The following is a 69,620-nucleotide window of genomic DNA, read 5'->3' as shown; positions in this document are numbered from 1 at the left end:
CCCCTCCCCACTTTCACCACCCTCCTCCCATGTCCCAATTCTACTATCAAGCAACACCCCCTCCAATATTCCCTCTTTCCCCACCCTTCCTATATAATGACTATGCAACACAGACTACAGACTGACTTAGTGAAGGGAATTAAAGTTGTATTTCAATTCCAGTTGCACAATAAATCCTATCATTAGAATAGTCTGTTAAAGTTTAACATGTCTTGAGCTGCTCTCCTCCAGAGTCCATTAGATTGTTCCATTAACAGCAAGTATCACGTTTTAAAAGTCCATCATGTCATATTGGAGGCATGTAAAAATATCACATTTTAGATCTGTTTCTCAAACAGTCAGTCTCATCTTCCACCTCCTCCCTCCAATACACTAACCGTCACACACAGGCATTATCACATCCCAGGTGATCGAGTCTATGTGTGTGACTATGAATGAATTCATGACCCCTTGATATGAGCAGACTGAGCCCTCTAAACTTCCAGTCAGAGTTTTAGCTCTCATACCAAGGCAGAAAAAAAAGACAGACATGATCATGTTTGACACATCACATCATGATAATAACCTTGAGATTTACTTTAAGTAAACTTAGAGCTTTACTCAAACAATTTACCTTATGTTACTTTAAGTTGGTGACTATGCAGTTAAGACTTACTTATGCAGTTGAGAGTTGGTAATTTTTTTTCTGTACTCCTAATTCTGTTAAGAACAATTTAGAACAATTTACCATTTGACAGTCGTGCTTTGTTGCAACTGGTCAAGAAAAGCATGCAGTTTACAAATGTAAATAACTGTAAATTTATATATATATAAATAACAACATAGGTGGTTCATTTGACTAGAGATTCCTTTAAAAAACTATAATCTAAAATCCAATGAGATGAAAGATGGATACCCAGTCTTGCAGTTGCTCCTCTGTTGCTAAGACATAGAGTAAGAAGAGTATGTGAAATTATCAGGACCGACACAACGTTCAGGTGACAGTTTGCAATGGTTTTTATTTATATGACAACGCTCTCTTTCTTGATTTCGATGTCGGGTCAGTCAGCTTTCCAGCTGATTTCCCACTACACACTCATCTCTCCCCTCGGGTCCCAGCGTCACTGAAAAGGGGAGCTTATGATTACTAAGCAACTGCCCTACTAGCCACCCTGGCACTGCCCCTTGAGCCTGCTGCACCACCTCTCCACTGCAGCAGAGCCAGAGATCACACCCCCGCCACAGAGTTGTACTGAAACAAATAGGATAAAAAGCCAAGAAAATGAGACAAAACAGAAAAACCACAGTTAATTAATTCTTAACTAGGCAGTCAGGCTGATAGTTAGATGGTTAATTTGGTTATGGTTCTTCATGGCATATCACAATAAAATTATCCCCTGACAGTTCAAGACCACATTTTATTAACCCTCCCATAATCCCTCATGGATTAGTGGTCATAGAAAAACATAGAGTTTGGTTACATAGACTGAAGCTTTCTGGCTAACAATCTTTGGCTTAGTATACATATATCATATACGAAACAATATTTTCAGTACATTTTATTATTTGTTATTAATAAGATCTTCAGTGTTAAGCACATTCAACTTGCATTTTTTATTTTTGTGGTAAATATTTTTTTTTTTTCATGAGATGTGATTACATGTCTGCCATAAGTATTTACAAACTCTTGCTTTACTGGATGAGTATTAAACATCCCACACTGCAGTATATTAAAGTATTAAACATTTTTCCTTAAATCATACAAAAGATACCATATAATATTTTTATTATTTCGTTCTGAAACTACTCTGTCAAAACAACAGACGTGAAATGGGATCTCTGTTCTGTTTGCTGCACTTCTTTGTGAACACCCCCCCAGAATCCTGATCAGTCCCACATGCTAGGGTCACACGGATAGTGCAGTTACTTACAATGTAAGTACGTGAAACACAAATTAAATGTAATTTCGTCAACGTGTTCTAATGCAGTGCTTAACAGTACTTAACTTATCTTCTCTTCGGTTAGTGGATTAAAGAGAAGAAAGTATTCTTCTTCTTTATATATCACAAAACTTTTATGTTTTCTTTTAGTGGATCGTATTTTCTTATTATTCAATAAACATTGGGGGTGTTCTTACCTTCACATTTATATCAGTGCCTGGAACCCAGTGAACCACAACCTATCTGGTAACAAATGAAGAGAGAGGGCTAGGTGATTAATGAAGTGGTCCACGATAGTAAACTGACTCTGATAACAGTTTCTCTTGCAAATAATAAATTACAAACCTAAAATTCTTCTAGGAAAAATAATAGGGAGGTATGAGGGTATATGAGGAAAACGTTCGAGAGGGAGATTGGAGAAGTGTGTGCGTGTCTGTTTTGTGTGTTAGTGTCTGTGGGTGTAAGGAAAGGGAGGTTGCAGGGGAAAATAAAGGGATACATTGCAGTCATGCTGTTTAAACACAGGTGAACACACACTAAAAATAATTAAAAAATAAATAAATAAGTAGTCATAGTTCCCCTGCACCTCTTTCCTCTTCAGAATTTTATTCCTTTCATTTTTTAAATCAAGGATTTTGCATCCAGAGCTGATAGTCAAAAAATACAATAAGTCCAATGCCATATTTGCTCCACATTGTGCTGTGAAAACACATTTGTTGGGCTTCCCAGCTGTAATTTCATTTTTGCTGTTCTCAGATTGCAGTATCTACTCTGAAGTTCAATTTCATGCAACTTGTTTTATAACATTTCCTCAAAAAGGCTACAATAGAAACATAAACACTGAACTTAGAAGTTGCACTGTATGTTTGTATGTAAATTTAAGCAGATCTTAAAATTAGGTAAATACAACTTCTGATGAACAATAAAACTTGACACCTTTCACCTGACATTATTCATATATTTGTTTATATTATTTATGGTTTTTTAATTGCTAAAATAAAGAAGCAATGTGTGAAAAATGAAGAATGACCTTATTGCTTCCATAGGACTTAGTACAGTGAGAAGGAACCAGATGTTGGTTGATAAATACAACAATGCACTTGATGAATGATCATCAGTAACTACCTCTATAAAAGCAGAAGTCTTGGCAGTTTGCTGTATTCAGGTGTGTTAATCCAATGCCAATGAGGAAAGATGTCAACAATGATCTTAAAGGAGTAACTGCTGCTGTTCATCAATCTACGAATGGTTATAAAGTAATTTACACACAATTTGAAGTTCATCTTTCTACAGTGAGAAGGACTAACAAATTGAAAACATTCAAGTCTCTAGCTGTCTTCCTAGAAGTTGATGTCCCAGGAACATCACCCTAAGGTTAGAGAAACATCAAAAAACACAAGACTTCTGAAAAAATGTCCTTTAGCCAGACAAAACCAAGCTGGAGTTGTTTGGCCATAATGCATAGTGGCAGATTTGGAGAAATCACACATATCAGTGCAAATATGTACTCATAGTAACTGTGTTACTATGAGGTGGTGGTGGAGAGGTGATGATTCAGACTTGTTTTGAAGCCACGGGATCTTAAGTCAACCGTGAACTCTTAAGTCTTGCAACAGGGCAATGATCTCAAGCATAGCAGCAAAGGAACAAAAGAATGGCTGAAAAAAAGAATCAAGGTATTGCAATGGCGCAGGACAAAAGTCAGCCATGGTGAATGCTGTAGTTTTTAAATCATTTTTAAGACCTGGCTGGAATATTTCTTATTATATCCTAACATGTAAAACATATAACATGTAGAACCGAAAGAGGTGTGAAGAAGTCTAAGTTTAAATTACATCTCACATTGAATATTGGACACAAATTGTTGGGTTGCAAATCTTTTCCATATTTGGTTGAAATATTATGCCATCTGTGATTATTTAATTTAATTTTGCATTGCCATCTTATTGTAGGCAGGTTGAATCTAAAAAAAGGTAATGCTCAATCTTCAAATTGGATTTTAAAAAATAAGAAAATAAAAACCTGTCTATTTTGCAGCTGGATGAATTAATTTAGTTTAAAGGTGTTTGTGTGATGGTACTGACCCTGCGAAGAAAAAAAAAAGAACAGAACAGACAAACAGAGAAGTGTGAAAGATGGTAATATAGAGAGAAACAGATGGATGGAGAAAAGGCAAATAAAGGCAGATTTTGCACTATGATTGGAAAAAGAAGCAACTCAGACAGCCTCACCTTGGGCCCTGGGCCCAAACCCCCGCAGCACACAAGACCTCAGTAACCAGAGGAAGTTGCCAGGCCCACAGAAGCCTTGGAGGTAATTAATCATTTTAACCTGAAGCCTGTCAAGATACCACTCTGTCTCACTCCCTTTGCTGATTTCCCTGTCAATTATATGTCCAGACAATTCGACAACCTCTCACTCTGTCTTCTTCCCTTTCTCTTACTCCAAACTGCCATCTGTAATTGTTTAAAAAAGTTGCTTTGAACCTTCAACTTTTTTGACTGCTGAGTGTTTAGCTTAGTTTCAGGTTGCTTCTGCAATTGAGGGTTTGAAGATCTTTTTTTTTTAATGAACCCAAATACAACATGTAAGAAAAAGAAACGGATGAAATTAGCAGTCTGCACTCTTATGACAATGAAATAAATAATCCATTAAAAAAGAGGAAGTGTTACACTTGCTATCTGCTCTTTGTAGCTTCACTTCCACAAGCATACTTTTTTTTTTAGCATGCAGTGTTTTGTAAGTTACATTGGCTCCTCAGTGAGAACTGGATATTGCAAGTTTTAAATGTTAATTTCCACTCCACCCTTCCATGAGAAGTATTTTTTCTGGAATACTGCACAAATCTCAATCATCCCAATTCCTGTAACTACTGTGCTGGTCCCTGACAGCTTTCCCAGTGCTGTTGTGTGACCTAGAGGGCTGGTCCCCAGTGGTAGTCTCCTGTCTCCCAATTACAGCTAACAGACTTACTCAAAACCTGCCTCGCCAGGTTCGCTTCCATATTCTCTCTTTCACTTTTCATTGCTGTGTGGTTCTGTGTGTGGTATGAGCTTTTTCTTCTTCTTTTTTCTCTATCCTTTTCACTCTCTTGTTCTCTGTTCTCCCACCATCTCTCCTTCTCTTCCTCCATCCTCTATGCCTACATCCCTCCTTGTCCTCCAGGGACCGAGTGCAGTACTAGTGCTGCCGCTATGCTTGCCAAGAACAGATGTCCAAGAAATACCAACCCAGTGAGAGAAAAGTAGTGAGAAAGAGAGAGGAAGCACATGGAGGCAGATTAGGTGAACCGTAGGATCTTCTGGTGCCGTCTGGAAATGTGGGACTTCATTCAGAGATTTGAAAACCTGTGTTGTTAAGCTTATGGTTTTTGTGTTCCTACAACATTAGGGATTATTATTATAAAATATTATTATTATTATTAATAATATTATTGTTGTTGTTGTTATTATTATTCACAAACAAATTCTAAAAGATAACCATATTTTTATTTCTTTTAAACTTTTGAGTACATGTAACTTTAATAGAGAAAAACATTTTTTTTCTTCTTCTTTTCCCCCAAAGTTTTGATAAAAGACATTCAGGATATATTAATATGTAGGATAATTTCTTTCTGATATCATCTGATATTTGAGAAAAAAGTATGAGAGTTGGTAATTATGTACCTGCTAGGTTTGTTTAAAGTACACTGTTTGACATACAGATCAACTGGATCAATCAATGAATTTACAAAAATACATCCTGATAATCTAAAATAACTTGTAAGGAAGGAAAGAAGACTAAGTTTTTAAAGTGATGAGATGCAAATCCACCCTGTATGATGCTAACTTATAAGATAAATCTGCATTCACTTGTGTGATGTATCCACAAGTGGCACATGAGTGAATCCAGTGCCAAGGATTTCTTGCTTGGCAGTTTGGTTTCTCTGACCTTGTGGCTTTTTCTTGAATCTCTTCCGCTTAACCTTGCATGGATGACAGGAGACATGAGTGAAAGAAAGCAAGTAGGCCTATTAACATAACGTATAGCCCATTTCACATTGGCCTTGTCGAGCCAGTGTTTTGGTAGCTGTCGTGAATATGTGACTCCGATAGCAATGTGTCATGTTTCTTGCAAGCTCTACCTGGGCACCTCCACTTGAGTATTTGCATTTGTGAGAACAACCTGTGTGGACCTTCTCCTGTTGTTGTGTTATATTTATTATAAAAACAGAGTACCTAATTTTCCTGGTACTGTTTTGAATTCATGTGCAAAAACAGCCTTAGCTTAAATTACATTTCCTTTGTGTTTCCAAGAATATGTGTGTTACCAGGGATACAAGTGAGCATTAAACCTTTGCCCCATATTCAAATATGTCCATGTTTTCTTTTCCTTCATTTATATACTTTTATTTCAAGTGAACTAAGTCTAATCTAGCCAAACTGTTTTTCTGCCACATTTTATAATATATGTTTATACTTGTAACGTACAACCTTGTGACCCTCCGAAAGGAAACTAAATATAAATGGGTTTAAATTTAAGAAACGGGGAATGAAGTGATAAAACCGCAACCTGGAGAAAAGAGTAGAATGTAAAATTAGTGAGAGAGAAAACACACATAAAGGAAAAAAAATGTGCCTGGTGTGGAACAAACCAGTGACCCAAGTAACCCGAGTTCCTCCCAGCAGATTATCATGGGCACTGTGTGATTAAGGCCAGCCTTATTAGCATAATGATTTCCCATCCTCCCTATTCTCTCCTTCTATCCTGCCATCCATCCTTCCTTCCCTGCTTTCCTCTTTTTCTGGGCCCCGTGTTGTTAGCCACCAGCTCCCAGTGCTCCTCAAGTACTTTAAGCTTGTTAATAATCATTATGGGTGTGCAGTGAAGTGGGGGAAAGGAATAATTACCTCACCTGAGCCAAACCAAATTAACCCCTTTTCATTTTTTTTCTCCTCTTTGACTGTTGTCAGTTACCCATTCCATATCCCCACCCACCCATTTGCACATGTGCACACACACAGACATAGCATTCACCTGGGACCTATTAGGGCTGTCTGTTATTAAGTGCTGAAATAATAAGTGCTTGCACACACCATTTGCTATTTGGTAGCAGAGGTACCTGTTTGGATTACATCTAAAGGGTGCTGTTTCACAAAGAAGGAGCCAAGATGAGTAAAACCAAAACATGCTTTTTGTCCATGCTGAAGAGTTATATATACACATATAATACATATATATGTAATATTATATATATATATATATATATATATATATATATATATATATATATATATATATATATATATATATATATATATATATATATATATATATATATATATGTATTTTCAACTCTTAGTTCACATTGAACGTGCAAATTCTGTCACCCTCGAATACATCATTAAATGCATTTAAAACATGTTTTTTCATGTTGTTCAGGTCATTCAGAGCATGACAGTAAGTAACAAGTGAACCAATTTATACAATTTTCTAAACATTTATTTTCAGTATTTTGTTCATAATAAATCCAATTTCCTCCTCTCAGCAGAGAGTAGACCAAAGACATATGTCTGTAATATTATAGCCTGATGCTCAAATAGAGATAGATTAGGGGCCATAAGAAATGAAAAATGTTTAAATTGTTAAGGGAGAGGGCTGATATTTTCCATATTTCACTCTGCGTATATCAAAATGACATAATCTTAAATGGGAGGAAACAGAAGCGAAAGCTCAGTACATATTTCTCATTTGAGTCAGCTGAGAAGTCAAGGGGTGTAATATAAGGCTTGCTTAACTGCATTAAGAATGTGAATAGAAAACAGATGTTGCCCTTTTTCCCATGTCAAAATGTTCGGCATTTCTGTACTCCAACAAGTGAAAATCAGTGATGCTGGGTAAATGGCTTCCAAAAACCCCCAGATTATACCCAAATAGGAGCATAAACCCGATTAGCACCTTGTCTTCCGTGTTATATTTGTGTACTATTACACCTTTATTTTTACAATAGCAGTGAGGCAGTGCGTCTACCTACCACTGTAGTCTTGAGACAGGGTACTTATTTATACAGTTATGCTGTTAGGGGAGAAATTTGTTCTTTAATGTAACAGTACAGAGTTGACCTTTTAAAAAATGCCTGAAAACAAGCTAAGTAACTATGAAGCTTGTTAGAATATCTGTAAATTCTTCACACTTACTTCATTAGTGAAAAATCCAGACAGCATTATCTAGATATAAAAGAATGAGACACGTTATGAGGCAGAGATCAAAGTATATTGAATCTATTCATATGTACATTACAAACATGAGCTTTGTTTATGGAACAGAAGCTATTAAAGAGTTTGAAAACCCCCTAGAGCCCCCATCACTGCTTAGTTTTGCAAGACAAAACATAAGCTCCTGAAATGATCTCCACTAAATGCCTATAAGCAAATTAAACATGGGTGTCTCCGCTGCTCATCAATGACAGCATTCATGGGAGGGATATGTAATGAAAGACTTGGAGTACAGGGGGATAACGCTACAAGCACAGCCATCATCACTCAGGTGTGTGGCTGAGATGAAGGATCAAAGGCAGACTCTGCCACTGGCATGCCTCTGCTGTGCTGCCGGCCCTGCTGCCAAAAAATCACTAGGTTTATTTCAGGGGAGATAAAGTAAGGATTAGGAATAAACAAATGCTTGAACTCACAACATCATTTACACAAGAAACAACAAGCTGGAGATGTGGGAGGCCTTCTGTACTTCAATTTGAGTGCTCAGTCTGAGGGAGAAGGTTGGTGTGAAAAGGCCTGAAGAGACGCTGACATTGCATTCAAAAAATGTGTTTTTTTTATTGTTGATCCATTAAAACCTGCTGAGATGTAAAGGTATGAACAAGGTTTGCTGTTGAGACAGTTTCCTGGTAGAAGATGATGCTCACTGATTAACTTTAAATTCTTTATTTGTCATTTTATAAATCAAGGTTCAGATCTTTCTTAGAAATTTAGTGATTATGTGATGGTAATCAAATTCTGTTTTTCATTTGACAAAGAGGAGTGTGCATTTGTTTGTTACCATTACTATAAATACAGTATGTCTATATAGTTGTTAGGTTAAAGGATGTTGACACATGCAGCTATGCAAGTCACGATCGACCCCCATAACCAGTTAACCACTCTTTAGACTCATTCCCTGGTCCCTTTCCATCTCTTCATCCAAGCAGTAGCATGTTGTTTCACAGGCACAAGCCCGTGTTTTGTTTTGTTTTCCCCTCTCTTTGTTTTTAATTGCTACCATGGAGGTCAATTAATTTCACTTCCCCCCCACTCTCTATCTGCAGCCCACACAGCTGCGGCACAGTGTGTTTGTTAGCCCATCTCCTTCCAAGCCCTAATGCCACATCACTTCAAATGGATTAATCGAGCCACTTTGTTGTTTAATCTCGCCTCGGCAGAACTAGTGGGTGGGTGGTTTAGGGGGTGGGTGTGTGTGGGAGTGGTGTGATCAGAGATGCACAGGCTTGTCTGTCTTTGTCGTGGACAGACATACTGACGGGCAGACAAATGATTGCGCAGGCAGAGGAACGGAAGGACAGAGGGACCGAATGATAGGCAGAAACAGGCACTGAGGAAGACAAGAAATGCAGATGAGGTGGTATTACTGATAGACACATCGAAAATGTAAAAAAAAAGGACAAATAGCTGCAAACTTGTCTGAATAGTCACATTTTTTTATGTAAAGTTGTCAGTAATTTTTCAGTGTTATGAAGCTGCTCATCTCATATCAGTTTGTACAAAACATTAAATTACATCTAGAAGAACACAAATTCATGCGGGCCTGATGAAACATCCACTAACAATCAAAGGCCTGCAGCACGCGATGCCAAACGCTGTTTCTTTCGACACACATCCACACATGCACGTACACACACACACACACACACACACACACACACACAGAAGCACAATTAAAGGTCCTGTTTGATGTTTTGATGCTTTCATGTTCCTGATGACAATTTCATCGAGAAGGAGGGAGGTTGCATGGTTCGAACCTCCTGGCTACGAGTGGACAGACATTTGCAACAAGAAAAAAAAACGACACGGTGCCTCCCTGACAACACACAGTCAGAAGCACACACAAACCACATGTACACACATATGTACACAGCCAGCCTTCCAGCTACCAGCATTGCTTCCCCCCTCTCTCTTCTGATCTGCTGAGTCAGCCCAAGCCCCTTAAGATGTTTTGCCTTTACTAGATATCAGAGAGTGCAGAAGAAGAGAGAATGTGATGGGAGAAATAGAGTACAAAAAGGACAGATATTGGTCTGGGGACAGTCAACAGACCTTTGTGATCTTTTAATTTTTTTTCTCTTAATTTTGTTTTCCACCCTGTTGGTTGGGTTGAAGCGGCGGGGTATCTATGACAGTTTGCATGCATGATTTAAAAGTTGTTTAAGCTTTATATGCATGAAAAATTGCCCAAATCAGTCTTATTTGAGACAAATCTTTTCTTATGGCATTTGTAAACTGTAAATTGTAAAGGAAAGAAACATTCTTATAAGGCTTATTTGATTATTCATCAGATTAAAAATGTACAAACTTGAAAACAAAGCTAAGATCACAATTTTAGCAATATTTAGGTGTTTTTAGGTGCTTTGCATTTATGATCAGCTTACTGATGAGACAGTTGTTTGAAAGGCAAAATACACGGTGTATCTTTCATATGAATGATAATCATGTTGTTTATCCCTCATTCTGTATTTCATGAGCATCCTACTCAAAATGAGGACAGAGCCTGTTTGGGTGACCTCAGCAGAATAAGTCTGATTGAAATATAGGTGGTATATTTTATACGTGTGTGGATGTGCACGTGGAAGTACATGCTAGACAAAAGGAACACAGACACACTGTGGTTTCCTCTGCTCTAAACGCTGGGCTTTAGGGGAAGCAGTGAATAAACGGTTTTCAGTTAGCCCCGAATCAGAAGTTCCTTTGCTGATAAGGAGAGCCAGAGAGCTGATGAAGAGGGCAGGTGAGAGAGGGGCCAGTGTGGTTTTCTGCCAAGGTGACAGTTGAGTAATATCAGTGTTGCTATTACAAGAATCAACACCACCAACATCTAAAATCAGGTCAGAAAAGCGTCTCAAGATGCAGATAACTATGGAAAACAAGATAACTTCTGTTTGTTGTTTTTTCCATTGTACATCGTAAACGTGCTTTTAAACCCAATGACAATTTTCGACAACGTAAATAAATTTATGGATATCAAAACTGGAAAAAAATGGTATAGCCTATCTGCCGTAATATACATCTTAAAGGAAAAGGAAAAACAAGGAAAAAAAAAAATCTATTACGTAAAGAAAAGGAAAAATGTGCAGCCCTCTTTCATCTGCTGGCGGATAATCCTTTATTACATGAAAACCAATGCTCAAATTACCAAATAGCCCCCTATAAAGCACCATAACTTTATAATCTGTTCATAATTAGCATTTCAATTATCCTACACATTAATGTTCGACCTTCAAGAACTCTGACCTGCCTCTAATTGGTGCTCATATCCAATCATTGCAGTATATGAAACTAGCCATGACCAAACAAATGGACCTCAGGTACAGCTAATTTCTGGAGCAATTATCTTTTCATGTTGAGAGATTTAGCTGATTATCTGCACAATTTCACACAGTTTTTTCTCTCAGTGTGATTCTAAATGGCATTACATTATAAAAATATTTTTAATCACTTTTTAAAGCCTGCACAGAGCACGTTCAGATGGTATAAGTCTTAATGCCTGATCGTGTGGAAATTTTCTAAATGCCTGTCCACTCAAGTACATAAAACCATGAAAAGACCTGATATATTTTACCACAGAGAATTTTAAAGACATGAAAGACTTTTGACCAGTAAAAACAGTAGGCACTTGGCATTTTTAAACAGTTATTAAGCCTCTTTTTTGGAGATTCCAAAGAGTAATTCATATGTATCCATGCTATATTGAATCCAAAGAGATAAAGGTCAACTTATGGCTGAAAATTGATTTTCTCAAAATGACAAGAAAAAGTTCTTATGCTGCTTGAATGCACCTAGGTGCTGTGTTCAAGTGGGCTGAGATATCATTTAACATTTTCTAATTGAATGCTGTCTTTAATAACGAAAAAGTAGAATAGTTTATGCTCAAGCGTGAAAGGTGGCCAGATGGTATAATTAAATTCAATGTACATCGAGTTATTATAAACATCCTTTGGGCAGGCAACTAAAAACAATGATTATAAGGTAAGTCATTGAGGAAATTACTATAGCATATAGGAAGCTCCTTGTGTGGTCCAAAGTCACTTCGTGTAATGTCCCCATTAAAACCAGGGACAGAAAAGCACAATGACAGTTTTAAAAGCGGGCATAAACAGTGATTAGATGCAGGTGTATTGTAAGTGGTCTTTACACCTTGATGAAGGCAGTGGCACGGGGAAAAACGGCAGTTGTTGGTTAACCAGCATTAGGAGAAAAATGGTTGGTATCAATGACAGAACAGTTTACATATCAAAGAGTTTTCATACTGTCGTATTCCCCTTCAGCTGCGCGCTGTGCTGTGTGCTTCTTAGTGTTACCAGATATGATGATGTCAGTGTGATTCCCCCTCCATAAACAAGGCCTTTAATTCACAGATTTTGTATAATGAGAACATTAATTGTAATGCTTTGAACCACTAAGGCTTTTGATAGCTAATCTTATCAATGCTGCACAACATAGGGTTTATCAAATGAATGCATTTCCTGTGGTGGGTCTAGCAAAGGGGGTTCATGGGGGATTATAATACTGTATTATTAAATATAAAGGCAGTCTGAGGAAATGTAAAAGTTAAGAGGGAAAAGGCTGGGGAAAAATAAGCTAATATGACAGAAGTAGGTCTGAATTCTGATTGCTTTGCTGGTGTCTGAGTTGCAGGGATCAGATCGGGTCACCTTGGTTTACTGGTGTGCAACTATCAACAAAATACACCCCCCCCCCCCCCAAAAAAAAAAACTACAACCAAAAAAACAACCAAAAAAACAAAAAAACAAAAACAAAACAAGAACCCTACACAAAATCAAAACCAAAAATGTAAAATAGATTAATTCAATTTACAAGAGAGCAAAACATAAAGCAAACCATAAAGAGCATACTAAAAAACAAGTAAGTGAAAAGCAAATTGCACTTATTTTCATTTTGCACATAAGGCATTTTACTGAGCTTTTTAAGAAGGTTTATTCTATGAATTCTATGAAGGTGGACTGAGAGAAAGAAATTGTGTGTGTGCGTGTGTGTGTGTGTGTGTGTGTGTGTGTGTGTGTGTGTGTGTGTGTGTGTGTGTGTGTGTGTGTGTGTGTGTGTGTGTGTGTGTGTGTGTGCGAGTGTGTGGTGGTGGGGGGGGGGGAGGGAGGATTCACCTCTTAAAGAGATCACTTCAAAAATGCATCCTCATAAATTGTCATCCCATCCGCTGCTCGTCCAATGTGTATTTTTCTGATGCATGAGAGGCCATATTCAAATTAAGGAGGGGAAGACCTTTCACACACACGGCGAGCTATAATGGGGGAAAGCTTAGCATAACTTCTGTCTGATTTCCAATGCAAATATTAGCAGTCAAGTTCAGTGTGTGGTTGCAGATTATAGTTTATCCCTCTCACACACCACAGAGTTCTTTTACGCTCTGGAAACATTTTTGCTTATCAGTGCAATGCAACGATCAACTCTCCTCATATCCTCTCAGTCCCTTGGAGACTTCAAGAGGGATGGGGGGTGGGTGGGTGTGGGAGGAACAGACGATGATGAAGCGGGTGGGGGTAGGTGGTGGCAGCAAGGGTTGGGGGGGGGGGGGGGGGGGTGTAGCAGAATTAGAGGAGATGAAGTGGGGGAAAGAGAATTATCAACATTCAAATGTAGTCAGATCCACCCCAAACTTTAGCCACAACCCATGATTATTATTTTTTTCTTCTTGTCTGAATCCTTAGCGCTCAAATCCTTAAATTAAACATCTTAATTGCTGTAAGCCTTACTATCAAATAGGGAATTACAAAGAACTCAGAGGATTCTGCAGCCCCTCTTTCCCCAAACTCCCCCTCTCCACTCCTAATAACATATCACATACTATTGTTTATGTAATTACGCTGCTTGAGATGCTCCAGCAACATCCCTCCCAATCTCCCCCTGCTCTTCTTGTGTTTGTAATAGTATAAAAGCAGCATGACTGATGAGTTCTCACATCAAACAATAGATGGAAAATAGCACAGATAATTCTATTAGCTTATACAGTTTGTCTGACACAAGCACTAGTGTCACTTCCTAACATGAAATTGGTTAGAAGAAACCTATTGTCTAACTACACTCACTGGTTAGTTTATTCATTCTAGTTTGGACCCACTTTTGCTTTCAGAACTGCTTTAATTCTTCATGGAGTAGATTCAAAGGGGTGCTGGACAGATTTCTCTGAGATTTTGGTTCTTATTGCCATGATAGCATCACGCAGTTGCTGCAAATTTGTCAGCTGCAGGTCCATGATGCAAGTCTCTCATTCCATCACAGCCAAAACGGGCTTTATTGGACTGAGACATGGTGGCTGTAGGGACTGTTTGAGTAGAGGGAACACATGTTTAAAGAAGACAGACCACTTTAATGTCTAAGGAGCTTGGAAAAAAAAGTTTCTTGAAGACGTTTCACCTCTCATCTGAGAAGCTTCTTCAGTTTCTATGGTCAAATGGTGGAGAGTCCCAGATTTTAAGCCTTAGAGTCTTAGAACTGAAGAAGCTTCTCGGATGAGAGGTGAAATGTCTTCAAAGAACTTAAAGAAGTCCAGATGCTTTTTTTTCCAAGCTCCTTAGACTACTCAGAACCTTCACAGACACCACTTCAATGTGTTACCCTGTTGGAAGAAAGCACCAGAAGTTACCTTGTGGTCATAAAGAGATGGACATTGTTAGCAACAATACTCAGGATTTAAATACACTGGAACTAAGGGTCCCAAACTGTTATAAGAAAATATCCCACCAACTTTTACAGTACCCATCTTGTCTGAACCACTGATTCAAGGCAGGAGGGATCAAAGCCAAATTCTGACCCTACCAACTGAATGGTGCACCAGAAACCAACACTCATTGCAATAGACAGTGTTTTCCCAATCTTTTTTTCTTAGCCCATACCAACATTAGTTCCCTGTTCTTCGCTGACAAGAGTGGCACTCAGTGAGATCTTCTGCTATGTAGATCATCTGCTTTAACGTTCAATATGCTATGCATTCAGAGATGCTCTTCTGCATATCTTGGTTGTAATTTGACTTGTTCCTAATTTGACCATTCTCTTCTGCCCTCTGCCGTCAACTAGCCATTTTCATCCAGTGAACTGCTGCTCACAGGATATTTTTTCAGGTCATTGTCTAGTTTGAAATTCATCTCGACCATGTCTACATGGCTAATAGCGCTGGCTAGCAGCAAAGTGACTGGCTGAATCAATGTTTCTGTTAACGAGTCGTTGCAGAGGTAACTAACTAAGAAAGTTTCCGGTGTGTGTGTGTGTGTTGATATACAGTACAGCAAAAAAAATAAATTAAAAAAAACGTTCAGGACAGGCATTGTTCCCAAATGTGATCATTTGCATACATCAATAAATTTATCTCAGTAAAACAGCATGTCTGGGTCCTAATTATTAGTTTGCCTTGCGGTGTAATGCCAGCTACAGCCTTCCCACTCTCTCAGATACAGTATGAATCTATTCATTACATTCTTTCTTTCTAATCCAATGATTATATTTTTCAGTTAATCAGTAAATCACTGGTTCTATGAAAGGTCAGTCCCTATTGCATGTTACCAAACACTGATCAGTTAATTTGAGTTTATCATAACAGTTAGATCAAGCGATAGAACATGCAATAGCTGCCAAATTGTCTGCTGGGTGTGGAATTATACGTTTGCCTAACTTTTTTTCCCATGCCAATAGCAATCACCATTATGTATGTGTATATTTATTATTTGTTATTGTGAAATATTTCAGAAGAAATTTTTTTTTTTGCTCTTTATCACAGTAGACTTTATTTTCAGTAAGCAATATTTACATCTAAAGTACTTTTTAAAGTTGTCAAATGTTCATCTGGCAATGAGCCGTGACTATTGTGCCTTTAAGCAATACGTAGTAATCTATCAACTGATACTGAAGCAACAAAAAGAAAGGCTTTTTTTTTTGGTTTAATTTTGTACTCCGACATTCATAGCACTAGAGGGGTGGGTAAACACAGAGCACCCTGGCAGCAGAGCCAATTAGAAGTTGTATAAGGTCAGGCCAGAGCCCAAGGGAGTGGAGTAAACAATAAATAATTTGGAGGGTAAAAAGCAAAGTCTTGCCCAGTACAAAATGCATTGTGTTCTTTAAAGTCGTGACAATTTATTTTCCCAATGAATTATACATGTGAGACTCTGCTGCAAACATGCATTGCCCAGTGAGGGGGAGATAATCTTCAATCTTTGTAAGTACTTCAACAATGGTGTGTATGACAAACACTGGATGAGATTTGGTGCTGGATGGAGACGTGAAGTGCTCCCTGCATTGTAGACGTGAAGTGCTCCCTGCATTGTAACATCTCCCAACAGCTTTGGAAAACAACAATCCAACTGCACTTATCCTCAGCCAATGTTTACTGATTCTTTCATGTAATGGGAAAAATACTGTATTACAGGCAGCTTGTGGAAATAACCGTTTGTGTCAGTATTTTTTTTTTTCTTAAATAAATGTTTGGAAGCAGAAAGAATGACAAAGAAAACAAAAGCATAAAAAATAATCTGTGTGGTTTACAAAATAAAAAAAAGTATTTTAAGACAAGCATGTTGTCTAAGTTTACACAAACACTACTATAAGTTGTCTGAATGATGATGAATAATCAGTTGTTAAGACTGTAAGCTGTGGCAATTGTGATTCCAGTGCCAGTGTGAGTGAACCTAAAGAGCAGATTTCGTATTTAAAGTTTTCAGCTGTGAGATTAAACATTTTCAGTTGGATATATCATCGGGAACCTTGAATCAGAAGCGAACATATTCTTTTCAAAGCAAATCCAGTCACGCGGAGCCATTTGCTGCATTCTACTTTTCCCTATTCTTGTTTTCCAAAACATTAGTCTTGCTAACTCTAATGCGTGCAAATGCAAGGAGTCGAGCAGGCTGCCTGTTTCTCTCTCACCCTCTCTCTCTCTCTCTCTCTCTCTCGTGTTTCTTTTCTTTTCCTCACGCTTCCTCCTTCTGTGTTTAGAAGGCGGTGAGTAAATCATATGGTCAGGCTTGTGCAAAGCCAGAAAATAACGGGATCATATTCCATTCTCTTCCGCCTATCAAAGTTTCATACAATAGCAACAAGCCTCTACTTTCAATACCCAGGAAATTCTAAAGACTCTGACAAATCAACATCCCTCGACAGCTACATAATGTATTGAGCCTGTGGATCCACAGCTACACTGATTTACCGACACATGCTGCCAGTCGCTTTGGATAGAAGGCAAAGGACTGAAGTTTGTTTTAGGAGGTAAACAGAGTGTTGAGGTAAAAGTAAGTTAAGCAAAAGTCAACTGCTTTTAAAGTTTGAATGGACTTTCAATGGATCTCCGAATTAACGGTGGGTATTAATGTGAAAAGTGTGGAAATATTTTCATATAACAAATTAAAAATTTACATCACCATCAGATAATGCAATTCATTATAGCCTTTTCTTACATATAAAATCCCACCGTTTGGCTGTCCTACAAGCAGTCAAATTGAGCTGGGATATTTCCTGCTGACTGACAAATACCAACCCCAAACTCCAGTGGAAATGACAACGCTTTCCAAAACCAGCTTGCCTCTTTTTTTTTCCCTTGTGAAGTGTATTTTCAAGGACATCTGGAAAGCAGCACTGTAGAAAATGTTAGAATATAATCTTTGCATGGATGCTTTCTTCAACAGCTGTGCCGCACATGGCACACCATAGAAATTGTAAGGGAATCATAACATACCCAGTGCCGAAATTGCCTCGTAAAAATTCCCCCGTACATGCACGCAGTGACAGAATAACCAAAAGAAATGAGGGCAGACAGGAACTGCACTTCATAAAGCACATTCACACATAAAAGCACACTGATCCTGAGCCACATATTAGGTGAGACATCTCATTTAAGTCTCTGTATAATTTAGTATATCATACATACGTCAGGGTCTTGCTCTTTACTCATGCACGCTCCCTCTAATCCAACATTTCCTGGGGTCAAAGTGGAAGTGAGTGGAAGTCATTTCCAGCAGAAGCCCTCTATTGCACATGCCCTGATGGGGTTGATTAATCCGCAGCAACTATGGTTTGTCTTCTACAGCTGAGTGAACAACTTCATTTCAACTGATGAGTTCAAGCTCAGGTCAGGGTGGTCCTCATCTGTGACATTACAACCGCCACACAATGAGAATTAATTTCTCTTACTCTGAAAACAACTATGCGGTACTGGGACCTGGCTTTGGTGACATATTGCAATTAGGATCAAACAACTCGGAGAGGAGTTATATGCTGAAGTGATATCGCTTTGTGTGCCCATGTGTGTGCATGTGTCCTAAAAGATTTTTTTTGTTTTTTTTTCACTTTGTTCACTCTTCATGTGGCTTTGGTAATGTTGGTCAAGTGTAAACAATGATGTTTTTTTTTCCAGGCCTTTTCTGCATTTGACAGATGATTGTTTGGAGTCTGTTCCTCTGTAGTTTCCAGCTCCCACAAATGAATGTACTGAACACAAACAGGTGAAGCAATCTGCAATACTCATTTTAACGAAAAAAAAAAAAGTGGTGCCAGGGAAAGCAAACTTCAAGCAATGTTTGTCTTTGTTTCCGAGACTACCCATTCTGTAGTATGGGTTCCATTTGCATCTAATATTACCACTGCAAAATCAAAGAAAAACAAAAACTATTTTTTGATTTCTGTATGGTTTGCCATCTGCTACCATACTTCTGAATTCTGCATTGTGGGTCTCTAAGGCATTTACTCACTTTCTCTCTTATTCACAGCTATTTTTCCACCCCATCTCTTTCCCCCTTTGCAGCCAATCACACAGCTATGAGTTAGCCTCTCCAGCATCACCAGTATCCAAGCTTCATCAAAATATTTAAACCTAAGCAATAGAAACCTCATGTCCTCAGATCTGTGTGAACCTTTAGTTTGTTGTGTTGTGTGCTGAAATGATACAGCCCTTGCATACCAACGGGAAATGTTAACACCACTGTGGATATTCACAAAAACAAACCTACACACGTATAGTGTAGGAGGACATAAGGTACTGAAAAATGAAGTCACTCTTAAATGGGAAAGCACTTATAAATCTGCAGGGCCTTTTGATGGACCTGTTTTCTGCAGCTTTGACTGAATGTGCTGGCATTTTTACAAATAAATATTGGTTTGAATATATAGCCCTGTCAAAGCTTTGTATTATGGTTATGGTTTCGGGAATAATTAAATCTGTGCAGATGGTCTGATCTGGGTAAATTAATGGATTGTTCTAAGGGGCTGGTGCAAACAGAGAGGTCCAAGGTTTAGCAATTGTGATGTGTGGAAAGTCATTTCACTGTTTAGCATGGAAGGGCATAATGTAAAAATGTGACTGGTGTCCTGCGATGTATGTCACAGTCAGTTTTATCTTGAGCATGATGAAAATCAAGAGTCTCCGGGGTTTGAAACGACACTGCGTGTTATCTTTCCTGTGGAATATTCATTGCTGCAATTATTTAAAACTCGAATAGAGCCTGTCTGTGTTTATGTGCACTGAGGAGAAAATATGGCGCATGAAAGGTTATTCATAGTTTTACACATAAATCAGCATCATATTATGAAAATCAACACACAGCTACATAAAACCTCACAGCTGATAAGAAATGCTACCTGCAAAGCAGCAGAGAACTCAGCGTGTAGTGTAAATTAATCCCGCAGTTTCGCAGACCGCCAAAGTTAAACCTGCTTTGATAAAGTTTTCCATTTGGCTTCCGAGTCTGCTCTTCATTTGAGTGAAAAAAATGAGATTTGTAAAAGAGACAAGGGAAACAGGCCAGAAGTTGTCAAGATTGAAACGATAGAGTAAATGTCGCCTGTGCTCTATCTGCTTCCACTCGCATGAAACACAAGTTGGCCGGAGCAAAGACAAAGAGCTTGTCTCCTCCAAGCATGAAGGAAGACAGAGAGAGAATATGTAACCATCCTTAAGTAATTTTGTTTACTGGCCCTGGCTCCTGTGCACTCGGGGTAAAATCTCTAGGCGCTCTCCCATCTATTGAACAAAACTAAGCAAATTGGTACCTCAGGTTTATTTCTCTTTCAGCTCTCTCACCTGGGAGTCGGGGGAAGAATTGCCTTGTAGGCCTGAACTGCAAACAGCTTTCTCTCTGATCTGCTCCCTTCGCCCTCACACTATTTGAACTGTGTTTTCCCCTGGCATTCTGGGAACTGTTTGCTCTCTTTCTCTGTGTTCAGAAAGAAAAAGGCTGTGTTCTTCATACATTTTTTAAAGTCTGGTGTATGCAAACCCAAACACATACAGTCATACACATAGACATACTTTCTCCTCTGCACTCGTTGGCACTTTCAGGGCCATTCTGTCAGTACCTGGACATCAGGTTTTTCTTGTTGTTGTTTTTAAAGGAAAAGGTCTACCGACTTGCCCCAATTTGTAAACACGTTTGGACGACATGAGCGCATTAGTGTCGGGTCTCTGTAAATTCAGTGCTGAGAAATGCCAAGAACGTGTATAACATGGCGCTCTGATGAAGCTGTCATCGATCAATAATTCATCACAACTTTGCTTGGCTATACAACCATCTCAATAAGTTTCTAAGCAAATCAGAAGAGAATAAAATGAAAGCAGAAAGCTAAGAAAGGAAACACACACGCACACACGTCTCGTCGTGTTTATATTTAAAGGCTTTCTTTCTTTCTAAAAATGCCACAACACACTTGGTCAGCACATTTAGATGGGACGAAGGGAAGTGGAAGACAGGAGCACTGGTGCGGGGGGGTGTGTGAAAAACAACTTTGTACAAGCACCTCTGGTTTGTTCTCATTTTGTTATTTAGCAGCATAAAGAAAGAGAAAAAAATTGCTTTGGCCACCATCTTGTGGTATTTCCTGCTAATCCCCACAACCTCCTGCTCAGCGGTGGTGCTGGTTTCTATGTTTGTGTGTGTGTGTGTGTGTGTGTGTGTGTGTGTGTGTGTTTGCATGTACATATGTGCACCTGCATGTGTGCTGGGGCTTTAGTTTCTCTTGTGTGGCCAAAATCTAAATCCATGCCAGGACAGCAATCCAGTTTGAAAACACAGCTCTAATCCTTTAACCTTCAGAACAAGAGAAGAGGGAAAAACAGCTGAAGGGCCCCACGTGGTGAGGCAGAGGGAGCAAGACAGACACCCAACTAAGACCAGACCAGGAGGCCACAGATATTCCTTCAGCCCGCCTGTCTCCTCAAGGGAGGAAAATGGATTTCTATTTCTGGTGGCTTGATATCACTGATCATGGTTCATAGCCCCCTTTCAGGGCCTGGAGTTAACATTGCGGGCCGATGTCAGGATGCGAACACTGATCAGAGCCAGAGAGATGGGTCCTGATGGCCTTCCAATCTGCCAAAGCTGTGATGGCTGCTTTGCTGATACCATCATACTAAATTCTATCACTGTCACTCTCTGTTTCTATCCAGAAGCACTCAGACTATGTGTTGGCACATCTTAGTGTGTACATTAGTGTGTATGTGGCTTTTTCAGCTGTCCGTGACTGACAAGTTATCTGATGGCATTGTGCTCTCTGTGATGTACTGTAGCTTAACCTCAATGATGCAGTCCCTTGAAAACTTGAGCAGCTGGATTTACAGGTGCAATGGCTAATGAGAAAATGAATAATGTCGCTTTGTATTTGTAGTGTAACAGTAATGGTAAAGTGACACATTTTGATCAACAGAAATGATAAGTGGCACTCAACATGAAAATAGGATTTTTGCTATTGGAGATCCAAATTTGAACATATCTCATTTACTAATATCAGTAAGACAACTTTTACCGACACCCTGCCAATGTTGGAATAGCTTAAACGCGATAAAAGCACAGTCTTGCAATAAATGTGCTTGATTTCCTTTCTAAGGTTGTCGTTAAAACCTTCTATTGGTCCGTTTACATGAACATATAATGGTGTAAGCAGCACACAAGTCTGTAAAGTAGTGCAGCCGTGTATCATAGCTTAAACCCACAAACTTGCAATTCTTCATCATTTTACATGCTATCAGAACTCTCCATCCTTTGGCTGCATTGATATTTATGCTGACAATAAATAAATAAAATGTTCCTCCTACTCTTCTGTGTCTGTATAGCCCCCAGCATATTCCTGGGGCCTCAGTCTAGGAAAGGAAATGCATAAACAAGAAAAGATCTGAAGAGACTTAGCCAGAGGCACTGACTACACAAACCCACTCACAGGGGCCCGCACACACACACACACACACACACAAACATATTGCATATGCAGTCCCCACTCCAGTCTCTCCCCTTCACACACGCAAATGTACACACTAGAACATTAATGGTCAGCAAACCAACTACTTAAAGTAATCAAAGGGTCCTGAATTCCTTGCTGATTTTTTTTTCTCTACCGACTTCTCAACAAACTTATTCAGAGTTTAACTTGAAAGAATTTACAAACGCATGACAGGAAGTGCATTTGCATGTGTGGGATTGGGGTAGATCACAGCTCCAGAGTGCAACTGCCATATTTTTTTTTTGTTCCATCTGTCTTTAAAGTCGTTTCTTGCAAGACAAATATAGTCGGTATGCAAACAAACATACAATGCATAAAGAAATCCAACATCCATAAGTATACACATAAATTAAAACCTAATATTTTTTGGTTCATTAACTGCAATCTGAGCAACCTGAGTTGAGTCAGAAAGCTCAATAGTCTTTTTTTCTCTTCACTGTTTACATAACCACAATAAAAATGAAATTATAAAAAGTGTGACCCAACAATGGAGTAGAACAGTCTCAGATAAAGGCATGTTTTCCAGAATATATGTTAAATTCAGGTTAATCTTACTTATAGTTGTTGTGCAAAGAGTTCACTCTGGATCTTCAGTATAATTCACCGTAAATATATAAACATGATGTTCCTTATGTGGTGGAGGAGGCTGTTTCATACAGTGCATTACATCTCCAGTGACAGGCAGTTTCCCTAGTCCTCCATACCATTAGGACCATCAATGTTGACAGAATCAATACCTGTGTTTTGGCCCCAGTGCCCCTGCCAGAGATAGCATGTCACTGCTGACAGACAAATATCAGCGCTTGGCCCTTTGACAGAGGGGAAATCATACTACTTTCCCTTTAAGATCATCCAACATGGTATTGATCTGCCCTGTGCTAATCATACATCAGAGCTGAATAAATGGCTCAGAGGCAAAAGTTCCATTGTTCACGATTGGGAGATGTAATAAAAAAGAGAGACATTTCTTTTATTGCTTGTAACTTGGGGCTAGTCACATAATCTTGCTTTGACGGGAAAAGACCTGGTTAGATTGAGGTTGGTCAGGATGTTGTTGCTACTTTTTAGTGATGATCCATCAGCTGAGCCAGGTTCTGATTACAGTTCATGTTGGTGTGTGTGGGAGGGGTTTATGTTCTGTGTTGGATGTAAAAGAGCAAATTACTATCAGATTACTTGTTTTACTTACTGTATACAAAAATTGGAACTCCAAAATTGCAGCAAGAGGGAAAACTGGAATTTGATATATGACTTGTGAGGAGTCTTCTTTAGATATGAAATGGATGTCCTTAGGGCTGTGCGATATATCATAATATTTTTTGGCTATATCACAATACATGATATATATCACTACATGGTTAAATAACCTCCAAAAACAAATGTTATTTTCAACCATATAGTGCCTAAAACTGCACTGGTATACACATTCAAACTGGATATTCAATATTTTTTTCCTACTTTCAATACAAAAAATCTGAATGAACTGAAATGTTGTTTTTAACCATTTTTAACCATAAGTTGCACTCAGAGGTTTTTCACAAATGACAATACTGTCACACTAAGTCAAAATAAAACAATTCAATTTAAAAAGGTGTATTTTGTGCTTATAACTTATAAAAATTGGAAAGAAAAAAAATGTGATGATCTCAAATTAGAATAATAAAGCCATTTTAACCATCATATGTGGTCGATATATATCGCCCACCCCTAGATAGCCTCCTACTCTTTCACATTCAGTCAAGTCAATGCCTTGCAAGGGCTGTCAGTTTGTTGCTAATGATTTTGCAATACTTTTTCATGGAAATACATATTTTCCTTAAGTAAGAATCCAGTCCATTCGAAGACTGTAAGTTATAACAAAGTGGTTTTCATACATATTATCAGTCATTTCTGTTAAGTGAAGGATGTCATTCCTTCCACCACCATTCTGTGTATGTTGTAGGACTAGCAATAAGTAGCTTTATCATACCTTCAGCTCCCAGCTGGTCAATAGTATCCCCTTTAATAACAATTTTAGAGTTGGCACAGGTGCTTCCACAAAGAATACTCTGTGAGCCAGAAGTGACAATATGGTGGAGAGCTAATGTATCAGTTAGCGCTATAAAGCCTAGTCAACAGACTGCATCCATAAGGTCTAATGGTGTATGGGTGCAGTGCACCAGCTAATTAGTGCATATTAGGAAAATTTAAAAAAAATGTATTCACTATTGTTTATAGCATAACTTCATTAAAATGATTAAAAAAGCTCCAATAGCAGGTTCAGGAATTTTAGTGATAAAGTCATGAGGTAAATAATCAGTAACAAGGTTAACACGTTAACTTTTCAGCTTATTCAAGACTAAGAACATTGATATATATGTGCACTCGTTTCATTTCAGGTTAGTAGAAGACTCTTCACTACTGTTTCGCTCCTCTTCTGTGCTATGTTTCTCCAACAATTTGTGTATGTGCTCTTTGCTTAATTTCTGTTCCCATTTCGTGTGTTATGGTAAAACAGAGATGCATGGAGTGAAGGGCACACAAGGAGAGACAGATAAAGTGAAATTAACGTTACTTGACTTTACAACAACTTATTTCACTTCTGCAAGTTTTAGTACATTTATTGTGATTGCAGCTGAGCTTGAACAGTTCCAGTCAAGTCATAGTTCAGTGGGTTTCAGTCACAGCAGTTTTTCAGGTTTTATTTTGTCTCCTGTTTATTAAAAAAATATATAACTTTGATAGTGTGGGCTGCTTCTATTGTGCATGTACTTGTGGTCCTATAAGGCATCTTTTGGGCCAGTTTGCATATGTGTAGTCATATTAAGACATGAAGGGATTATTGCCATGAGAAAGAAGCAAAAATTAAAACAGTCCAAATACATCATTTTAATGAACAGAGATAAGTTTAATTAATGCCAGCCAGAATAGGAATTTTAACAGTTAGAAATGTTGCTATGTGGCGATGGTTCCATAATTATTTCAAAAGCAGCTTCTCTTGATCTCCTGTTTCCTTCCATCTTTTCTGACTAGACCTACTCTGTTATCTGCACAATTTCATCAAAAACCACGCTGATAACAGACTGGAGAACTCAATTGACCTTGACTGTGTGTGGGAGAGTAGACACTTGTAAATTGAGGGGAAAAAAGGGCAAAGGAAACTGTTAACACTTACTGTCTGTCTATTCTGTTTTTTTGCAAATGACACACTTACATTGTTGTAATTGTAACAGAGCTGTGGGTCTGTTAAGATAAATTTTTTGGTGAAATCATTTGAGGTTAGACACGATACATTTTAAATGATAATAGAGTGCCCCTGTCAGTCTAAAAAAATCTTAGATGATGTTATGTTATATTATAACATGATCTACTGCTGATTAATGATTAGCTCAAACCCAATTTACATCAGTTTTTGTTTTATTCTTTTATAGCATTAATTAAGTTTCTCCTAATTGGTCAGACAAACATCCAGCAAAAAATAGTACATGGTGATTGTGTCTTTGTTACATTACTCTTACCATACCACCAGCCTGTTAAGGAATCATTACTTGAGAATATTTGGTCATACTATATCATTGCACCTATAATATAATATGTAATTTGCGCGGTTTATGTAGTTATTTATTTTAATTTAATTGGCATATTATTATTATTATTATTATTATTATTATTATTATTATTATTATTATTATTGTTACTGACCAGTCTATTTTGATTCACATGCTATCAAATACACTGTTTTGTCAAACTGTGTCTGACAAACAAGATTTAGAGAGATGCCAGTTGAGTCTATTCCACTCACACCAGTGCTTGAAAAGGACCTTATGGTGTGACATTTAAACACTGAGTGGGAGTAATTTTTCAAAATATAGAGTTAGCCGCAAAGAGGTATATTCTAACCCAAACCCCAGTCGTTTCCTATACCCTAACCATTTATGCTTTCGGTGATTAAACCCATTGTTTACATGTTGAACATGTAAAACTGAAAGTGAAAAGTTGTTGAAAATTAAATAAATTAGAGTGAAAGCCAAGTAAAACAAAGTTTATAAGACAAAGCTCACAAAAAAGTGCAAACTATGGTATTCTGTCTGAAAAACATCTAACGTATTTCATACCCATGCAGCCTCCACAAGCTTGATAATCAAGCTAGCAATTACATATATGGGACACAAAAAAAAGTAATTGTGAATCCTGAGTGCTACAACAGTTTTGCAGGTATGAACCATCATTGCTACGTAAGTGTCCAATGCTGCTGAAGAATTAAAGCAGCACTCACCATACATAACTTGGAGATGCTGTTGTGCTTTCTTATACATAAATAAAATATTTCATTATGCAGTGCATCTGTTAGGATGTCAAACATGTTCGTATAATTTATTCACCATTTATTCAAGCACTCTTTGAGGTGTCTACTTTCGAGGAAAGTACTTCAAAAAAAAGGATTAAACTTTAAGCATAGCTAAAACAACACAGTATCCATATGATATAAAGATACATATACAGAAACTGGTCTATAAATACACAAACGCACACACACATACATTTAATGGTTTCACTTTATTTTTACTGCTCTATATATTGTAGATACTCACTGAAAATGTCAAATATATTAACGCAAGATATAGAGAATTGTGTAGCAAATAAAAAATTGATAAATAACTCAAAATATATTTTATATTTTAGATTCCTCAAAGTAGCCACCCTTTGCTATGTTGACAGTGCTGCAAACCCTTGGCCTTCTCTTAGTGAGCTTCATGATGTAGTCACCTGAAATGGTTCTCACTTCACAGGTGTGCCTTGTCAGGATTCATTTGTGGAATTTCTTGCCTTCTTAATGGGGTTGTGACCATCAGTTATGTGACAGTCCATCACTACTTACTTACTTACTTCTATAATTACTACAAAGGGCGGCTATTTTGAAGAATCTTCAACATGTTTTGAGTTATTTCACACTTTTTTGTTTACTACATAATTCCATATGTGATCATTTGCCTTCATTGAGAATCTACAATAGTCATAAAAATAAAGGAAAACCATTAAATGAGAAGGTGTGTCCAAACGTTTGACTGGTAGTGTATGACAGCCTCTTTTACTAGCTTCTCTAGTGACTGACTTCTTTTTAAGGAACTCTAGACACCCCAGTAGAAGCTGCCAGCTGTCAATACAGTGGAAGAGTGCCAAATGTAAAAAATCGCAAACCTTTAGCCTGCCACACACAATCATGAGTCTCCTCAAAGAAAAACTGCTGACCGTTAAATTATTCATATTCACACTATGAATAAATAAAATAAACAGGCCCTGCTCTCAGTCTACAAATCTAGGAAGTATTTGCCCATTTAATCATCAAATTTTAACAGAAGCTGCAACACATTGCATAAGCACTCAGGACTCCTGGGACAGTTACAAACTTGACCAACTGCCAATAAGTGGTTGTGCCTAATTTTCAAGAGCCATTTGCCTCCTATCTAATTCCTTTTCCTCATATCAAGGCCCATAGTATAAAGCTTGTCTCTCCATCCGTCCCTAGATAATTAACTTGGCTTTGTTCTGAACAGCACACGCAAATCTATTTCTAATTAGCAAACAGCATCTAGAACTACTATAGGATATTTTAAAACACCTAGTAGTATTAGTAGCAGAGTGATAGTGCTTTTTTCCCCCACATGTACAAAATGTAGGTAAATCAATAGTGTCAGTAAGTCGCCGCCAAATAAAATTCACTCCACACATGCCTTGCAGCAAAGTCCCTAATAGTCCCCTTCTCTGCATGTAAATGACCTCCTGTTCTGGATCTTTGATTGCAGATCAATGACTGTTTGCTTTATTTCAGCATTCAGAGCTGGTGAACCACAATGCCACAGGGGCAAATGTTGAACAGAGAATTTACAGGTTTACTATTGAGCACTTTGAAACAATAAAGCTGCTAGTGAGCTATTAAACAAATGAGAAAATAAAGTGACTGCTGTGGACTGAGATTAACATGATAGATACAGTGTCGAAAGGTGTAATTATTCTTTACTGACACAAACGTTTAGCCCCCAGAGCGGAACAGTGTTTACCACAAATACTGCCACCACGCTTGACCTAATCAGTGGCTGAGATTTACCTGACTACACTGAAATACATTGCAGCTTATTTCTATGTTGGAGCTTATAATTTCTAGCAGTTCTCTCACTGTGTATGCTCATTTTTTTTTAAGTAACCAAGACTGTTCATAGTATTATAACTCCTAAATATACTATTATGATAACAAAAAAAGAAATAAGAAAACATGGTGAACCACAGCATCACACATATCCATAATTTATGGGGGACTTTGGTTCAATTTTTTGAGTTCTGGAGATTTAGACTGCATTTGATCATTTCTGTCCAGCATCTCTTTGTTACATTAACAGCAGACATAGCAGACAAGATCAAATTACACTTTGTTGCATTGTTGTGTTTTAATATGGCAATAGTTAGTATTGTAATAGAAGTGCAAGTTACTCATGCCATGTTCCCCAGTATAACCACAAGTACTGGCTTTTGAATTCGACATTTGGAATGCATGACCAAAATCAATCCAAATTACCCCAGAATGTTGAATTGTGATTCTTTAGACCAAAATTAATCCACAGTTCTTTGTAAATGAGCGACACTGTGAACAATCGCAATGATTTTCAAAAGTTTTCATGATCCTTAATTAATTTAAGCCATATATGAAGTATATATGTTTTAAATACAGTGCCATCTGAGAGCCTGGAGCTCATATTCTCACCACATATAACGAAATCCCCAATTTCTTTGCAGTTTTAGATTGAGAAAGGTTATTCCTACACTACTGAACTAATTTATCTCTTTTATGAAGCGGTGAAACAGAGTTACAGTGTTTAACTGTGGCTATACATAATGTTTCTGGTTGATTGCTATAAGCAGAATGAACTACTGACCACCAACAATAAATTTTGTCCCTGACCAAGCTTCTAAATTTGATTTCCAGATGCAGTTACTTGGACAGATCAAATTTCTCTTTCTGGTTGTGAAGACAGGAGATGCTAAATACATATCTGGTGAATTACTATTTCAAAATCATAGCTTTAAAATTCTGCTTTGTTCAAAAATAGTCCGAGGACTCACAATCGCTATGACCATACCTAATGTAGGATGGATGTGTATAATTACAAGGTGGGGGACTCCACAAACATATACGTAAATGCACAACCAGACTAGCAGGGACAATAGAGGACAGACTTAGCCATTACTGCCAATTCCTGACTGCAGAAATATGGCAATCTGTATATTGTCCTGCCAATGTATTAAAGCCATGAGCTGCATTCCAGGTCTTGATTATGTGTGTACATGTACCACTGTCTATGCATGCGAGTGTATGCTGTACATATTGCATTGTTGGCACACATGTATTCATGCACTGATGTGTGTCTCTTAGTTATGTGTGTATAGGTGAGCGTGCATATTAGTTTGTAGTCCTGCTTGTGCGTGTGTGTGCTCTAGCTGGCATGTCAGCTGATGTCCCCAGTAATCCAGCAGTGGGCCTGTTGTGGATTAGTAGCAGGCTCCAGGGGATGGGAATCCCATTCCCGTTTACAGCTCTCCCTGGCAGGAAGAAAGGCAAGGATGCCTTCTCTCCCCTGCCTTCACACCAGTTGGAGCCTGAAGGTGTGTATGTTTGTGTGTGTGTGCCTGAGTTTTTTTTGTGTCTCTGTGTGTGAAATGGATGCTTGTGGATGTGTGTGATGTGTGTATGTTGTTTAAGATTAATTGGAGTTTTCTTCCAGTCTTATTAGATTACATTACATCTATTTTACACAAGCACAGATTCAGTTGGCAGCAAGGTTATACATGAAGAATATTTTGAAAAGTTTTTAATCTAGCATCACTCATATGTGTTTTTATTCAACATAAAATTTTGGTGACTGTAAAAAAAATGCATGCAATTTTATGTAAAAGTCACTTTCTCGTGTTGTTGCCACCAAAGCAGAGTTATACAAGTTCCTTTTCCCTTCTCCTAATACAAAATGTCGCTTCCTTTTCTTGCTCTTTCTGTGGACAGAAAATGCTGTATCTATCTGGGGATGTCTCAGAGATACTCCTGCAGAAACGTCACAGATGGGTGGCGATGTTTTCATAATGTCCACCTCAGACACGCAAATTACGTGGCAACAACAAAAATTTTCCTCGCAGTTGGACTTGTCATGCAAAAACCATCCAACACAAGAGTTGACCTCGTGAACTTTGAGATACAAATTCACCTTCTCCCCTGTGACAACTTAAATGCCACCTTTCTTCCATCCAGAGAAACAAAAAAAACAAAGAAAAACATTTGTGTGTGTGTCTGTGTGTGTGTGTGTGTAACTGGGACTTGCAACTTGATAGCACAACAAAAGAGCTGTGGTGGCAAGTCCCCACGCAGACATTATATGTCAGCATCACCGTCATACTGTTAGCTGTCCCAACTGTACAAAGCCATCCTCAATCAGGGCACCTAACCAAGGTCAGCCTGGATTAGCCGTTAGTAACCCTATCAGGTCCAGCACAATGATTACAAAGCCCAGTGACACTGGCTGTCAGCAGACTCTTTCTAGGCAACCCTATCTGCCCGACCCTTGGCTACAGAGCCACTGGAGAGGGTTAGTCCATTTCAAATTGTTCCCCCTTTGTGTCTCCCTTTATTTCCCCCTTTGATTTTCGGCAACTCATTTCGTTCATCAATCAGTCTGTCTGGATGTGTGTGTGTTTGAAACCCATGCTGCACATAATTCCTATAATTTGTGGATTCTTTTTTTTTCTTCTTCCTCTTCCACATAGCCCATTCTTTGTGTTTGTTACTTCTGAAGCCAAAAGCCATTCCACCTAAATCCCCCAGCCTGCAGATGAATGAGCCCTGTAGCTTTACGCTTTATAGACCACATAACAAACTCTGAAATGATCATTTGTAAAATGGAAATAGTAAGAAGACTTTCATATCTAACAGTTTTGGTTTAATCATCGTGTGACTTGTTTAAATTCTACTCTGTGTCGTATACTACTTCATGTTGAATATTCTGAATTGGTGAGACAGTGTTTAGTGAAGAACCTCTATTCTTGCAGTTTGCAGCACAGCACTTGGGAGGCATTTTCCCCATGAATTAGATAGCAGCCGCATTGTTCGACATGTCTTACTAACTCAGACAGCATGTCAAAATAAAAGCAAAATAAAGACTTGTGTTTCAGTACAAGCACAGTTGTTGTTTCCCTGCTTTTCTTTCTCTTTTTTTCAGGAGGAATTACACTTCAAGCCCATCGGTTTACTTCTTCACTTTTCCTGCCTGAGAACAGTTTCCTCCAACATGCATGTCAGTTAGCAGCATGTCAGACAAATCAAACCTATAAAGAAAGAGCTTTCTACTGATTTAGTTTCTTATAAACAAGAAGAACAGCAACAACAGCGCTAGCAGCATAATGTATTTGAAGCAACGTGGCAACCGATGTTCTCCACTTCAGCACATCAGAGGCGTCCCTGTTTCAGTCACCCTAAAGGTACCCGTTTACAAAGTGATAGGGCTTAGGGTTTTTAACTCGGGGCGAGGGTCTGATTTGAAACCCCCTTTGCTGCCAAGCACATGGACGGCTGCTGATTAGAAGAGGGTTGGCAGCAGTGGGCAGATGCCAGGCGGGGAGAGAGACGACGGCCTGTCGCCAGCCTGCCACCCAACCCCTCACATCAGCCATGAGTTGCCCCCTCCCTTACTGACCCCTCCCCCTCAATGTACAAAAAGAAAAAGGGAACGAGACGAACTGTAGTAGCGCATCAAAATTCAACAATTGTGACACACTGACAGATAAACAAAGTCGTGTACTTCAGCATTTTGGTTTTTTGTCATTTTTTGGGTTGTTTTTTTTCAAACTGATCTCGGGAGTTTTGAGGAGTTGTTTTGATCACATAAAGCTCAAGTCTGCTCAGCTAACTAAGTTGCTCAAGGAAAGATCACAATGCAGTTTTTCTGCTTTCCTGTGCACACCCACGCACAAACATGAGCATAAAAAACACACATATGCTGTACTTTGTGCAAGCTTGGGATACTATACATTCTTTCTCCAGCCCACAGAGAATAAAATATTTTGAGCTTTTTTAACGTGTTTCTAAATTTGGGATTATAAATGTTGTTAGAGCATATTACGCTGTTTTTTTTTTTTTAATGACACAAGATTAGATGAGCAACAATGACTGCCCAAAGTACAAAATCACCAGTATGAGTCCAAAAGAGACAGACCACAAGACAAAAGCTGCTTTTCAGGGAGGACAAACTCAGTGCACTCTGCCTTTAATCATTCTGCTATATTCCAGACTCAATTGATTTTACATCAGCTCAATATGACTACATAACAAGTCCATTTCTAGCTCTTGCCATGCACCTAGAGCTACGGATAATTACAGTAAAGGAGATACATCCATATTTCTTCATTTATCCAGCTGCAGCTAACTCTTCCCCTAAATGTACACAATTAGTGAACACAAGCCTCAATAGTTGCTTTCATTGCGCACCATACAAATCAAGTTTACAGCAGCCATATCCCAGAGGTTCAAGAGTGTATGAAAAATTAGAAATCAATATTAATTTAGTCATTTGTGTTGAGAACAAATATCATGACATAAAGGCTTTATCCTTTAGCTATTTAGTTTAACTCTGAGCAATTTACTCTATGAAAAGAATTAGCTGCTGGTAATCATTGTTACAAGTAACTCTGCCACTTCATTGTTATTTAAAGGTAAATTTTGTTGAGGGGAAATACTGGGAGAGAGGAAATCAATAATTGTTTCTTTTATTCATAAGGGAAGAGAAGATTTCTTATAAAATATCACCTGATATTAGGCTATCATCAGTGAGCAGAGACAATACAGCTACTTTTAGCCTTTAAACAATCATTTGCAAAAGCATCAGTTAGTTAGGCCTGAAGTCTATTTTTTTTTATAAAAAGGTATTGAATAATAAAAAGAAACACAAAACATATTTTTTGTGTATTATGCTTTTGTAATTATTAATAAAAGTAAAGATAGCACAGGTCTCGGCATCACAGCAATGCAAATAATTTGAAATAATGTATATGGTCCGTGGAAATGGTGTTCAGGTACTTTTATAATGGAGTCAAGTAAACTGGCGATGTGTTCAGTTCATATTGAAAGGTCCACATCATTTTCCTCTCTGCTTCTGTCTGACCTCATGCTTTTCTGTTCCTCTTCACTACTTTAATTTCTGTTGGATCTATAAGGTCTTTCTCTGCCTGTCTCTCTCTACCTCATCGCTCTGTCTATGTATCAATCATTTCATTCCCATCTCCTGTATCTTTATCAAGTTGGGACTAAAATATCTTTGGAGCCTTTCTGAAACTGAGACCTGGAATGCACTACTGTGGAGTTTAACATGCGCCCACATAGACACACACACTCTCACAGACACACAAACTTATGCACTTTAACCAGCTATAACAGGTGTACTTTCACAATACCAAATAGACACAGACTTGCATTTACGATTTAGATGCACGTGCATATAATTTAACCATCGTATATGCCTTCAGATATAAAGCCTCACAGACCATGCATACATATACACACTTGTTGGTACAGTACTAACAGTTAGCCCATGCCCTGTGTGTAGAGGAGACAGTGCCCCCTGGTGTGGGCCACTCAGTACTCCCGGTCAATAATATCTTGACCCGATCTATTTTGAGAGCACTCATTTACTCTTCTGCGATTGATTACTCCTGCCTGAAACATGGAAACCAACTGCATGTGCAGAAAAAAAACACAAGCCGTTCTGTAAAATTCACATAGATCATGAAATAACTAAGGATGTAGTAAATAATCTGTAGTTCTGTAATCTATTAAACAATATATATCTTTGTCAAACAATAAAACAATTTAAAAAGGTACCTATAGTAAAACTTTACTTATATTACTCTTATTTTGTATGTATTTCCGGGAACAGAGTTTTTAAAAAGTGTTCTAGAGGTCCAGCTACTATGGAATTTTAGGACAACAATGTTAGGTCGTGTCGATTTTAAGAATAATCAAATGTAAATTTCTGTTGAAAAAAAATGAGAGCAATACAGCATGTGGTTAAAATCAACAAATGGTAAATTGCCTGCCTTATGCTATAACTGTATGTAACGGTATAGTTATATGGTGTTATAAACAGTATTAAAATGTGAAAATACACATTTTGGGCAACACTATGTGTAAGTGATTGATTTGTTCACTTTTTTCTTTAAAAAAAATATGTTTAATGATTAAATATATGGACACTTTGAGTAATTTATAACAAATAGTTGTTATTATTTTTATTAGTATTGGTAGTAGTACCAGTAGTAGTAATATCCACATATATAGTATTAATCAAAATTTACTTCTTTTACATTAGATTTTATGTTAATTAGGTGTGAGGCCTATATATAAATTATTCACATGCTAACAGGCCACCTGTTATAGACGAATTAGTACAAGTGAAATAAGTTAAACTGATGCCCATATAAATGCACAAACAGATCACAAAACATCACTATTTCCCAGTTATTATGCCCCCAGAACAGACTGTTTTTACAACACAATGCAGCGAAGGAATAAGTAACTTATTAGATGAATACACATTCATTTGAACCAATCCAGGCTACACTTTTTTTCCGCCAACAGCTGCCACCTCGACTGTCTGTTCCAAAACTGGTTTCAGGTTGTCGCCACGGCGTGTTGTATCTCTTTTCTCCAACAGAGGTCATAATGCGTGTAATCACAAATGACTATGCATTAATTAGCAAGAAGACAGACCTAAGTGCACACAGATATACTACAACGCGTACAGGTGAGCATCCAAACGCACTGACCAAGTAAACAAGCTTGGTTGGAGTTGGTGGTTAATCTTGGTGTCTGCATAGAGGAAACACCGCCCTTGATGAAGCGACAACAGACCACAACCTCCTATGTAATTACTGGTGATGAATGAAATTGTAATAATAAGCGGAGGCCATGTAGATGCGCTAAGTAGTGAAACTTCGGGAGCGGTGTACGCCTCCCGCAGGCCAGAGCGCGCACTGCGTGAGGAGCGCCTACATATCGGAGTACACATACGTTCATGGATGTGTCGGTTTGTGAACTACAGGCAAAATAACCAGCTTCAAGTGGAGAGCATTGGCCATTTTATACTCTCGCTCCTGTTCGATCTCCCTCCTCAGCCTTTCCGTTGTTATTGGATTGGATTTAATCACACAGACACCGTGTACCACAGTCAACTTAGTTTTAAAGCAAAATAAAACGACAAGAAAAAAAGTACTGTCAGTAAAACAGATGAACTTTTATTTCACCGCCCTTTCTGCGCATGTCATGTGCTGCAAAAATACTCAGCCTAAGAAGCCAATTAAATTGGATTTAACCGTTTTTGAAATAATGAAACTGAAACGGACGTTGCGAGTCGACTGTATAATCATGGTGAATTTCTCTTGAAACAAATGGAAAATGAGCTATAACTGCGAGGCTTGGACTTAATAATTTGGGATCACTATAACATTTAGTTGGAGGATATGTCTGATACTAAGGGGGTGAAAAAAAAGTTTTAAATAGCCTCATTCCAAGTCAAACGTCTATTCATAGGACGGACGGACGCTACGATTTGCCGTGTGGATTCTTTGGTTATGTTCCGAGGCTCCATTTCTATCAGACAGAAAGGGGGCGGGGATGGGATATTCAGATGAGCCGGAGTGACAGCTCCTGTTTCCCCCAATGCTCTGTGTGTCTGAAACTCCACTGGCTCGTTCCCTCCTAACTCCTCACTTCATAGTGCTGCGTACTAAAAACATCGGACGCTAGGGGATCAAGACGCATGCCACATTGCCTCTATGTGGGCACTTTAACAGATCTTTCGGGGGGTTTTTCCCAGTAAGGGGGCAGTGGAGGGAGGCCTTTTTTTATTTTCAATCTCTGATGACTGTTTGCACGGCTGATTATTGAGTTGATTGTTTATTATTTTGGCCGCTGTTGTCCGCCGCCTTGTGCGTTTTTTTTCCTCCCCCTTTTTGGATTCGGCGACCTAACGCGCGCTCACCAATGTCCTATCCTCAGGGTTACCTCTACCAGCCCCCGGGCTCTCTGGCGCTGTATTCATGTCCGGCTTACGGGGCCTCGGCTTTGGCCGCCCCGCGGAACGAAGACTTGGCGAGGTCGTCGTCTGGCTCAGCCTTCAGCCCATATCCCGGGTCAGCTGCTTTCTCCGCTTCGGCCGGTGCAGGCTTCTCCACTCCACTGTCATACTCCACGGATCCAACCACGGGATTCCCATCGTACATGGTAAAACATCTTCTTTGTGTTTCTTTATGATAAAGCTTCCGAGAAGGCGATTGTCGGCGTTTTAAAGTCGCAGGCGAACAGCGCCGATAAATCGGTTTGCGTTTTCTTTTCTTTTTTTTTTGTCATGATTCACTCCACAGAAAGTAGTTGCGGAACTTTACCATGGAGTGCTATACATTCATATCTGGTGGCCTCCTAGAGGGGTCCTCGCTATAAAAATCTTTGACCCCCTTGGCTTAAATGGGATTTCTGATCGTGAGCCGCAGATTGGAATGGCTTTATTGACGCTTAACACTTCCTGCGCGGTTAATTGTATAAAATGGAATACCTAGGATTGCCTTTTAAGCGTCTGGCTTCTAAGCATCGACTTTATGCGCCATAGAAATCGAATATAACACAAACTATGACCCTTTTCTTCATCAGCCACGCACTAAAATCAGGAATGGATGGGGTGGTATAATTCTTGGTTAAATAAACTAAATTTTAACACGAAAAGCATGACTCGCAATGTTAATGACACAGGGCACCTCAAGCGTTCTAGGAAAGGTGCACATCAAGTGATTCGCTAATGGGATTTCTAATGCTGCAAAGAGACGATATGTTAACACATTGGAGCTGCCACCATAAACAAAAAGCAGCCACTGAAAGGAAATGAGTTGGTTAATAGGTGATTAAAGAAAATTAAAATTTCCTTTTTGTTATCTTAACTGCTATATAAAGGGGAACCCTGTTATTAGTTAATCCGATAATGATCCTAACCATTAGTTAACCATTACTCCTCGGCTTTTTGTGGCCTGCTTTTGCCCACGATGTGTTCAGCATGCCTGTTTACAATTAGTCCTTTTTGATTCAACCCGACAAGTGGGTTAAACCATAACAACAATAACAACAATAATACTTAAACAATTAGTTATTATTTATGCTTTGTTTATATGAAACAGTCCACTGCATTCCGAAATCCTGCGACGATATTTAAATCACTTTATAATATATAATTGATATAAAATGAAGATAAAATCTGGTACTACTTTTATATTTGAGTCCCGTCATTTTTCACTTGTTTGGACACGTTTTTCAAAAAGGAATGGTTATAGGCCTACTTTTTTAAACACTGTTGAATAAAGCATGTACAGTTATAGCTACTTATGATGTAATTTTTGTCTTATCATTTATTATTATTCGTCAAAATGTAAAGTTTATATATACATATAAATTTGTAATGTCCAACGTATAGGAAATTGTTTTTCAATATAAGTCACTTTGTACAAGCCACATTAATGTCAATTTTTTTTTTATTCTTTTTAATGTCAGTCTAACTCAGCTCAGCTCTTGACTTTTTCTTTCTTTCTTTTTTCCTCCAACTTTTATCCAGTCCTCTCCATACGACGCGCACACCACAGGCATGGCCGGGGCGTTGAGTTATCCCCCTTACGGGAGCCCAGGATACCCCTTCCAGCTCAACGACCCGGCTTACCGCAAAAATGCCACCAGGGACGCCACGGCCACCTTGAAGGCCTGGCTGCAGGAGCACAGGAAGAACCCGTATCCGACGAAAGGAGAAAAAATCATGCTGGCAATTATCACCAAGATGACCCTGACGCAGGTCTCTACTTGGTTCGCAAACGCTCGGAGGAGGCTCAAGAAGGAGAATAAGATGACATGGGCACCCCGGAATAAGAGCGAAGACGAGGACGAAGAAGACGGGGACGGCGAGAGGAAAGAAGTGGAGCGCTCAGAAAAAACCCTGGATAACAGCGAGGCTTCAGCGGAGGATGAAGGTGGGGTATTATCCGGCGACCAGGTCATGATCAATTCAGAGTTGGATGGGAAGGAGGGGGTGCCCATTTTATTTACTTCACAAGTTATGTGCTGCACTGCTGCTTTATGTCAAAATATCATAGAGATGAAATTATAACTCAGTTACGTGAATTATAGTTCTAACACACACACACACACACACACACATATATATATTTTTAAAATTAAAATGTGTTTGCAAGACAGTCGAGTCCACGAACTATTTAGGTAGCCACGTTGATTGATATCAATTTTTAATGAAAAACGAGGTTCTAAGACTCAAGCTACACGTAATGACCTGTTAGAAGGAACATTTTATTTTCTTAAGCGTGATTAATGACAGGTCACTGGCAAGCAGACACCGAGCATAGCAGTAGCCATAAGTGGTCTCAATAAAACTAGACTGTTAATATTGTTACGATGAAAACGTCGACGTGCATGATTATGTAAAAAAAAAAAAAAAGAAAAAAGACAGTACAATTGTTATGGTATAAAATATACATTAAATCCAGCCTACTTTATAAATGATGCATGTACCACTATTTAAGTAAGGCTGGCTGTAAAGTATTAACGATTAATGGACTTTATAAGTTTTATACAGTTTACTTTTGAGACTTTCTCACTTTCTTTAACATTTCTAACCCTTTTCCATTTATTTGCATGCTCGTCTTAGGCATCAGCTTGCACGTAGACACCCTGACGGACCACTCCTGCTCGGCAGAGTCAGACGGGGAGAAGGTCTGTGTGGGCGAGCTTGGCTCGGAACAAGCCGGCGACAAATGCGAAGAGGACGGCGAGGACCCAAACCGCGACCAGCGGGCTCAGCTTTCACCTAAACCCGTCACGTCATCGCCACTGACCGGAGTAGAAGCTCCAGTTCTCAGTCATCACCATCACCACCACCACCACCACCTCCACCATCTCCACCACCTCCACAGCCAACGCGAGGATTTAGCACGGAGCCTCGTCAGTAGCAACAATATTAACACCAATAAATCCTCCTCATGCCTTGACAACAGGCCTTCTTCGGGAGCGCCTCCTAACCCCACGGTCAAACCCAAATTGTGGTCGCTGGCGGAAATTGCTACCTCGGACCAAAAGCACCAACATCAGCAACAGCAACTGGGGCAGTCAACTGGGCAACCAAATTGCCCCTCCTCCAGCGGTGGACTTCTCACTTCCCCAACGCCTTCCGCAGCCTCCCCGGCTGCCAGTTCGCCCTCCCTCTACCCGCCCCCCTCCATCCTCGGAAGACCTATTTATTACACTTCACCCTTTTATAGCAATTACACAAACTATGGCAACTTCAGCCCCCTGCAGGGTCAAGGGATCCTGCGGTACACTAATTCATCTGGAGTGAGTCTGGCTGCTGCCGCCGCCGCCGCTGCCGCTGCTGCTGCAAACGAGGGTCTCAGTTCTTCTCAGCAGGCTCTGGAGGCCAGCACAAACCCCAAACACAGGCCAGACTCTCCCCTCGTTAAAAATAATCCAAACCAGATTGTTGTTGAGCAGCAGCAACAGCATTTCAGAACCGCAAATTTAGAAGCAAAGAAAGGTACGTAAAATATGACGCGGTAAAAAAAAAAATCATAATAATTAAAAAAAAGAGAGAGACTAACTTATGAAAACTTATTTAATCTAGTGTTGAGTCCTAAATTTGTATTTTAATTCAACCCTGTAAGGAAATGGCGCCACGCTGGAGGTAAAATGAGCTCACTTGTTTCCAATGCAAACTAACTGGTTTTCTTTTTCACTTCCATGTGTCACTGCAATGACACCAAAGCATGATCTGAACTCTTTAGCCTTGTTTCGGGAAAGAAAAAAACAAAAACAAACAAAAAAAAACAAATAGCACCAAAACAGAACAAATTGAAGCCTTCATATTCAAGCGATCTTTTACAAGAAACAGCTAACACGACGTGATTTTTCATTTGTGCTAAGAAGAGTACATTTTAGGACTGAATATGAGACTAAATGACTTATTAAGTTGGACATTTTTCAGCGCAGTAAGGAAATGAACGCGCACTATGGCCTGTTATTCGTTTTCATTGCAGTAATCTCCCGGAGTAATCAATTTATAATTGCCTACCAGCCCTTAAAAAAGAAAAAAAAACTACGCATATTTTGATCTTTCCGATGATCCCACGGGATCATAAGAATCCGGTGACGGGGTTTCTATTTGCAACAATCTTGCCTTACAAAGCAGTAGGGATATAACATACAAGCCAATTGCAAACAAAACTTACAAGATCGCGTCTACAGATACACATTAAAACAACACTATGAAGGACGGGCCTGAAATAAGCTTATCCATGCGCTCAGACACGCGCGGGCGCGCGCGCACACACACACACACACACACACACACACACACACAGTAGGCACCCTGTGAATCCAATAAGCAGACAAAATGTTGCCATAGTTTTGAGCAGGAATCCTATTTTTAATGCTTCCTGTGTGTGCGCGCGCGCGCAGCGGGCCCAAGACCTTATCTTTCAACCTGGAATAATTCTAATTACACAGAGTCAGCCAAAAGCAAACAAATGAGTTTGTTTGCTGTGTGCAGTCATCGTGGAACTTCACGTTTTCAAATGTCACTTAGGTAGCTGTGGTGGTTACTTTCCTTGCGCACATTTAAAGCTTTCCCTACATGCCGACGAATAGCTTAAGGACGTTTTAGTAGCAGTATAAGCAGAGACCCCCCCCCCCCCCCCCCCCCCCTCATTTTTAATGAGCACTTGCAGTATAGAGGTGTTTTTGTTCATGTTTTCTGTGGTGGTGGACGAAATTGATCATTTGATCGTGTGGGACTTTTTTTAATTTCCATGGTCTGCAGGTAGGTGTCACAATTGCTTTGACTATAAAACGACAAAGGACGCCACCCCTTAGCCTCACGTTTTAACCCACATAACCTTTACTCCAAATCGGATCTGGTGCCACCATTTAGTCGGAATGACAGCTGCTACCGCTTTCTAAGCCCCACGCAGACTGGGACTTTTTCTTCAGCTCACGTTTGTCAGAATGTTATTGTATTATTTCCGCCGTTCTGTTTGAGGCAATTTGGACGACAATTACATATGCTGGTTTGAAACCGATCTCCCATTATATGTGATTTACATGTTATTTCTCAGGTTCCTCTAGTTTGCTTATTTGCCACGGTATATTATTTCAGTATATATTTACGTGTGAAAATAAAAACTAAAATTTGGCCTGAAACCGAGGTGTCTTGGGGACGCAAAGTGGACCGAATTGAACTGAAGTGAACTTGAGGACTTCAAAGTGGAATAGCCTACATTTGATATTTATTTTTTTAAAAGGATGGCGAAACGATGCCTATAATTTATGCAAGTTGTATTGCAAAAATGGGAAACTGACATCGTCCGTTTGTTTTGTAAATATATATACATACATATATATATATATATATATATATATATATATTATGGACGGTTTTTATTTGAAACGCATTTGGGAAAAAGGCGACCCAATCTTGTTATCAGGAGTACTTTTACTAATTTATATCTTTGAATGTAAATAAAATCAAAACTCGCTGGTAAAGATATACTGGTGGGGTATTATATCCATTATTCAAATGAGAAAATATTAAACTGTTTTCCCAACTATTACATTCATCTTTGGCAGTCTTTCTTTTAGTCATAACACTGTTTAACCCTGTTGCATTTTTTATTCCTTTTTTTTATTATTCTTTCTGCTCATTATTCTTTTGTTTTGTCAGTTGCAGATGGGAGATGTTTGATGAATCTCACTTTTCATGAAGATTATGAGTTCTCACAGATTGCACAATCCATTCTTTCTAAATGGACAATCATTTTCTTTTAAAGCGTCTGGTCAGGGGATCTCCCTCGGTCACATATTCAGGACCTTGATGGGGATAAACGAGATGCTTATTTTATTTCATTTTTCTCCCAGCTCCCCTCTCCCTGCCACACATTTATTTTTCAGTGTGATTAATACAGCCGTGGGACGCATCGGGCATTATGGGCTCCCAGCGGGGCCGTCCCTGGAGCTTTTTAGCCTGGTTCAGGATGGGTCAGCACTGCCTGCTTCATTACAGCACGGCATTGAGCAATCCATAAAAGTCTATCTAAGCATCTGCCAGCTCCAATGGGCTGTGTGATGGGCCCTAATCGGACAGGCTTTTCACTGCTTTTCATCATGGCTGGATATTATATCACACAGCTAACTGAACAAATTAGAAAGAAAAAAGGTAGTCTTTAGTTATTATTATTATTATTCTAATTATTAATTTAAATATTTTTTCACCTTATTGTGATATAAGGTATGAAATACTCAAATATACAATATTGACATCCTCCAAGAAGAGGCCTCCATCATTGCTCCCAGCTAGACTAAAAGCTAATCCTTCATTTTCCAGTTGAATTTGTGCTTTGGAGCAGTCCAAATGTCATGGGACCCCCACCCCTCCCCATACCAACGACGTAATATTTAGCTGCTACCAAGGGAGCAGTGGAGGGTAAACCTACCTTAACTCACTTAGACCACCTTTTAAGTTAAAACAAGTCTTTGTGACATAAATGCATACTTTGCTCAAAGAGTAAATAGTGTTACACTCCCAGGATGGTGTAAAAGTCACCTTTGGATTATTCATGAAACCATCACTATTTTTTTTCAGGTTCTTTGGTTCATCAGTGCTGTGAATTGAAATATTTTATCATTTACCTCTACCTCACTAACAGACTGCTGCAGTAGACGGAAGACATGAATGTTATAGCACCTGGCCAGTTTCTTCCTCAGTCAAAATGCTTTCATTAGCAGCTGATTTATTGAAATACACACTTTATTCTCAGGTGGGCTCCCCCAGGGACGCGCACTGTTGTCAAATAGCACCGGAGGCAGTCTCGAGAGCACATAGGGGCCCTGCCTCTCACTCGCTTTTTCTTTCTGTCACCTGCTGCTGCTCCCTTCAAATGTCAACATTTGCTTGCAATAAAAAAGTGTTATTGTTTCATTCAAAAAAAAAAAAAAAAAGAGAAAGTGCTCGGCAACCAGTCACCTTTGAACACATGAAAAGAAACTTCCACCCCTCCTCTTTGTTTGACTGAGAGCAACGGCAGGTGAAAATAGGAACAAGGCGGCCATTGCACATGACAAATTTCAAGCTGTGAAACCCCTTATGAAACAATTGTGAATTTATGCCACAATTAGTCACAATTGTGCAGAGGAATTCCTGACTCTTTTGAAATAGCTCTTCTTTGGTCCACATCCATTCAGACTATTTGTGGAAGAAACTAGGGTAACCTTGACACAGCCTCGATATTGATCCTCAAGGGCAAAACAGACGGTTTGCTTAGTACCATAAAGCAATGTTTTAGTGTCGGGGAATGATTTAAACTAATCTAGATATTCTTTTAGTTCCATGCACTGCATACCAAATAAAGACATAATCCCATCAAATAGCCTACCAACAAAGATGCGATCGTTACTAAGGACTAGTCGTCATTGAAAACTACATTGATGTTATCGCAGGGCTCATAGGCTTCATGCGAGCACAGACTTGAGAGCAAGTGGACTCATTCCCCTTATCGCTGATCAAATAAGTAGCTCGCATATGCAGATAATTCATGAGCTCTGTGTATCTTTTATCCTCCTATCAACACTTTCTCCTCCAAAATGGCTCAAGCGTTTATCTCTGATACACACCTGCTGAAGCTAAAGTTTCACTGTAGCCAATTACTATTTTACAGTTGTCCTTTACTGGAGGTGCAGTGTTAATTTGACATGATGTTAAGGAAGACTATTAGGCAGTTGACTGATTTGCTACAGATGCCCAGATGTTAAAAGAAAAATTGACACTTGCATATTATTTTAGATTCAGTATGCATGTGTCTATCATGGGCAGACAGAAGCAAGAATAATTAGCCTGTTTTCTTGCGTTGAGGATGTAATGCAGCTATTCTCTTGCATGATACAGTGAGATCATGTTTTTAAAATTGCATATAAAACACTAAAAAATAACCAGCTGAAATTCCAAGATGTGAACTTAGCTTTATAGAGCTATATCAGAAACAATACCACTTATTTTTTTATAGCAAATTTGAGGTTTTGTGTAAAAGTAAGGCAAAATAATATGAAAAGCACCATTAGCCTTTAATGTAACCTGTCTTTTATTTTAACCTGTTTGATGCTATTAAACCCTCCATGGTAAACTCACCCATTAAGACCTATCCATAAATACTGCTGATGTTCAGAGTCAAAGGAAAGTACTACAAATATTCAGGGAAAAATCGAGAGACCAAAGAGAGAGGCGTACAAATCAGGTGCAGTTGTGTTTAATAAAACACATCAAAGTGAATGAGGGGGGACGTTAAAAATGAGTCCAAGGTCCTGTCCTCTCGTAAAGGTGTCAAGTGAAATGTTCACTACTCTGGATGATCAAGGGGAGAGTAAGTTGTGCAGGATTTCATAGTGATCCTTACGGGTCTAAGTCCACACACACACACACGCACACACTCGCTCTTAGACTGAGACACACTAATACATGTCCGCACAAAAGTCTAAACAAGGCCATTAGGAGCCTTGACTTCCACTCCTAATTGACAGTTATGTTTAATGCCTTTGGTGAGTAAACACTTTGCAGTAGTGGACTCCACCTTTAGGTTGTCAATCAGGCAAAAATTGGTAGGCGGCTGTGAAATCTCCTGCAAAGCTGAACATAAAAGGTAAGGTGCAACATACATGCGATGCAATTTATTGAACTATTAAATCCTCTGTGTGTGTGTGTGTGTGTGTGTGTGTGTGCGTGTCGGTGTTTGTCAAAAGCAGTTTGTGAAAACACACGCAACATAGGTGTATTTATTTAAAAGTGTTTTGCCCACAACCATACCATAAGCACAAAAATAAGTTCATAATGCTGTATATACTAACGCAACTCCATATCTACATCAAGTATGGAGAACCTTCACAGACATCTAAGTATATACTTACATACAGTATATGCACTATAATGAAGACAACATATATTGTTAATAATACTATGAGAACTATAACGTTTACATGCATACTTTAACTGAAATTCCACTGATAGCGCTACACCTTTTATTTTTCTAGGTTATACAGTGGACATTAAATGATACACATCACATTATCTAAGTATTACACATACACAACATGCTTGTTTGCAAACACTAATGGTGCACTCAGTGCTGGACCTTGTTAAAAGTAAGAAACAGAATGAGTGACAGTGTGGTGACATGAAGCATACGATCAGAACAGTAAAAGATGCCACTGTTACGTAAGTGTCACTATTGTCTCACGTTGTCATTTTTGCTTCACACTCTCAATACACCACATAAATATGTCCAGTGGTCACACCCACACCACCCCCCCCCCCCCCCCACACACACACACACACGCACACACACACAGAGACACACATACAAAGGCACAAAAAGAAATCTGTGAAGAGTCACTGAGTGCTGAAGAAACAAACAGCCTTAAAATACAAATTCATGCAGATAATGAGTCTTAGGCATACATACTCATACTGTATATTGATAAAACTGTATGCACAAGATTAGGGTCAAGACATTTCTTCCATGTTTTTGCAAGATATAGACAAATCTGTGTCCAGTACAGCTCTTCAAGCCCAATATTGTGTTTGAATTAAGGAAGTCTTCAGATTTATAGAAAGAAAATAAGCCAGCAGGGATGATATTGGGAATTATGCGGTTAAATCTGATATGTGTGATATGCTGTTTATGTGCAGCAGCACTTTTGCATTATGCTATATAAAATTATTAATGTAATTGAACTAATATTCAATTTGGACTTGCGTGTTTGTCTGCACATGTGGGAAGGTATGTTTTCGAGTATTCTGTCTATCCATTGTACGTTACTGCTGCTCTGCAAATTGTGATATGTTAAAGTTAAACCTCCACACCCTGACCTGTCAACTGTCAGCTTTCATACCATTGAGTGCAACAACTGGATGAGGTAAACATAGATTTTTTCCATCTGTATGTTTCAAGTGCTTCTTTTTTTCCTTTCCTTTTCTTTTTTTAAAAATCACAACATATCTGCACTGAACCTTCTTACTCCGATTACGTGTTCTGTTAGACATATCAGGGAAGTGATTCATGTTAAATATCTGTCAGACTTGTAGGCTAATTAAATGAAGCATTGCTTTAAAGATAATATTTAATGTCATGACTTTTGGCATGACCGTAGCTTTCAAGCTAAACTGCTTTCACAGAGTAATAGCACAGTGTGCAAATAAAAAAAAGCATTAATGTGTTGAAGAAGCACTGTGACCTAAGATGATCATTTAATGAAAATATCCAGGGAGACATGCCTCGAGGCACAGTTTGAGGCACTATATATTAGCTGCCAAAATGTTCACTTTAGGCTTTCTTTAAACATATTGCATCACTTCAAATTATATCTAGATGTTATGAATCAAAGGAAGCTGAAAAGCTTCTTGGAAAGGTTGGGAAACATCTTTAAGACCAAAGAGCCATTTCAGTTACTTTGACTGCAAAACATAACCTTGCTAACAGACAGTCAGAGAAAGCAGGATGTTCAAACCAAATATCATTTTTTACCCTTTTAAATTAAATTGGAGGCATTTCCAGATGAATGAATAAAATAACCCCGTTGCAACAAGATGTCAACTTTGGAAAAACTAAATTTGCGAACCTTGACTTCAATGTCAGTGATTGTTTTGGATCCTGTGCCAGCTTATAATAATCCTTTATTTAACCATGAAAGTGGTGGCATTTTTAAGGTTAGAGAAAACTCTAGATTTTTTTGTAGAAAAACATGGATTATTTATTTTAGTTGTATCATGTTACTAATTGCGAGGTATATCAAGACACAATTAAAAAAGTCTGCAAAATCCAGTCTTTTGTGTGCCATTAAGACATGCTGTACTCTCGTATACCACTCTTACATCCATGTCGGTTGATATTGGATATAAAGCATAATGTTGATGTTCCTTGGCATAATGGGTGTTTTTTACAACTTATAGTGAGGTAGTGATTTTTTTTTTTTAAAAAGATAACTGATCATGTTCATTTAAAAGGAAAAAAACTGTGGTGCACAAATATACAAATTGGAAAAGTTCTTAAGCCTTTTATGAGTAGTTGTTATAAATTTTTATCATCATTTTACCAACTGCCATGATTGGCTTGCCAAAACTAAAGAGTGGACCATCATCATGGAGATCAGGTAAGCTGTAGCAACAACAAATGTGGTGGTGTGGAGGAAAAACCTAGAGTGTGCAAGAAAAGTTTCTTTTGCTTCACATAACTAAAAGAAAAAATGCATTAAGTGAAAGGGTTGCAGTCAAAAAACAGACAGAACCAACAGAAATTACCGTTATAGGCATACATCAGTGTTTTTGTACTTGCTGCCAGAAAATGGGAGCCAAATGTTACATACTGTAAGTTTAAACTGCTACATTAGCTTGTTGTGTTTAGTCTGTAACTTTAACATGAGTTTTAGAAATGTTTTAGATATTAGTTTTGAAAGGTCAAACCCAGAGTTCTACAGTGTGCCTCCATAACAAACTAAATGAAATACAAACCTCCAACCAAAGCAGTCTAGGGCTCCAGTTCTAAGAGCAACCAACAAATGTCTCTCCAAACTCCTTCCCCCTTTTTTAAAAAGCTTCATTTGTACTCCTTCTGCTCTAATCAGGGTTATTCCCCAAGTGTTGTACTGGGGAGGACTGGGACACTGCACATTGCAAAGCACATTGCTCTCTCTCCTCACATTCCTCCATCGCTTTCTCTCGTAGGAGAATCCCCTTTTGACTCCAAACCAACCCAGGAATATTAGTCTTATTGCTTTTAATCACCAAAGTCTCACACCCAAAATATGTCAATTCATTAAAGGCACTCAGATATTCAGGCCAGCTGCTTCCTGGCGACGGGCTAAAGACAAGGTGGAGACAGACAGACTGTGTGTGTGTGTGTGTGTGTATAGGTGTGTGTGTATAGGTGTGCACGGGCGTTTGTGACACCAATTTTTTTTTACTGGGCCATTGTCCTCCCCCACCTATGTCTCCTCCTCCTGTTCTCTTTAACAATCCACATCTTTGGTGTGATCCAAAAACACATGCACACACCCAAACACCACAAGCATGTGGAGTGCATCTGCTTCATTCTAAGTACCTGAATTGGCATTACCTTAATTCACCCCATAACACTTGCAGGCCTCCACCCACCACAAACACATTCATAGTTGACTGTGCAATGGATCACTCAGTGGCTTTGAACATCAAAGTTGAGGTGCTTGCCAGCATAGTCCTGAAATCCAGCAAGTCAGGTTTTAAATACACACACAAAAGTACAGCATATACTTTCTCATAGACCACACACACTGAGAACATTATATTCTAGTGATTGCACAAGCATGTTGGTGATCAAGCTCTGGCAACAACGTATGACCAACGAAAACCAGCGCCTTCACGTCAGTTTCTTCTGTTCCCCTAACAAAAAAAAAGTCAGTTGGCTATATCCTGATTGTGCAGATGTTAACCTCAACGATTAACACTCAAGGCATTTACAAAAGAGAACTAAAATGGGAGAAAAAAGTATTTCTAGTTCACTTTTCTTCCAAACGCCTCAGGCCTTTTCCGTTAATGGAGGGTTTAAGCAAGTGCAAGCTGTTTAAGTTTATACACACTCGTGAACACATCAAAACCTCTGCTTAGGGCTTCTGCTCAATGACAGTTAGGTTACAGCCCACTAAAAATTAATGATGAAGACAAATTGAAGCAGCACCTGGCTAGCTATTTATCAAAGCCCTGCAGCTGAGATGGTGCTGTTTGCCTGTGAGGGAATTTGGCGTATTTCACCGAGAAGTGCTTTAGAAACACAACAGCAGCCTGGTAAGAGCAAAAACAGACAGAATGTGAGACGGACACCATTTGTTGGCTGATTGAATTAGAGAATAATTTTTTTTTAAAGAATGACTCATGAATTGTGGTAAAAACTCAATTTCCAAATCAATCCCTGCCTTTCAAATCTTGTTCGTCTCACGAGTAAAAACAACACATGAGAGATGAGAGTAAGACAGAGATAGACAAGTAAAAACACGAGAGATCAGCGACTTCTTTTTTTTCCCCACCTGTGAAATTATTAATAAGATTCTTGACCACAATTCATTTTGACAAATCGCTGCGCAGGGCATCAGAGTAGTTTGACTGTGTTGAACACTGCCTCACGCCAAGAATTTGATAACCTCCCCACCTGCACATGCTCTACCACAAGCACTCCTCCTGCAGGATATTTGATGGAAAGATAAGCTCAGATGCTGAACATACATTTTTCTACAGTGTAAATTTTAGTTGTAGCTGGAAAAACGTTCAAGGCAAAACATGAAAAAGATGTAGGCGTGGTTCCCACACTTGAGATCTTGAAATACCTGTCAGTCTATCTTTGAGCGGAAAGATGAGTGGGGAGAGCTTGAGCGAGGCTCTTTGAAATCACAAATGCTCAATTAGTTAGCAGTTAGGTGTCATTTTCTTTCACCATTTTTCTTAAGTGATTTTTTTGAAGCTGTGTGATCTTTGGCAGGTCAGTCCCTAGAGCACTTCAATTACTTTTGGAATTTTGATGACTGTGTGGCTGCACCTCCCTGAAATCAAAAATCACTCATGATCCTGGCGAGACATTAGGGGAGTCTGGAGTTAATTATAACATGTTAAACTCACTATGATGTACTCGAGGTGACCGTAAACCTTACATCATAAAGTGAATTTACTGTGATTGCTATCCAAAATCAAATAAAGACATTACTCAAAACTGTTATTTAAAAGAGATTAACAAACAAGTAAAGGGTTCAGCTCCTTCGGTGATTCATAAGAGGAGGACTGCCTCATTATAAAAATGTCTGATCTCCACCTGTTCATTGGTCATGATCACAGAAAACAATAAAATGACTCATTTGAAGGCTCGTGTTTTCTTAATTAAAGGTTATCAACTACCTTTTATTAGTATGTTTTTCTTTAATTTCAGAAAAAGTACAACTCTACTTTGTGATCTGAAGCCAAGGAACATAATAATATGCGAGGCATGAACAAGAAAACATGAAAAAAAAAACCACTGATGTCACAGTAACATGTTTTATCTTTCTGCTACAATGCATTGTTTTCTTTTTTGTTTCTATCTACCTTATGTTTACAGGCTCTTGTCAGAAATCTCAAGGAAAATTTGTCCTTTCACATTCCCTCAGATGCATTCAAACTGCATAGGTGGTGGAGTGTGAGATCTCAGATTAATTTGTGAGAAGACCATTATGCTTTCTGACCCTTCAAATGCATGTGGGTCAGCTATCAGCCCTGCTTAGAGGTATTTCGCACTAACACTATGAAACGCACACATGGCGTTGCACAGTTTAGATGGTACAGATAATGTTAGAATAAAATTAATCTACTCTGACTTTACCTCAGGCTGGCTGTTGCTCCGCTACAGTCATGACCATGGAGTATGTCTATGCCGCCATCCACTTACAGGAGTAATCAGTCATGCATCTTGCCCACACCACACCTCACTATGGGCCAAACAGCACTAATCCATTCACTCACTTCATTTCAGCTCGATGATTCACTTCATGTACATCTACTTGACACAAACAATAAAGCAATTAAACTATACCAGCCATGTACAGTCTATCTGTGTATCATGATGTGCATTAGTCAGGTCGATTGTACATTTGACCTGTCAAGCTGACTCTGCAGAAAGGAGGCAACATGGTAGAGACTGCTTTAAAATGCAGAAATTTCTCTACATTTTCAATATCTGGTGCTTTAGCCCACTGAAGTACTAATGTAAGGTTTGACCTGTTAAGATTAAGCTGTTTTCAGGGGCTTATTGCTGAATCCACCCACATATTTCTCTTTAGTACTCACAGTATCGCTTTCTTTTTATGTAGCCTATACGGTTGTTCAGTCTGACGTCACTAGCCGTGTCTGGGCCTAAACTCCGCTGCAGGTCCATATATCAAACAATCACTATGGCATTACTGAGAGTTGAAAAACTGTCTAAAGTCTTTCATCTTTAATAAAATGATCAGCGTTCTGCTCTACCAGGTGTAACAATTGAGTTTAACATCCAGGCATCCATGAAAACGGAATTTATGACATTTAACGGAGTTAGAAGTTAGCAGGAAGTTAGCTCGCTAGCTTCTATCTAAATACAATATAGCATGTCCTGACTGCGGGGTTTTGGAAATAAATGAAAACGTACAGCTCTGCTATCACTTCCAACATAAATGAAGACAGAAAGCTAAACAGCAGTGACGTTTGTAGGGTTACTGAAGTTTGGCTAGCTGGTACGTGATGTGCTACGTGACCGCTAGCGACACAGCTATGTTAGCATAATATAAACAAGCTAACTTTTTTTCCACTCGATAAAAGTTAACGTGAGTGTTCTTGGTGGTCAGGAACAAATGTAATCGCATAGCAGGATGCTGTAAAAGGACCAAACTTCAGCCAGGAGAACAACTGAGATAATCCATCCACAATACGAGGTTAGTCATTCATATACTGCTGCATGGGCTGGGCTGTAGTTACATCCTAAGGTTTTAAAAACTGAGCTTAAGCCGAGGGAGGTCAACAGTGATCACACAAAAAAAACCACAAAAGTCATATTAAACGCAGACTACTTTAGGCCCGGAAGTAGGATTCGTCACGTCATCACTTAACAATCGGATAGCTGTGTGCCACTTCTATAAGTTTCATCATTTTATACATTTCAGTTTCAGGTTCACGTGTGTCCAAAATCGCACACACTACTCATAGCCACTAAAACTCACACATCTGCACACAACACACCCTCTCTGCCGTTCCAGTGGCTGTACACTGTGTACATCACTAGAGGCAAGGTTACCTTTGTTGTTTTGGCTCTCCTTGCCAGATGCCTTTTGTAGGTGCCTCGCCCCCAAGCACTTTGTGGATCCTGGAACACACACTCACACACGGACACAAGTATGGCACAGTGTGCACTCAATGATGCACACAGACACATTATCACATGCAGACAAATGCACGGTTACATACAAGCTCACTCATATACACTCATGTACCACCTCCACCTTGTGACTCCTCAAACACACGCACACACACACACACTAAAGCGCACGCAGTCTACCCCCACCACCCATGGGTGATGAACAACATCTGCTTATCCGTCCCTCCGTCCCTGCCCCTGGCGTGGCTGTTGGCTTGCTTCTGGCTTTTCTGCCACAATGTCATCTTGTCTGCCTTTCTGTCACCCATTACAAAAATGTGTAGTGACAATCAGTTTTTTTTCTTCTTCTTTTACACAGACCCTTTCACTTACATCACCTTGGACCAGTGGTTCCAGCATGCACAGTGGCCTGATAAAATGATCTAGTGTCATCTTCTGGCTGCTGGAATCATTCCCATGGATCAGGACAAGACTTTACACGATGGCGGTCTAAATTGTTGTTGTGAAATTATAATTGATAAGCCTATATTTGGCACTTTGGAACTTTTAGACTAAGGAACATTTGTCCTCATTCACCAAAGTTTTCACTGTGAACCACAGTTGTCCCCCACCCCCTTCCCCCACTTGCCACCACCAATTATATTAGAAAGATATAAGAAGGTAGAACAAATTCAAGGTTGGTAGTATTTTTTTTAGTTAAAAGTCTGATTAGATTAGCAACTGTTGCCACATCCCAGATGGACATATTTGCACGTTTAAGAGTAGAACATTTGTTCAGGAGCAGCTAACTTGTTGTAAAATCTTTAATAATGAACACTTTTTATACACACATTTGAAATTCATTATCCATCCACTAACTACAATAAGAAGTAAACATGGAATCAAAAAATTGATACCTTATAAACATATGGCATTTTAAAGTTGAGCTAATCAAACATTGATAATGAAACCAAGGTGATACAATCTTACATTGTTTTTTGTTTCCTTGATTTTTCAGGTTTACTTTTGTGTTCAAGTTTGAAGAAATGACCAAGTTCCATGACTAACGGGATTTCATCAAAGTTGCCCTCTAGATAATAATTGAATGCCATTGCACGTGTGTATTTGTGAAGCTATTATTTCAGAATCCTTTCTCAAGCTGAAACCTGGCTGTTTGGATGACTAGAGATCTGCTAATGCTAATGCTCGGTGAGCAAGACAGACAAGAAGAGTTTTTCTGTTAAAATGCATTCAAATCGCTGAAGTTTAGAATTAAACAACTCCATACCACATTCCCACACACTCAAGATTTAAGTAAATCAGTTATATGGCTACACTGCAAAGTAATACGAGTTTATGTTGCTATGTTTTCAGAGCTCAGATGTTTATACTTCCTGGTTAAAAAATGAATAAAAAAGAGAAGGATGCTTGTTGTAGATAGAGCTAAATGTTAAAGAATTAGTACTAGCCAGGCACAAAACAGTTAGCCAAACAATAAAAAAAAATAAAAATAAAACAGACACATACTTAGTTGTATTGTTATGGCCTATGTTGTATTTCAGTGATCATATGTGTGATATAATTTTTTTTTTTATATTTATTTTTATGTATTTATTCTTTTTTTTTGGGGGGGGGGGGTCATCTTCGTAATAAAGATATTGGTTTGGAAGCTTGAGCTAACACTATAGCTCATTCCATTTAAAACAGATTAGAGTAATTGGTTTGTGTAATGGTGTCCAGTTTTGAAACACGTGTCTGTGCTATAATTGGTCTATTTTATGTTTTCGAAGGTATCCCCATACTCTTTCTCTTACTCTAGTCTTACTTTTCAAAACTCTGTGTTCAGATAGGCTTATTCACTCTTGTTTGCATTTATTTCTCGTTTACATAAACGTGATATAAAAAAATTAAAAACTAATTTTACATTAAAGTATTTTAAATAAAATTACTCTTTTTATATACCACTTTCACTGCTGTTAAATCTAACTAATCTCCCATAACAGTGACAAAACACAGAATAAACAAAGGTAAAAAGATTTACTTTGATATTGTTCTATGTATGTGCTAGTTACAGTATCTTAACATCATTAAACAAATATAAGTGAATCTTCTTAATCATATAGTATAAATGTGATATTGTGACATCTCTAGGGTTAGTCTACAAAATCATCAGTGACATTATAACAATGAGACTAAAAGGTCACTAGCAAAAGCTATGCCATAACTCTAACTTTCTTGAATGTAACTAGGCTAAAATGTTACTCAAAGGTGTTTTTATATGGAAATGACCTAAAACAAAACCAGCATCAAGTGTCAAAATAAACACTGTCCTGTACTTGTACAAGAGCACTGCAGAACCCTGTGCTTTGGCTTTTCTGTGTCAGCCATGGCAAATAAACTACTGTAGCTGTAGGGGGCAGGTCACAGAGGATGTTGCTGTAAAAGCACATTCTCTCTCACTCTCTCTCTCACTAACTCTATATACCTGTCTTTGCCAGTGGGTGTCTGTTACTTACAGGTCTGCAGGCCTGCAATCTCCTGACACAGACAGATGACATATTTATTAGCTTGTCAGATCCTCTTCTACCCTCCCCCTTGTTCAAACACGCACACCGTCGTTCACTCTGTGCCACGCACACGAATATGTACACACACACATACACGTACACACAGGTGGGAAATACAATAAAGCTGACACGCGGATATCGACTTCAATCAACATACATAAATGCAGTCTGATATTGTATCAGTGTGTCACCTTTCCAGTCCACACCATAAAATAGCATTGCTCCTTCTTCCTTTGATGTGGTTACTGTTTGCTCTCTCTTTCTTTCCCCTACACCTAAGCTAAACAAAACAATTGGCTTCACTGTTGGCTAATTGGGACGGGCTCCCGTGGTGAGGAGCAGGCAAAGCGCTTGATGAGGCATAAAATGATGATTAATTAATTTACTGCTCAGTTGGTCATCAAACTGAGAGCTTTATGAGACTCCCAGCAGTCAGCCAGCCCAGCCCACTGTAGTGCAGCACAAAACACTCATACACACATGCACGCACACATTCTCAAACATGCAAATATATATGCAGCCTCCGAATGTTGCCAGCCATCAGCTTGGATGCGCACATCCACACACACAAACGCAAATGCACACGCACACCCGCTCCCTGTGGTCAGTGCTATACACTGAGTGAGTAGGCCTGCCTTTGCAATGACCTGTGTTGGAGATTTACTGAAGCATGGGAATGCATTTCTTTTCAGGAAAGTAAAGCGATGTCTAGTGAGATATCTAGTCTTTGTTGAGGCAGAGATCAACAAATCATCTGTGGTTCATGCAGGGCTGGACTGGGACAAAAAATCGGCCCGGGCATTTTGACTAGAGACCGGCCCACCAGGATAAAGATTGAAAATGTGACGTCATTCAGGGGTAAAACCGCAAAGGATTCTGGGAACTTGTGGCAAGAGGTACTAGCGATAAAAAGAAACCCAAAAAATGCCAAGAAGCTGTTGTATTATTAACTGCAATAGCTGGTCGCATGACAGCCACGGGAAGCCGACGGGTAAAGAGATCGTTTTTTTTTTTTTATCGGATTACGTCGCTGAAGAGAAATTTTTTAAGCCATGTTTCCGAAGTAAGAGCCGACGGATGGTCTGGATATACCAAATATAACGTCTCAGAACACTCCAGCTCACATGTTAGTCTGCTCCAAGCATTCCCACAAAGGTCAGAGTTTTGTTGTAGTTAATGCGTCATTTTTCTTAACATAATTGGTGATATAGGTTACAAGCAAGTCTGGCGCTGAACAGAAATTGTCGCGCTATGCTCCTTTATTTATTGTGCATAAATAGTAAATTATCCTGACACAATATTGCGTTTCGCTTCTGTTATTATGGTACATTGACAAAAACATATACTTTTATTCACAGGATAAAACAGTTTTTTTGTATCACTAATTGCCCAGTGCGATTACAGCATACAGTATTATTGTCACTGCTACATTTCTGTGATGCTACCAGAAATTATTTCCACTACTACTTAATTACCGTTGAGCTCAAAGGTCCTATTAATAAACAGTTAACGAATGTGTATTTATGAGGACGATTTGTGAGACTGGTAAACTTATGATATGTACGATGGTCTTTCGTTCTACACGGTGCATTTCAAGGTCCTGCACCCATCTGTCGGTAAACTGTACCTGGGCTTGTTGCAGTGATCTGAAGTTACTAAACTTCACGAGTGTATGCACTCACTCCAAGAACCTTATAATTATAAATTTGAGCGTGGTGAAAGTTGAGCAGCACGCTGACGTCTTTTGTCCACTCTGGGTGCTCCTAAGGGTCTGACCCTTTCACTCCTTTGATTTTTTCCTCGTATTTTTCTTTGTCTTTTCGTCGAGTCTGTCTTTGTATGGACCGGCATTGTTCTCCTTTTGTTTTGTACATTCCTTTTTTGTGCGGCAAAGAAAAAACAAGAAGGTATTGGAACCGGAGAATGAACGTTTTGCGGTGCTGCAAACGCTTGCATTTGATGCGGTACTTGGATTGTTTTGCCACGAGTTCCCGGCATGCAATGCGCGAAAATCACGTGATTGCTAAACAAGGGGGAGGGTGCATCCAGCCTCCTCGGCTGTAATTGGTCCAGCCCAGAGTCGATCATGACCAATTGGCCAATCCAACACCTTTCATTATATATACCCTTCCTAAAAAAAAAAAAATCCATCGGCCCATAAAAACAAAAAATCGCCAGCGGCCCACCGGGCCAATGCCCGGTATGCCCGATGGCCAGTCCAGCTATGGGTTCATGTGACTTACTAAGCCAGTATTTAGCTCCTGTAAGATGAAGCTTTCCTCCAGATCATATTTACTTGTCACAAAATAATAAAGTCAACTGAAATTGCACTGGGTCCACCTGTTTTAGCATAAAATGCTCTTTAATGTTTCTTTTCCCCTCATATAAGAATGTGATAAAGAGAAAATGAAATAGAGGAGGAAAGGTGAGACACAAAGAAAAGAAAATCAGTGACAGATTAGACAGAAGTGATAAGGATCAGAAAGAGAAACACCTGCTCTCACATATCTTCATTCCACTCTGTTTATTTCAGCTCTGTCAGTGTGATTGATCGTCTGATATCCCTTCACTGTCAGTTTTTCTAAAACGCTCTTTAGTTTTTCTCTTTTCCCAGCACCTTCCAACTGATATGCAAATGCAGTGAAGGAAGTCAGACAGAGGAAAAGGTGCCAAGTCAAATATTTTAAATAGAGGCATTAGGAGCTTTCAGAGCATTGCAAGGTTGTACAACAACAATTGTCTCGTCATCATCAAAAGCTTGCTTGTCAGGATTATGCAGCGCGAGCAATATGCATTTGTGCTGCTGTTAGTTTTGATTGTGAAAGACCTCCAGTTGTCTTTTAAGTCCCTGTGGTATTACCCACTTGAATAGGGATCATGGAATACTGTCAATACGGAGACAATTTTTTCTTTGTCTTCAGCTTTACAAAGATCATCATTAAATCAACAATACATTGTTTTGTGCTTATTCTAGGTAATTGAACAAGGCATTTCTTAAAACAAATCCTGAACAGATTGAAACAATCTGAGTTTCATGCTGTCTTTACAATTTTAATCCATGCCAAGACAAAAAAAAATGTTGTGCTAAAATTAAAAATTCACATATGTAGATGTGTTGTCACATACTCAGTTGTATACTATTCACTCTCTCTCTCCCCATATCTATCTATCTATCTATCTATCTATCTATCTATCTATATATATATATATATATATATATATATATATATATACTAGGGTTGCCACAAACGATTATTTTGATAGTCGACTAGTCACCGATTATTTTTGCGATTAGTCGACTAATCAGATCATCATCCATTGGACGTAAAACGTACAGCTTATTGCACCAGCAGCATCTGCTCTTATATAACTATCATCAGCTTACAGCTTTAAGTGTTTACGGTATGTGCTAACTAAAAATAAAGACAAGATGATAGTTTATTAAATTTTAATGAAATTTGCAGATTGTTTCGGTGAAGTTTAATAAACTCCTTGCTATCTAAAATATAACAGGACACCGGAGTATATTCTCGAGCATCTCACAATTCTGATAATCAGTTGTTTATTCAGCTGTGTAAAAACTATAACCTTAATCTCAGCCAAACCGATTTACTCAGGAACAAATAAAATACTAAAAAAGCCAAACAATGACATTTTGAAGTTATCTAAGTGACTTATATATATTTAACCTGAGTAGCGAAAGACGGCAGTGGGTTTGAAAACGATTTGCCGGTGAGCCTTGCCCCCGGCTAGCTATCGAGCTAGTGGGTAACAGACGTCTCCGAAAACGTCGGGGCGCTTTTGAAAATATGTGGTGTCTTGATAAACTGAGCAGATATTTGAGGTTTACACAGCTACATTCTTGCCTGAAAATATGTTAAACGTTTATTTTGTGACCCAGAAAGAATAATAAGAGTAATATTAAAACTAACTAGCTGCCGCCATTGTTGTAAACTGAGCTGGGCTGCGCTATGAATTCTGGGACACAGCTTCTTCTTCTTCGGGGTTAACGGCAGCTGACATTCTTGTACATGCAGTGCTGCCATCTTCTGTGTCAGGCCGTTATTACACTCTTAAATCCTACTACTTATTCCTGCGTCTTTTGTGATCTTACAAAGCTTCAAACGACGCGTCGACTATTAAATCAGTCGACGATTTTGATAGTCGACGTAATCGTGACTAGTCGACTAATTGTGGCAGCCCTATATACACACATACACACATATATATATCATGTTTGCGTGGGGGTGCATGGATGCTGGGGCAGATGTATTTGAATATTCAAAACCTTTTTCTTTTGAACACATCTCTGTTGACAAGTATATACAAGGTGAGCAATAACCTGTCATTAACCGTCATCTAAAAATGACAGAAGATTTTGTTATTAAAATGAATTCCATGTCTGTCCTAGCATGTTGTGAAGCATTTCTTAGTGAAAGCACTCTGTCAGACAATAGAAGGATGGGGCTTAGGGCATTAGTTACTTGGAGATTGTACCAAACAAAAAACATGATCATTTTAACCACTCATGCTTATACCTCAGTTAAAATAAATATATCTAAGGATTATACTGAAAAGGGGAGCGCCTCAAAATATTTTTTGTGTGACCCCAGTAAGAATATGTCAAGTATTTGACTTTTTTATTTTAAAATTTACAGCCAAAATGGGACCCTTGACTTCAGTGTAAAACTGATATGCTTGTCGAGTCAAATTTTAAGGGGCATAGCATATGTGTATATGTGTGATGGCATTACATTATCCCTAGGCTGCATTCCACAGTAACACGATCAGTTCTACAGAATCACCTGAATTTATACTATTATCTAATTTAGTTCTTTTGAATAGCATTTTATAAATTTGTGTATAAGCCATTAACTCAGTGTGAACAGAGTCTGTTGTCTTTACACAAATAACTTTCACTTTCTTCATTTATGCTATAGCTTTAAGTATTTCTAACTGTTTTGGGGGGGTTGGGGGTGAGTAGATGACAAATGCACCGGCATATCTTACTTGCATGTCTTTTTATGGTTAAATCTGCCTACCTTCAAATGTGTTGAGCTAACATGATAATGTGTTATGGTGGTTCATGTGTTAGCACTGTCACATCAAGAAGGTTTCTGGTTTGAAACTCCTGGTTGGTTGAGGTCTTTTCTCTGTGGAGTTTGCATGTCCCCCTTTTGCCTGCATGGGCTTCCTCCAGATGCTCCAAAGTTAGTTTAACTGGTCATTTTAAATCGGCTGCGTGTGACAGACTGGCGACCTGCCCAGAGCTTTGCCTTTAACTGCTAGGAACGGCTCCATCAACCAACCCCACCCCTGCACCCCACCACAGGCAACCCTCAGTTGAATGAGAGTAAAATAAAAGTAAAATATTGTGAAATTTGTGTCATGAGGAATTGAGGTGATTTTTATTTTGGTTTCCTGATAAAGTGCAGAGTAGCTGTGCACTGCATTGTGTAACGAATAGAAATTACCAGGAAATCTCTGAACGCAATACCAGCGACGCTGAGGTGGTTCTGTGAATCAAGAGTTAACGTATTGGCTAATCTCTCTCTTTCTTTGTTGCTCTTTCAGTGTTGGTAACTCCCTCCTTCCTTCACCAAGTCTCATAATTGCTTTAGCACTCTGTGGATCAGCGCCTGAATTCAAAGGTGGAGAGTAATAATTGGATTTGCAGCAAACATGCTGAGCTGTGTAGCTCTCACTGTCCGGTCTTGTCCTCAGGGCTACAGACTGCACTTTATATATTGGATCCATGCACCACGGAAATGGAATATACAGTGGAACCCTGTATATGATGTATATGTGTACTGTATATTGTGTCTGTGTATATGTGTGACGTTTTAAAGGAGACAACTTTGTAGAGCCCTACTAGAATATTTGGTATAAAGGTGGAGGTCAAATGCATGTGTTTGTGTGTATGTGTGTGTGCATGGTAAACAAAAGCAGTTGAACTTAATCATCCATTATCGTCGTTAACAACAGTGCCAGGATAGGCATAATATGACTCACCTAATTTAAGACCTTTTTGCTTTATTTTTTCTGCCACTGTCTTATCTCCATTGTTCTCATTAGACAACTGTCTCTCACATGAATTGTCCTTGCTTTATTGCTTTATTTAGTGGATTGACACAGTGTGGAAGATCAAGAGAGAAAGCAGACTTCCTTAATTTGAGTTTGTCTCTGTGAGCATGATAGACTGCAAGATGGAGACATTCTCTGTGCGCTTGTGTGTGCACTTCTTTGCTGTCTGACAATAAGTCTGTAGCTGCAGGTGAAGAGTCTTGGCTGAGAGTCTGCAGTGTCCTTGGCAGGCATAAGACTATGTCACATCAAAGCTTAAACCCTGGAGAAATTGGAGTGTTCACTGTGTGCTTTTAGTGTGTATCAGGGTCTTACTCTGTGTGTTGAGGTTGAGGTTTGCTGCTAAGCAGTTCTCCACATTGTAAAGGAGAAAATGTCTTTGGATATGTGATGACTGATGATAAAAGTGACATTTTTAAAGCAGCTCACAGTATCTAAGTTTCATAGTTTCAAGACTTTATATATATTAAATAAATTAGTTGCCTTTATTTAGTTATTTTTGACTCAATCTCTTAGGATTTATATAATACTTCAATTAGATTCAGCAAAATGGCTCAATAGCTGCCTTATTTCACAGTTCAGTTGAAGCAGGAATGTCCATTTATGGCCAGCTTTTATTGTAGGCAGATAACGCATTAACATTAAATTATTTTATTTTCACCTCACAAATTTCCTAGCCATATTCTAAAAAGCTAAACACAGTCGCTGGCAAATTGTTTGGATCTTTCAAGACTAGCATGACACAGAAAATCAACATTTTCATATAATATTATACCAATGTTATTTTTTGTTATTCTGTAACCAGAATTACCACAAGGAGATTACAAATACCAAGATAAACCTGTTGATAATCTTCTGCCTCAGAAGAAAGATTTCTCTGGGGTCAGAGACCCAGAACATTTCTGAATAAGTCATGATCAAAAACATAAAAAAGCACTGTTCATTGTGGTCACTACATGCTCTGTTATTGAAAATGACAAATGGTCTTTCATGTCTTCTTAACTTCCTCAGATTTCACTTCACATTTGCTCTTGGGCTTTTCAGGTGTGAGTCCTTTCCATTATAGGATTTTTTATCTGGGTCCAAGAGGGGGCTGACGAACACAGAAAAGCATTGTATCACAGCACTGACCATCTAGAGTAAGAGAGTGTTTAGCTTCAGGCTATGTCCTAAGGACACAACAAACCACTGTAGACATTTGTGAATAAAACATTTAAACAGAGGATTGGTCCATCAGAAACTCTTCTGCAGATGTCCTGTTCCTGAAGATGAAAAGAAAAGGTGAGTAGGGAGGACAATGTGTGTCTGCACATGTTGTGTACATCTTTTAACACTCTGCTGTGTCATAGACGTTTCACCTTGAACTAGGGACATACAAACACATGCAGCAAACACATTAAAGTGGACAGGTGAAGAAGGGGACTTTAGTATAGATCTTGTCACTTCAATTCATATTATACCTGACAGTAAGATGCATAAAGCCCAGTGTCCAGAGACAGAGACAGTCCTTTACTCTGTAACAGTGGCAGGGTAAAGGACATGACTTCATGTGTCTACAGTCAGCTTCTGTTTTCTGATGTAGACAGATTCCATCTTTGACAACAGACTGTATGTCTCCTAGATACAATTGTAACAAATCAAACTACTTGTATTTGTTTTGGAGAACAAAACTCCTCAAAGCACATTTGAAGCAAACAACCTGCCAAATATATATTTAAACATAATCTTCCTATTTGTGTAGGCCTAATAATTTATTTGCAAGCTTAAACCATTGTGGATATGAAGACAAAACTTATTTGATAATATTAACCAAGGAAATGAACACACACAAAATAAAAAAAAAAATGTAAAAAATTCAAATCCTGTTTTGGTTTAGGTTGAGTGACGTTGATCTGGTCGCGTGCTAGTCGCCCACATGACCCCTTAGTTGCTGACAGACGGCTGTAAGCAGAGTCGCCAGAATACTAAATAATTTATAAGCTGCACACCAGCCAACCACCCCCATCCTTGTACTCTAATTTGGCTTCATCAAAGTCTTTTGTGTGTCTTTCTGTGTTAGAGAGTGCATTCTGTATACATATCTGTGGATTGAGTGTACATGTTCTTGCTTACTCTTGTTGGCATTTTGTGCAAATGTATGTATGTTTAATTGCAGTGACTTAGCTGAATGCTTGGAATGGTGAAGGCAAGCAACAATGGTCCACTGAACTTTTGAATCTACTAAATAGTTAATGAATGATTTGATTAGGACCAGGAGGCCCCTTATTGCTGCAGATGAGATCAGTGTCTGGGTCAAACAAGGAAGATGATAGGACAGCGTCTGACCGATACCCACAATTTTAAAGTAGGACTCTCCTATTGGCATGTTTTCATTGTGTAGATGTGAACTGTGCTCACCTGGATTTTGTCAATATAAAAAGTATAGTAACTACAGCTTATGAAAAGTATCTAAACATTAATTTGCAGTATCCGCTATGCTGTTGATACTACCTGGCATCAACATTACAGAATATAAAGAATATGCGGCAGAATATTTGCAAAGCATAGGTATGTTACCGACAGCTATGCCATTGTATTTTAATATAAATAAAACTTGCCATATGTAATCATTTCTGCATTTGCACAAATGCTATCGTGTAATACCATCATGCTTTGCAAGTACAATTGCTAATAGAAATACTATTGATTCTTTTGGGTTAGATGTTGAGCAGGTGTACTAGGTATCAATTCACCTGTCCATTTCCATTCTCTTTCACTTTGTCTATGTAATTGTCATGTCCACACACATACACTCATGCTATCTCACTTCAGATATATGCTAGGCTGAACAGCACCCACAACAACAAGTACTAATGTCACGGCGTCCTCCTCTTTGCTTCTTCCCCCCTGCACTCAATAATTTAGTTCAAGGTGTCAGACAAAGCTGCCCTGGCTCATACAACCCCTGTAAAAGACACCACTGCTTGCTTCACTGACTTACATCTCCACCCTACCACTACCACCTTGTCTCAATTAAACATTTGTCTAAGTGTTTATGGGTGAATGAATGCAAACAAAGAAGTGATGGAAACAGGATTATGGCCTACCTGATTATTTTTACAACACAGATTAAAAAGTTCTCGGTACAAGTAAAGATGCTTCTATGGAATGGATTTTATTTTTTAAAGAATTATGAAATGCATTAGTGAAGCTACAGGACGCTGGACACCGCTCATTTGATGGCTTTAAAGCAAAGACTGATTTTATTAGTACAACTGCTCTCTTGCCAAGTAGTTCTGTAGCCTGAACAACATCTTGCTGATTGTGTGGGATATCTTACATGTGTCTGGTTATCAGTTGTCAGAATTCCCTGGCATCACCATTCTTTACGATGTAATCATGATGTAAAAAGTTAAGAACATACCATAAAGTGTATATAGATTAGACATTGTTTGTATAAAATATTTTGAAGTACTAACCCCACACAAATAGCATCTGCACTAAAAGTAATGGCACACACATTTTGTTTCACTTACCAGTTCCAAAAAGGAAATTCTTTCAAGTGTCTTACTTTCACCACTACGATGAAGTGAATGATTTGCTACTTTGCTCTCACTCCAGTACTTTTACATTTGGCAGTCATTTAAAACAGTATAGTAAGCACACTCCACCACACTCAAATATTCTGACACATTATCTGAACCAATAGGCAAAAAAAAAAAAAAAAAAAAATAGGTTGAGGTTGGTAAGAAAACATTTCATACAAATGAGAATTGGGATGAGCACATATATTACATTAGGTATTTTAATCCCTGTTATTAAGTTGTGAGAGTGTAAAAGAATAAAAGTCTTCACCCTCCCTCTCCTACCAAAATTGTGAGACCCTCAGACAGCTCTGTCTGGTAAGGTGAACTCCAAAATTCAGTTTCAGGTTTTAGCCCTACAAATGGTGAGGACCAAAAGATATTTGGATAAACTGCCATAAAATATGCAACAGATTTTCTATTTGCTATATATTAGATAGACTGGATAGATAAATGATATCTGATTCAAGCATAATTCTGCCATCTGTTAATAAATCACTTAGTGTCATTGTCAAGCCAAGGTTTCACTTGTTGTATTGTTTGCTTAAAAAGAGAAAATCAGAGAAAAAAATGATGAATACTACCACCTAAACATTAAAATACTGACAGTGAGCAATATAACATGCTGACATTGCTTCAACGCTAATATCATTTGGCCTAAGTACAGCTTCAGAGTCATTAAGTGGGCTGTAGTCCAGTTAGAACTATATCATTTTCAGCTATTCCATCTTCTTTGTTTCCAAGCAGTATAATTAATTACTTCACTGCAGTAATGTCTGTTTTTAGTAATGCCCCGTTATAAAGTCCAATAAAAATCAAATAGACCACACAGTGTAGCAGGAATAACACTCAGTTACCACTAATTATGTCCCTCTTTGACTTTCTTAGTTGCTGCCTTTATAAAATCCCTCCCCCTTAACTCCTAAACTACCCCTGTGTAGGTGGTGGGACATGGTGGTTGCAGGGAGACACTACTGACAATGATGGATTTGACAAGAGGAAAGTGTTAATGATATTCCCGCTTTGATGGCTGGGGCTACTTCACACACATTTGCATTTCCATTCATCATCCTGGCATTTATCATTATGGGGTTGCTGCCAAATCTAATTACAGTCCTGGGCAAACGGGGGTGACACGCCTGATATGAGGGCCTCCAGCCCCTTACTCATCTTTATTTCTCTGTGTTTGTCACTTCCTATCATTCTCTCATTTTTCCTTTAATTTTTTTCTCATCTGACTTTCCATCTTTTTTATTTGTTACTTTCTTCTCAATCTATATCTGTTTGCTTTTAGATTGTGCTCTCCCCCCTCTGTGTTAAAATCAGGAGGGAAACATAAGAAAGTATCCAGGCAGGAAGTGTAGCACCAAACCCAATTAACTTCACTCTAAATTAAGTCATTTGAGGCCTCTTCATTAGAATTACTCAGAGAAGTGAGGCTAAGCATGGAGGGAAATAAATAAATGAGGGATGAGATTCGGTTTCATAACTCTGTTCCCGCATGCCTCCCTCCTCTCTCCCCTCCTCTCCTGTGGGGTGATTTAAGCAGTGATCCAAAGAGATCACATTAGGAGGTTGGTGATTATCCCCTCATAAGTTTATCAACACTAATTATTCGTAACAAATCACTTGTTACAATAAAGGTGTTTGCTTCGTTTCCTTTACAGGTAAATCCAAATTTCTACCATTTTATTTTAAAGGCTGAATATACAAACTTTTTAACTTTTCAAATGTTAAATAGTTTCCATTTCTCTGCCCTAAACCTACCCTCATCAAAAGTTTCAAGCACAATGTTATGATTGTTTTGTGTTCCAGGACAAAGCCTGGTACTGTGCTACCACGGGGGTATCGAGGTCATAGTTGGACCTCCTATGAACCAGTATAACCATCTCTCTCTATTCATCATGTGCACAGCGTGATGTAGGCAAACATGGGAAGAGTCATCCTTCAATAGTCAAGAGATGTTTACACACAGACACAAACACACAACACAAAAACAGACTGTTAGCCAAACTGTTACCTTGAGGGTAGCTCAGACAAAACTGAGAGTCCTTCGAAAAATCACTCAAGTGTCTAAACTTTTGCATGCAATTAAATGTTTTTTGTTTTGTTTTTGTTTTTTAAGGAACAATGGTACAGCTCATTGGCCAGTTTATAAAAATGACTGCATTCAGAAGATTTAATTAGCTACTACTGTTTTAAAGAAGAAGCCAAATGCATAAGGAATTAGGAAAAGCAGGAACAGTGGAGGGAAAATGTGATTGTCTTGGATCAAGCATTACTACTAAATAAAGACAATCTATAATTAACAAATAAAGAAGTCGATAGGACCAAATAAATAAAAACATCATGTGCTGAAGCAGAATTGTCAAAATAAACTACAATTCAAAAGATATACATTTATCCTTTGACTGTATATTTTCTACTACAAAAGAAAAAGACACAATAAATGTCGTATATTAAAGCTGTGACATCCATAAATCTGACTCTCACTCATTAGGGTTTTAAGTCAATCAAATATAAGAAGCAAGCCATTTAATAAAAAATTCCTTAGATAATAAAATGAGGGGTGGTTTAGGTGTGGAGGGTGGAGCAGGAGACCTTTAGTAAGCCAACCCATGCTGGACAAATTGCCAAAAGACCTACTAAAAAAGATAACGGCAGCATGAATCGAGAAAAGCCCAGCGTGGAGGAAATGAAAGGTGCCCTGTACAGAGATAACCATCATGTCGACTTACACAGCAAATTACTGAGCTGGCTGTTATAACTGGCACTGGATGCTCCATCGTTAGATGTAACATGGCTGAGGGAGGAAAGGAACAAAAGTCAACTTCTGAAAAACAACTTCAACTAAGTTGTTTCCTTTTGCTGTTTGGCCGACATTGCAGACAGGGCTCTTTGATAAGAAGCTAGTAACCTGAACAGCAGATAAAACGATGTAAGACAAGGGCACACACTCACACACACACACACACACACACACACACACACACACACACACACACACACACACATACAGCTGCCATATGTTTCAGGAAGCCAGAGACCCTTCAAGATGAGAAGGGGGCTCTGAATTATTGATCAGTGATTAGCAGATGCAATAGAAATGTTACCCTTGATGTTGGCTGTGTGTGTGTGTCATCACTAATCTACTGTTTGTTCTGCCTTTGAAAAGTGCATATACCTATGCTATTTGTTTACCAAAGTGAACATTCAAATGCACATTTTATATTCTAACCTTTTATAATTACAGTTCCAAGTGTTTGTGTTTGTGTGTGCATGTGTGGGTGTGAGTGTGAGTGTGTCATCAGAGGCTACAAACAGCGTCACCACTGCATTTGAAGGGGGATCTAATTAATTATTAAGTCTGGGACAAAACAGGCAGTATGGGAGGCGGGTAACAGTAGGTGATTGCCGGCCTGTATTGATTACTACCAACACCAGGAGCCAAGTGTAGTGTGACGGGTTGAACAAAACCCACCATACCAGCCACACACATACACATACACCTACACACACACACCAACAAACAGATCGCGATGGCAGAATAGCCATTGTCATTGCCTTTAGAGCGTATTGTCCTGGCTGATGATGCTCTTTCACAGAGGTGACTCATTTGGCTGAGGAGGGTGGTAAGTTACCACTGTCAGGAAGTAGACATCTAGCTAATGTGGTGCAGTGTTTTTGTTTGCTGTCAGGTGACTAATTGGTGTCTATTCTTACTGTTAGGTGGGTGGAAGAAAAGATAATTTGTACATTCATACAAATGCTTTTTTCAACTAAAGAAAATGTTTAATTGAAAAAGAATAGACAAAAGCACTGCCTGGACCTAACAGGAAAGCAATGATGATGCTCAAACTATGTAATCTTGATGTCCTTAAGATTAAATACTATAGATACTGTCCATAAATGACAGCTTAAAAACCCTAATCAGAGTCCTATCGGTTTAGCTTTCTCTGCCTGTGCAGGGAAAAGAGAAATTCATTGAATGTGCAGGCTTCCACTTGCATGCAGTCCTCCAACAAGCCAGCAGTGCAATGTCTTTGGGGAATGGTGCTGCACTTAGTTTGAATTCTAATTGGCAGAAGGTTGGCTTGAACTGGAACGAGAACAACCACAATGCAGTAATATTGAAGATGCAAGTAGAGAAGCACCAACAGTTTTGACTATTTTTAAAACTACGTTAGTGTACAAAGAACTTTTCCATACACAATGACAATGCATTTATTTCTTCCACAACAGGGGTAAAGCAAAAGGGCCGGCAGCTGCACAAATGTGAACAAACAATGTCTACCTTATTGATGGTGCCTCTGCCCAGAAGTGGAAGCAGACAATCTCCAAGCTGAGAGAACGATAGACATTTGTCTGCAAAGCTCTGGGTGCCCTTTGACGTTATTCTTTACTAAAGTAGGAAATAAAAGTGCATTTAAAAGTTGAAATTCATGCCACATAAATTGAATTTTGTTGAAAACAGAACTAGGAAGTGATGCTTACTGTGCATGCAGCTGGCATTTTTCTGAGGTTAGTGCCAAAACAATTATCCAGTTAAGTGACTGTTAAATCAATAGAAAGCTGATCAGAAAAAAAGTCACTTTGCTTAGGCCAAACTGTCCTGGGTCAAAGTTTTAAATTGTGAAAATTTGAGGTAACCTTCTGTAATAGATGGAATATAATTGAATTCTGGATTTTTGCTGAAGCAAATTTTAATAGGAATTTTACACTTGCTTCAGACAATAAATAAACGAATCAAGAAAATAAATAGCAGACTTACTGATTATGACATTTCCTCCAATTTAGTAAAAATCCAGTACATTACAAAACCCTCCAGTGATCACTTTTGGTTTGTCATTCACCACAACCAAAATGATACGCTAAACTGGATTACATGTGCCCCAATATCTGATAAGTGTGAAACAGTTTTATTGCATTTGTGTGCCTTTTCGGAAGATGTATTAGACATTAACAAAATTTGATCAG

At 38.7% G+C, this 69,620-nt stretch overlaps 1 protein-coding gene across 1 annotated transcript; it reads left to right on the top strand.

Moving 5' to 3' along the window:
- The first annotated feature begins 36,145 nt into the window (after positions 1-36,145).
- Positions 36,146-42,127, top strand: irx2a (iroquois homeobox 2a). The gene is made up of 3 exons (XM_026185808.1): positions 36,146-36,698; positions 38,071-38,476; positions 39,169-42,127. The coding sequence occupies exons 1-3, from the start codon at positions 36,459-36,461 to the stop codon at positions 40,056-40,058; spliced, it is 1,536 nt and encodes a 511-aa protein (XP_026041593.1). The 5' UTR covers positions 36,146-36,458; the 3' UTR covers positions 40,059-42,127.
- The last annotated feature ends 27,493 nt before the right edge of the window (positions 42,128-69,620 follow it).

Source organism: Astatotilapia calliptera, chromosome 11 (assembly GCF_900246225.1).
Source record: "Astatotilapia calliptera chromosome 11, fAstCal1.2, whole genome shotgun sequence".
NCBI classification, from domain to species: Eukaryota; Metazoa; Chordata; class Actinopteri; order Cichliformes; family Cichlidae; genus Astatotilapia; species Astatotilapia calliptera.
The sequence above is the reverse complement of the archived record's forward strand: the minus strand, read 5'-3'. Positions and strand labels throughout refer to the sequence as shown.

Excerpts from the sequence above, each read along its gene's own strand:
- irx2a (XM_026185808.1), top strand. The coding sequence starts at position 36,459 with ATGTCCTATCCTCAGGGTTACCTCTACCAGCCCCCGGGCTCTCTGGCG. Across the intron at positions 36,699-38,070 it reads CGGGATTCCCATCGTACATG|TCCTCTCCATACGACGCGCA; the intron begins GTAAAACATCTT and ends ACTTTTATCCAG. Across the intron at positions 38,477-39,168 it reads GGCTTCAGCGGAGGATGAAG|GCATCAGCTTGCACGTAGAC; the intron begins GTGGGGTATTAT and ends TGCTCGTCTTAG.